Genomic DNA, 71,819 nt, shown 5'->3' with positions numbered 1-71,819 from the left:
AGGGCCGAGAATCCACTTCAGATATTTGTTCCCGCTCGCTTACTTTTGAAAGCCCTTCTACTCAAAGTCTTCTTGTAAAGTGGGTTTCCGAGAAATGTCAGGATCTGTCAAGTCCGAGATGTCCGAGGCAGCGTTTGTACCCCCGTGAATTGTGTGAGAGCCCAGGTTCGCACAGGGAGCATTATTGTCGTCGGGCGGTTGCCTGCTGGTTCAGAGACCAACGAGAGGTTCTTTTCGTGTGGGTGTGATGTCGAAGTGGATGCATTTTGGACCGAAGTTTCCATTTTCTTCTTGGCAAAAAAACCCGGGACTGCCACTACATTTTTACGAGCTGCAACAAACGGAGGGGCTCTCATCCATGCCCCAAATTGCTGGTCTTCGTGTTGCAGGGAGCCTTCGCTATCAATCCACTTCTCGCAATCCTTATCGGAGTGTGTGAGCCGGCCACACTAGTAACAAAGGTTGGGGAGTCTTTCGTACTTGAAAGAAACCCAGTGTTCTCTGTCATCATCCAGGGTGATGAGTCGGCCACGGCAAAAAGGTAGAGAAATATCGATGGACACTCTGACTCTGATGAAGCTTCCGCCGTCGTAGTTAGGGGGATCCTTTGGGTGTTGTATGATCCCAATTGTTTCACAAATCTGTTCTGCAACTTCTTTGTTCCTGTAACATAATGGTATATCATAGACTTGAACCCAGAAGGAGACTTTGTTGAAATTACACTCCTCTAGCAATGATTCCTTATTGATTTTTGAAAGGGCCATTAGATATTTGTCAAAGCACTACGGTTCCGACGATAGAATTCTATCCACTTCTGCTTCATTATCAAAAGAGAAAAGGATGATATGATCTCCATTATTCTTGATGCTAAAACCCTTTTTTGATCTCCATAAAGGCGAAAAGGTTCTTGCTATGGCATCAATATTCAGAGCACGCTTAGTAAAGAACCTAGCTGCAATGGTGAAATCATCTGCAGCTTGTTCTTTTTTCAATCTGAGACCTGAACCCTCTCTATCTGAAAGGGAGAGAGAGCTCCAATGTTTTGTAAGGTCGTCCATTCTAGTGTGTAATATGCAAATAATTTAAAAGTGTTTCCCAGACCCCTTGAAAGGATTATACCACTAGCCTTGAGAAAACACAGTTAACTCAAGGGACAAAACCTCCTTCCACGGAAGGGACGACAATGCCACACTACAGCAAAGCTCTCAGGGAGAAGCTTTGCTAGAGAGCAGGCAACTTTCTGTCAATGAAAGCTTACCAGGTAGGGAATTATGTTGTTTTCGTATTGTATGCTATTGGTTTAGACTTTGAGTTTGTTAAAGTAATTATTCAATACTTTATAGTCAGGTCATACTAATTAAATTCATGGTGACATAAAAAAAGAGAGTACCACACGAAGAGTGGGAGAAATTATTAGACTCACCGGGAGGGCTACTGAAGTGGTCCTCCCAACTGATGAAATAATGTCACTTATACAAATGTATGAGATAGATTCCTAATCAGCACAAGAATTGAAAATAAAAATCCAATAGATGATGTCACATTTACATAAATAACAACGTTTTATTAATTAGAAAGATCAAGAGGATGGCTTCAGTAATTCTCCCAGTAGACACAATAATTTCTCCCTAAAGAAAGTGATGGGGTGCATTCCATGAGTACTTAATAATTTAGAAACTACTAAAGTTACTATAACTTTAGTACACGAGCTTTACAAATTGAGTTAGGCTTGGGTCTGATGCATATAGTATGCGCGTTAGACTTGTTAGGATGATGACATGTGGCCAAAAAGGGACATATGTCACCATCGTAATGGGCCCAATGCTTTGCCATTACAAATTATTGTGAAAATTAATGTGATTGGTGAATTTCAAAAAATTAATAATTGAATGTCAAAATTACTATATAAGATTGGTGACACATTAGTTTGTAAAACAATGTGGTAAAATTTGAAGTATTTTTTAGTAGAAATAATTCCCCTTTTTTGTTTGTTTGTTAAGAGAGTGTAGAGAAAAGAAAAGAAATCGAAGCTAAGAATTCTGGATTTCTCTTTATATAGAATCAAACGGAGGATTAGTGTTTTTGATTTTAATGGGTGTCTGAAATTGCAAATGCAAAAAAAATTCAATTGTCTAGTCTGTTATTTAAATATGGGTGTTGTCTTGTCTAAGACAAGCTCTTGTTGGATTGGAATGAGCTATAGCTAAAGTTCTACATTTAATCATTATGATGTTATCAAGTTAATAATAATGAGTAATTTATAAGCCAGACTTGGTTATTGATTGTGTTAGGATTATGAGTATTTTCTGCATTTCTTGACATGGTAGACTGTGTAGTAGTTTTACTTGTGCATTGTGCCCATTTGATGTTATATGTTGACTGAAGAGATCATGCTGTTTGTTGAATTTCTTTTTTACTACTTATGACCTTTCATATAATATTCAAATTTTGCTTTTGACCCTTGTCATTTATATATCGATTGTTGGGTGCTAAGAAAAGTAGAGAGATCTTCAGAGGGTTGTACTAGTTTAGTGGACATCTATCAGCTTGTGTAGAATGCTATTTTGGTTTTCCAACTTTATTCATTTGAGTTGGTCCAATTTGTACACTTAGTTGTGTATTTCTTTTTGCAGGCAGCTATTACTACAACAGAAGCTAAATTACCTCCTACACATCCCATCAGACTGGGTTTGGCCTTGAATTTCTCTGTATTTCATTATGAAATTATGAACTCTCCTGAAAGGTATGCATATGATATCCTTTCCTTTTTTGATATTTATTTATTGGTAAATTACTTTGTTTTTGTTTAAAGAGAGAGGGAGAAAGAGGGAGATGATTTACTTGTTCTTGCATGTTAATTTTTATCCCAAGGCTTGTTACCTAGCAAAGCAAGCCTTTGATGAAGCTGTCTCAGAGTTGGATACTTTGAATGAGGAATCTTACAAAGACAGCACTTTAATTATGCAGCTCTTTAGGGATAACCTCACATTGGGGACTTCTGACATCCCAGAGAATGAAGGTAACTTGTAGATCTTTGTAGAATAAATCAATCTTGCCTAGAATTTTACTCTTGATGAAACTTTAGTGACAACCATTAAATTATTTCAATTAACATCAGTTGGGTAAATGAATCAGTTTATATATGTTAATGTGACAAAGAGGCTGGGTTTTGTCTATCATTTTCTAGTTTCCATGACTTGAATATTTATGTTAAACAGATCTACCAATTTTTTAGTTGAACAGTAGTGACATTGTTTGGAGGTAATCAAAGTCTTGGAGTCAAATTGAATATGAGATCTCAAGAAGGTACAAAATGTTTCGGAAACGGAAGAAAGGAAAGTAGCCTTTTAGATTCAGATTCAAAAAACATGCATTTGATATTACAGGTCCTATAAAATTAATCACAGAGGGTCTTTTTAAGGAAAGTAATAATTAGATTATAGTTTAGAGAAGGACCAGAGAGGAGGTTTTTTTTTTTTTTGGGGGGGGGGGGGGGGGGGGGGGTGGTTGTAGCAGTTTTACAAGCCATGATAATTTCTTTAAAGTCTTTTTAGAGCAGATTGAGGTGGATTCTTTGCTCCCAACCTATGTTTGAAACATGTTCATTGTGTTAGGTAAAAAATGTCAGGTTTGGACCCTTTAATCTATTATTATAGTTTTCATCTCTATCATATTGTTGTTTTCATCTCTATCATATCGTTGTGGTGGGCCTTTTTGTAATGTTGGGTTGGGTTGCCTTTTGCTGTAATGGGCCCAAGTGTTTTGGATAAGGAAGTTGGGACCAATCTAATTGTAACCCACCTTGGTCCGACTTGTGCACAAACTACGCTCCATTTGCCAAACTTTGGTTACATGCCCATGGCAAGTGGAACTGCTATGGGAAAACATGTTCGTGCTTCCGTTCGTGCTGCTATTTTCCCTATTGTCTGAAAAATGTGAGCGCAAATATCTATTGGAACCCTGGTAATGAGATCACATAGGAACTGAGCTCTTCCAAGATTAATGAATCCGGTGTTAGACAATGGATAAAGGTTGAAGAACATGATCAATGTGAGAGTCTTTAGTTCAGGTGCAAACTTTGTTGTTCCAATGGACGTGCCTTTGGTTGAAATCTCATGATCTGGCCTAAGAATTTTAAGAATATCCTGCACTTAAGAAAGTCTATCATCATATGGCGTGAGGTCTGCCTTTGCCGGTCGATTAATTCGAAGGACCTTTGAAATGTAGTTTGGGGGTGATGATGAATTCCTTTCCTCGTACCCAACATTTCAATTCAACCCGGTGAATCTAGCATTTGAGTAGAATTCCTTAACTAATTCATCAATTGGGTCCTCGAAGTTCCCAAACAGATCAGCCCAATCTCTTTCTTCAAAAATTCTAAGAATAAAAGTTGTTCCCAAAGTATCAAATTTCACTATTCGTTCCACCACGGTGGGAGCTTCTTCGAAAATACTAGAGAAAGTCTAAGAGTCAAGGGGAGTATTGAATCTCTCATTGTTTGAGTCATGAGACGAACGTCGGGTTTGTTTTGAAACAAGGGATGATGGAACATCAGTCATGGTTTCTTTTCCACGAGAGGAACGGCGAGACATCTACAAGAGGACAGACACACAGCAGAGAACCAAGTGCAAAACACTAGTATACAAACACAAACTTGATTAAATCCAAGTTAGTCCATGAAATAAGCACACAATGATAGTTAGGAAGAAATATCACTCAAGCATGTTGAATGGATCAACTAAGTAGTAATGTGCAGCTAGCCTGTATGAGATGCAAAAACATGGCATATATGTAGGTATGTGCAACACTGGTGCATGTGGTGTGCATATAAGAAGCATGTGCAGGCAAGGCTAAGTACATTGACAACCATGGAGACCTCAGAAACACAAGTGTCTTTGAGACATTTTACTATGAGCATGATATGCACAACACACCATAAACAGGATAATAAGCATCACACTATCAAAAACAATAAAACCCATATAACAAACTCAACAAAATATACCCAACCCATATTCGAACATCATATTTTCAAAACTTCAACAAAAATTCAAAATCTAAGAATTTAAGGATTATAAACATGAAATACTTTGAGAAAAGTAAAGAACCCATACATTTTCTTGAAGATTGATGAAGAGATGATGAAGAAAAATGGAGGATTTTTGTGAGAACACAGTGAGTTTATGAGGGAGAGGAACGAACAAGACAATGAACAATCACAATGAGTGAGGGAAAACTGAAAAGTTTTTAAAACTGCCTTGAAAATAACCCTCATTGTGCAAAACACACGATTTTTGCGACTGGAATAAGTCGCGAACAAGTTGCCAAAAAACCTTGTGACAAAATTTTGAAAAATTTGTTTAAGTGTTTTTCACGACTGGAAGTACTGCTTGCGAGTCAATCGCGTGGGGAGCCGTGAAACCTTCTAAATAACCCTCGCAACTAAAGCTTTCACTCACAAACAAGTCGCCAAATTGAGTCGCGTGAATTCTAAAAACCCAGATTTATAATAATAATAATAAAAAAAAAATCTAAGTCTTCTTCACGACTTGGGCTTTGACCCACCAAAGAGTCGCGAAAACCTTCTATGTAAGCTCGTAACTGGGGGCTCACGACTGGCTTAACCTGTGAGGCAAGTCACCAAAACAGGGTTGCACAGTTTTTGAAATTTTTCAAAATAAAAACACTTTCCAAAAACAACTAAAATACTCAAAAATCTTTGTGTTTGATCAACATATAATTGAGCATGTGCAACATATTTAATTAAGTATAATCATACAAATGAATAAAACATTCATTGAACATAGACATGTGTGATGTGTGTGGGTACCAAAGATGAGATAGTCCTTAGTCTAATGTGAAGCTTCAATGATCAATTCAACTAAGTTATACACAATTAGCATGAGAAAAAGTAACCAATCTCAATTATAGAAGTATGCATATATGACCTTCCACAAGACTTGATTACATAATTTTGAAGCTTCTCATTTGGTTTCATACACATCATATCATTTGATCATTTTGAATCAATACATCTAATTTTGAGATCGATGCTTGAAATTTTTTATATTTCAATTTGATGAATAAGCCTTTGGCTTTTTGGGCATCATACATTTTCATAAAAGTCATTTTCCCTTTTTCCTAGTCAAATACTAGTATATGCGATAGTTTTTGCAGCTCATTATCTCTTTTCATTTTGAAATTTACATTTGTTGAGCTCTTTAAGCAAAAAATAAATAAATAAATAAAAGGGTGGGAAGATATATAAGCCCAAGTCTATGCAAGTTTCAAGATCAACAAAATCATTGACTAATCATTCATGACAAGTTTAAAGATCTATTTACAACAGTCACATAGATGTCAAGATTTTTCCCACAATAATATGAGTGCATAAAGAACAAGCTACGCTTGTAAATGCACAAAGCCATAAGTACAAAGGTACAAGACAAAACATGCTTGTGACAATACACAATAATGACGATCAAATTTTTTGGATTTTCTACTTTTTATGTGTTTTTGGATTTTTGACACAAAAGCAAGTAAAGATTGATAATAAAAAAATGTAAAAACATTCAAAACAAATAGCAAACAAACAAACAAAAATATTCAACACTTGCTGGAGAGATAACACAAAGCACACAACCAATCAATGTCACAAAACATAGGAAGTATTAATGCATAAACATGTTGTAATGCTTATGCATGTGTACCCTTCTTCACCCACACGACACTTGCGTTTGGGGTGATATCCCTAGAGGATTGGGTATTATTGTTATGACTTTCAAATGTTCTGGTGAAGCTTGTCAAATAGGTGGTGAATGCATCAATCATCTTCATCACATCCCTCACTTTGGGACCACCTTCATGACCTTTTGATTGCTCAGTAGTCCAATTCCCTTTGCCATGTCTTGGTCCTCTCGACCTTTGAGCACTTGAATTCTTCAATGCTTGAAGCTTACGAAAATTGGGTCTGGTATGTCCTTGAATTCCACAATGATGGCAGATATGTTAAGTTCTCAGACCTCTTTGTGACTTTGGGAGAGATTTCCCTTTACCCTTAGGTTTGACCACTGATTAGTTAAAAGGCTTAGTCAATAACCTTTGGTCAGTCACATTCCGCTTCTTCTCCACCTTCACTTTCTCAACAGTAGTGATTTCCACTATTGGTTCCTTAGCTTTCACAAACTTCATATCCTTGGACACTTTGACACTCGAATTGATCTCTCCGGTGTATCCCAATCCACTTTTGTCGGAGAAAGGTTTTTGATGAGCAAGCACTTTATCAAGCTTCTTAGAGGAGACTTGCTTTACTTTAGCATTAGCTTGAATCACCTCAAGCTCAAGAAATTTTATCTTTGAATAGGCTTCGGTTAGCTCTCCATTCAACGTCTCAACTTCACACTTAGACTCCTTGTATCGGACTAAAAGACTCTTGTAGTCTTGCTTTGCTCTCTTCATTTTCTTAATGGCTGCTTTAGCCAATTTTGCATATTCACCGGTCTTCTCAAGAAGGGAATTGTAGGTCTCTTGCATTTCCACTGTTCTTTCATCTTCCTCATCATTAGATTCCTCTACTATCCCCATTGACTCCAATTTAGTGTGCTCACCAAGCTCTTCCACTAGCACACTCAAATCATCTGAAGATTCCGTGGGAGCAATGGTCATGAATGCAGAGAAGTTTCCCTCTCCATCACAGCTTTCATCTAAATCTGAATTAGAGGAGTTGGTGTCACTAAGAGTAGTGGCATACACTTTACCCTTCCCTCTCAAATAGTTAGGACACTCCTTCTTGAGATGTCCATGACCGTTGCATTCATAGCACGTGATTGCTTAAGAAGATTGAGAATCCTTCCCATCTTTCTTCTTGAAATCCTTTTTCTCTTTCTAGGAATTTGGGAATTTTCCTTTCTCAGCAAACTTTCCATTCTTTTTTAACTTCAAAAACTTTCGGAAATTCTTCATGACAAGATATGCCACATCTTTCTCGGCCTCATCCTCATTCGATGAGTCGTGAGTTTCCACCCTCTCATTGGTTGTCTTTAGAGCAAGGGATTTGCTCTTCCTTTGTCAAGGTAGAGACTACTCATATGTTTAAAGTGAGCCAATTAGTTCTTGAACTTTGATATCATCAAGGTCCTTGCCCTTTTCAATTGCAGTAACCTTTGCACAAAAGCTCTCCGACAATGATGGAAGGATCTTCCTCACTATCTTTGAGTCCTCCGTCTTTTCACCCAAGTTGAACTTCCCATTTCCCAATAACCACCTCATTCATCTTGCCATAAAATGAATCGAATGACTCATCGTCACTCATCTTCAGCTCCTCGAATTGAGTGGTTATCATCTACAACTTGGTGTCTTTGACCTTTTTAGTGCCTTCATAGGTTGTCTCCAATATTTGCCATGCCTCCTTGGCAATTGTAATGTGAGAAATCCTATGAAACTCATCTGGAGAAATACCACAGAAAATAGCATTTAGTGCCTTGCTATTTGCATTAGCTGCCGCAAGGGCTACCTTATCCCATGTGGATTTGACAGCCTCCCGCCTAATCCACCCTATATCTACAGCATCCCAAATAGTCTCATCGATTGAACATAGGAATGCCCCCATGCAGACTTTCCAAAATGCATAGTTGCTTCCATCAAAATATGGAGGAGCATTCAAAGATTGAGATCGATCCATCTCAAATGGGGTCAAGGATCGCACTCAAGTAATTAAACCATAACAAGTGCACTTGCTCTAATACCAATTGAATGTTCAAATAGTGTGTATAATATCAATGAACGTTTAGACCCCCAATTTATAAATTACCAACACAAGCTTATAATCAAACAATATACGTGTAGAATATGAATATAAGCTAAACCCAAACAGGTAACACACTCTAAACCATAATTAATCACAATCATAGCAGTAATTAAAAGGTAAAGAGAAAGGGAAGAAAGATTCAAACACAAAGATAACATGGCGATGTGTTATCGAAGAGGAAACCGAAGTACTCGGCGTAAAACCTCTCCGCTGCCCTCCAAGCGGTCAATAATCCACTAGAGAATGAAATTGGGATACATGAATAGCGGAAGACCCTCCAAGCCTAATCTACCCTGTGCACCTAAGCCTTCCAAGCTTCTTACTCCAACAGGATTGCATCGAACCTTGTCTTCTCTAGCTTACCGGATCCCGCAATAGCCCATTGCATCAACCAAATTGAATTGGTCCCTTCTGAACTGCTTCCCAAGCACCAAAATACCTTCTCACAGATATGGGTACGATGAGATAAGGATTTAGCTAATGTATCTCTCAAAAATATATGTCAATGGAGAGGGTGAAAGTAGAGAAATTTGGAGAATCAAAGGATGAAGATTGTGGATGAGTCAATCTTGTTTCTTTTAGGGTTTCTCTCTCAAAATTCTTTCTGGAAACTCTCTACATTTCGTGGGTATAAGGGTATTTATAGTAGAGTGTATGAGGAATGCGAAGAGTCAGTTACAACCAAATAAGGCATTTTGGAGACTCGAGCTCGTGACTAGAACGAGTAGCGAGTTTGAGTCACGAGCTAATTGCTTAGCCAGATTGAAAATTTTGTCCTGTAGTGCCACAGTTGGCGTGACCCTTCAGCTCCCCCTGCATGCTTCACACGTGTGCCATTTTGGCAACTTGCTAGTCGTGAGATCCAGTCTCGAAACTCCCTTGAATTGCACACTTCTGAGATTTCTTCACACTCTCTCACACACTACTCTTACATGAATTCCACCTAAATATAGGGTATCTAATTGCTAAATTACAAGTAAATTTGGCACGGAACAAAGCCAACAAATGATTAAATAAATTTAACCTAACAAACCTTAACCAAGTAATTATAAATAAAAAATTCCTTAAGCAAGACAACGATAATTGTCTCACCCTTTCTTTCGCTGAATATTAGTGCATGATGTTGATTAACCATTATTTTAATTGTTTTATTAATGTAATACTAGACATGGATTTGAGTTTTTAACTATAGTTTTTGCATTTTATTTTAGAATCTTTTATATATAGCATTATGAATTTATTAGGTATAGAATTATATGAAAAGAATAAATAGATTTCTTTTTTAAAAAAAATTATAAATATCTATTATTGATTTTTTTAAAAAAGGAAAAATACAAAAAAAATTTAAAAAAATTAATGCTAATAATGCATCGTTGTTAACCTCTAGTATTAATATTCCAACTTTCTAAAATTCTTGAATAAAGAACTCTCCCCCCCGCCCCCCAAGTTTGAATCCTGGTTCTATCCTTGCTTGTGTACAACCCTTCCTTGAGTGTAGTCCATGTGAGTTCCTCCCCTTCATCCTTAAGTAGTTGATACCACAGTTGAGCTTCTCCCTCCAAGTGGTAAGCAAGGTAACTACTCTTTAGTGGGAATTCTTTGAAACTCAAAAAACTATTCGGCTCTACGCACCATTTGAGCCCTACTATCCTGAGTTGAATCTACCTGAAATCTTTCTCCCTCACCATGCCGATGAGAACTCTCTACCCTTTCACTGCTATGAGTACTTGTATGCTTTTCAGAACGAGTATGCATTTCTGCAAGCATCTCTTGTATCTCCTTCATCACCTTTTGTTGTTCCGAAACCATGGAAGTCAGGTTGTTAACCTCACCTTCCAATCTACCCACATGATTCTCAGCCATAACTTGCTCTGATACCAAATTGATATGACCCCCGCCTTGGTCGCATGCTGCACCTCTTTTCCTGCGTGGGGCTATGGTTAGATCGAGGAAATTATTGAATTAACAATAAAGAAGAAGGATAAATTTTTGGTTATGCTTTGAGGAATAACAAGGACCTCCTTAGCAAGCAAAAGCTTGATTTTTTACTAGAATATTCAAATGACTTCTTATTATTAAACGCAGGCTATAAATAGCCTCCAACTGAGCATACAATGCATTCCTAATTGATAAAGATAAAATAACATCAACTCCTATCCTATTTTCAACTGCTATCTTTGTTGGACACACCCAAGCAGAGTCATTATTTGAAAAGCAACCCTATAAACATAAGCAAGATAACCATTAATAACTCCTAAACAAATCCTAAAAAATCAGATAACTTCAACAAGCTAGAACCAATCTTGTGCAGCAGATAACCCTCATCCAGAGTAGCCAAGAGATAGTAACAACTGTGTTGCATAATCTGTTCTGAGCTGCTGTCCAAATCCACTTCAACAAGCTGGTCCGTAATAGCTAGTGGCTTCTTCTTTGATCAATGTTCATATAAAATTTTACTGGTCATAACTCTTGTGGAGAGCTTAATTTGATAAAATTCTTTAAATATAACCATTTATCAATAATAAACTTTTACACACAATAGTCAATAAATAACATTGACCACAAGAGAATTTCTCATACGCATAAGTCTTTAGTTACGTAATACAGAACAGGAATTTTAGAGGAAATAAAGTAACATACAATACGGAAGGGTCACAGACTACTCATTCATTAATGCCTAACCAACGAGAAAAGTGACACTTTTAATCCACCGACTAGGTAGAGCCAAGTAGATAAGCAAGTTGGAACAAAAAATCTTCATTGAAATTTTGTTTTTTCTTGGTTTAGCCATTTTCGTGTGCCAAGCATTGAGATATGTTCTGGACTATCTCAGAGGGGAGAGGATAGGGGTGGAGTGGAAAAGAGACCACTGATCAAACCCTTAGCAATATGCCTGTAAGATGCTTCTGTTAAGTGAATTCCATCCCAGTTTACATGAGCTGATGGATTATTACAAGCTTTGGATCCAATGTGACCACACCTTGCTGAATTGTTGAAATTGTATGGTCCACCCCCTCCGCAACAAGCTGTTAGAGTACTATTGAAAAAACCTGCATGCAACAATAAGCCTAAACTTAGATAATGCTGTAATTAACTTTGCATGGGTATCATAGATTACACTTCCAGCTAGACTAATTAATCAATGTAATGGCTTGATCAACAGTCAACACCAAAAACTCTCTCCTATTTCATTTGAAATGAAGAGAGAATCATGATTCCTACCTCTTTATCCTCCAAAAATGAGCTTGGAACATCAGAAATGGTAAAATTCCATGTCCCATTAGGCTAGATTATGACTAGCACAAGTAGTATCCTTAGGTTCAAGAAAGGAAAAAAAAAAACAAAAAATGATGCAAACTTATTTTATATATAGACAAAACTTAAGTATAGCACTATAAGTGTTGTTTCTTAAGTTCTCCTCTTAAAATTTTACCATGTGACTTCTTAGCTAAAAAATATATTTTCATCTCATGAGGAAAAATCTACATGGTAGAATCATAAAATGGGAACCTAAAGAACAGCACCTAAGTACTGTAACTAAGTCTTGCCCTTGATATATATATATATATATACACAAAATATTGTCAACAACCAATGCCACATGCCCAATAAAAAGAGTAAATTGGATTAATGCGTAAAGAGTGGTATAAATGTGGTTGTATTTATCAAAAGGTTGGAGAGTTTCAAGTAGGAAATAAATAAAGTAGGTATGTCCAAATGGTTCTTGAAATAAGGTAACTCACTTTTAATGGAACTATTGACTGGTCCATTGGAATGACATCACACCATTACTAAGTTAGCTCATGCATGTTCGATTAAGATCCTCTAAGGTACTTAAAATAACTGTCTCAATGAATTTTTAAAATTCTATTAATTCATTTTAAAATAAGTGGATTTCATCTTAGCATGTCATTCATTTCCAAATGACTATTAATTAATTATACAGTGTGACAAAAATTAAATCTTTGTATATATGGAAATTTGACTTTGAATATTAATAGTAGTGTAATGTCTACATTTTTTTTGATGTGTTACTTACAGGTCTTGATTTTGCAACCAAAAAAAAAAAAAAAAAAAAAACTCACACATAAATGTAAGAAACATGTAAAGCTCACCGTAATGTCGCGGTGCGTGAAAGAATCGAATGGCTGCACCATAATAGTCTGCATAAATGATCCTTGCATGTGGGTACTTCTGTCTCAGCATCTCGAGAGCACGTTTTAGCTGATTGTTATGGTACTTAGCAAAAGAATTAAAAGCCTTTAGGCACCCATTTTTTGGGTCATAGTCAGCTTTGTTAGGACTTTGAAACAAGGTCATATACGCGGCTGAGCACCCAATTGGCAAATTACCCGGCACCACTAGCTCCACCACACCTTCCTCTATCAATGCCTAATCATCATGAAACGTGAAATCTCATGAAAGAAAATAGAGAGAGAGAGAGAGAGAGTGAGAGAGCTAGCCAGCCTAGTGATGCTATGATAACTTTTACAAATTGATGCGTTACTAATTTACTAATAATAATTAAAAAAAAAAAAAAAAAAAGATGATTCAAATACTCATTTATTAACTTATTTAAATTTACCCAAAAAATGCTAAATTTTATTACAAAATATTTATAGGCTAATGCAGAAATCAATTTGAAATGTGCACACTTCAATATGATAATAATTAAGTGTTTGAATTTCATTTTATTATTAGTGACACGTCAGTTTGTAATATTCCTAACATCACTTAATCTACTAGTTATATTCACTGGTTGTCAGATTATCACTATATGTTTTTGTAAAATGTTTTATCAAAGTTTTGTAAGATAAAACGTTTTATAACATTTTACAAAAATTTTACGGTCAATGGAAAATATTTTAAAGTTTGACAAATAATTTTACAATGAAATAAACACGATAAAATGATGCAAGTGTTTTCTGTAAAACATTTTATAGCGAAAAAAATAAAATAAAAACAATATTAAAATTTTTAATGTGTTTTAAGAAAAAAAAAAAGTTAGGAAAAATGATAAAGTTACCACATATTTTAGTTCAAAAAAATAAAAATTGATGTGATAAATATATGGGTCTCATTTAAACAACATATATAATAAAGGAAGTTTTGAATTACTACTTTTTTGTGATTAAAATTTTTTTGTAAATATCATATTTGTAATATTTTAATGATGATTTTGGCAACCTGTCTAGCCCGACATGAAGAGTTTGATCATTTATGAGTGAGCTTACACTGGTGGCCTTAGTAATTGCATCAACGACAACGGGGACGAAAGCTCGAAGCTTTTTAATGCTTCCACCGACAAAGAAAGCGTAGTTATAATCGTTTCCACCAATCTCTCCCACGAGAAAGAGCGACTTCTTGAAATAGTTGTCACAATCTATGACAGAAATGAAAGGTTGTATATATATATATCATAAAAAGTTGATGTTGAAAAAAAAAAAAAAAAAGGATTAGTGTAATTACAGGTTTTAGGTAAATGTCACCTTGTTTGGTCGTACAGAGGGAGGACTTCAGCTTCTTAAACCAACCAAGCTGAATGCTCAAAGAGTCCTTAGTCCATAGGAGTGATTCCAGTTTTAGTTCTTTGAAGAATTGTGGATCAAGTGCGGTGGCTCCAGCAACAGCAAAATTTACTCCGTGCTTGAAATCATGACCATTGTCTATTGCTAGATAGGGAGGAAGATATGGCAGCCCATATGCCTCAGCTACATTTTAATTTCACCACAGCTGATTAATAATTTAACGTTGACATGGGATTTTACAATCTATATCGACTTCAAAGTGAAGTCATTTTTCTATACTCACTTTTTAATTACACTCAATATAGCAAACTCTTTATTTTCTTATCCTACAGCATTCATAGCAAAAGTTGTTAAAAAATATAGTTTTTAGTAACTCAAAATACTATTTTATCTATTTTAACATCTCATTTTATAATACACCTAACATTAAAGATTTTATTTTAACATTTAACACATTAAAATAATATAAACAATACAATAAAATAATATATCTAACATAATCAACAACAATCACAACCGTCAACACATTAAAATATTTTTTTTTTTAAAACCCTCACATAAAATAAATAAATAAATTTTGTTTTAAGTTTAAGTGTAGCTCAAACTCTAATTTTTTTTTTTTTTTTTTTTTGAGTTTACTTCTTTGCTGTAGAAACATTTTTAAGGAATTGGTTGCTAAATTGACTTTTTAGTCAATTTAGAATCATTATTGGAATTGCTCACATTCAATGAAAATACTCAACATAAATTATTATTTTTTTAGTTAGCAGAGTGAAAAATTTTAAATATATATAAAAATCGTACGAAGCGCTAGTGCTCTACAAACTTGTTGAGCACTGTACCTAGTGTCTTGCAAAAATTGGAGTAGTATTAAAGAGCTGGACGTGCACCTATTTTTGGTTATTCTTAGATATAGCTCTTTTAAATTTTACTGAAAAGTGAAAAGAAATGTTTTGAAGAGTCAAATGTGTTTTCTTATTAACTTTGTTACTTGTATCACTGCTTTAGCATTTAAAAATAGTTTTTCTTTGTTTTATTATTATTTAGTGGAAGAGTTTAGATTAATTCGAACCAAGTTTTGTTCTCTAAACCACAACTTTTAAGCTCAATTTCATTTTCATATGATCTTGTTGTGAATTGAATATAGGAATTTAACTAATAAAAATAATGAAGGAAGAAGAAAAGCAAGTCAAAATACCAATGAAATCAACCACTAAGCGTCCATCGGAGCACCGGCCAGTTGCGTGTTGAAAGAAGGTCACACCATAAGGGAGCTTCCCTATTACTGGAAATGCAACGGCGCCAGAAAGAAGAAAATTGCCTGTGTCACTAAGAGAGTCCCCAAAGTTGAAAATTGACTCATATCGCTGAGGACTTGATAGTACTGTCCCCAAAGTGAAGAATAAGAAGGATAGGAGGGGAAAAAGTTTCATGATAATAGCCGTGGATGAAGATGATTTGCCAGACATGCATGTTGAATATATAGAATTTTTTTTTTTTGAATATATAGATTGTTGTCTAATAACAAAAGCAACTGTCCAAGGATCAATACATTTGTGCATTAAATGTAAGACACCCTTACTTAACCAGATTTTTGCATCTCTTAAAGAAGTTCGTTGCCTACCATTATTTAAAAAAAAATGTTCTGATGTACCTTTTTAGGGTATGGTACCTAGGCAATCTACTAGTTATCAAAACATCAATTTTGATGATTTCATTCTCACATTATATAGTATTAATTAGGATGGATGCAGGACATAGAGTTACGAGGATAGAATTTTCCTCAATTGAAGTGTTGAGATTTTCGTCAACTGGTTCATCAGGATTTTCCTCAATTAAGACGTCAAGAGTTTCCTCAACATCAGCGGTTGACAATGTTGTATCACTAATATTAGCTTTTAAATCATTTCAAAATTTTCTATTGAAAGAATTAAATATGATAATTGACTTTTTCATTTTCTACATATAAAATATAATTTAAAATTATCATATTATTATATGGTCAATAATCTACTATCATTACACACAATAGACAAATAGCACGCACACAAGTGTTCAACAATCAACTAATAAATCTTAAAGTTGCAAAAAATCTATTTAATTATTTATCATAAAAAGCATCTCTTTAATTTTTTAAAAGACACCAAACTACTAACGGACAAAACTACATAAAAAGCATATAACATCACATGGGCTGCAATAAGTGTTGATGTGTTGCTGGTGTTGTACTGTTGCGTGTTGTGTTTGTTTATGCTTTTTCATTAAACAAAGAGAGGACTGCTGGCTGAACAACTTTTTATTTAATATATATATATATATATATATATATAAATATATCTTGTCATTGATTAAAGAGAGAAAGATGGGTCTAGACAAAACTACCATCCCTGCATCTCTGCCTCTCACCTCTGCCTCTCTTTAAATTTTCTTCACAATTTAATCAAACAAGCATATGAAAGGGATGGATACAATATTCTCATTAAAAAAAATAAAATAAATAAAATAAAAGAGATTGAATATAAATTATCAGGTTTAAGCTGACAGGGGCAGGGCAGTGATGCTGTGGACTTGTGGTGGCTGGTGGAGTCAGGCGTGGTGTGCTAGTCTGCCTCTGCTTCAGTTGCTTGTGGCTACCCAACTTCTCAGTTTGAGGTCTTCTGCGTTCTGCCTTAAGTTAGGTTTTATTCTTATTTATTTATTTAAAATGGCTTAGAAATTCCCCTTCTTTTTCTCTTTTATTAGAGCATTTACAACAGTGGAGGTAAAATTTTAGCTATTTAGCTACACAAAAAGTCACTTTATCTATTTTACCTACACACATGCTGCACCAGTAGATCTATTTTAGCTTTTAACACAATAAAATAATATATATATCACAATAAAATAATATAACCACTACAATAAAATAATATATCTTACTCCAAAAAAAAAAAACACAGCACCAACCACAACCACTCTATCATCAGCCACAGCCACAACACCACCACCACCACCACCACCAGTCCACAGCAAGGTAAAAAAAAAACTCACAGCACCACAAAACGCGGCACAACCACCACCAACACAGCACCATAAAACAAACCCAATCTACCATCAACCACACCCACAACCACCACCACCACCACCACAGCCCATAACAAAGAAAAAAAAAAACCAACCAAGCCCACACCCACCCGACCCACCAGGCAACACCCACACCACGGCAATCAAATTCACGCAATGCAAAAAAAAAAAAAAAAAAAAAAAAAAAAAAAAAAAAAAACCTAAGTTTGGATCGACGAAAAACCAAAGCAACGGGCGGAGAAAGGCGGCGGCGGCTTTATTGATGAAACCTAGAACTTGGATCGACGAATGAAACCCTCGAAATCCAGAGCTTGGGTCTGATCGGCGAGATGGGTTTGTTGGTGGAATGGGTGGGGAGATCGACGAGATGGGTCGGCGCCGGTGATGGGTCGAAGTTGGGCTGGGTTTGATCGGCGAGATGGGTTTGTTGGCGGAATGGGTGGGTCGATCGGCGAGATGGGTCGGCGCCGGTGATGGGTCGAAGTTGGGCTGGCGGTGGAGGAAGAAGAGAAAAGATGAAGAAAGTGGAGGAAGAAGAAGAAAGAAGTGAATCCGGAGAAAAAAAAATGGGAAATGATTATTTAATGAGAGAAGAGAGAGAGAGTAATAAAAAATTCTTTTTTTTTTTTACCTGTGAGCTACAGTGCACATCTATCTTTAGATGTGCACTGTAGCTGAGGAGCTAAATCTTTTAGATTTAGCTCTACTGCTGCATGATGATTTTTTGTGGTTGAGAGCTAAAAAAATAGCATTATACCTATATAGCACCACTGCTGTGAGTGCTCTTATATGTGTGCCTTGCTGGTGGGTGTTTTGACTGTTTTCCTACTTTTAGACTAGTTAGATCTCTAGTTAGAATTGGCTTTGATTTTTTTTGTTGGGTTTGTTTTGGAGTGTTGTTTGGGCTCAATTTTTGCTATAGGGCTAATATTTTTTTTACAACTTTTAAAAATATTAATAATATTTTTGAGGTGGTAAAGTGTAATTTTATTGAAACAAATTGCTAAAAAAATATTATATATATATATATACTAAAAATTTCTTTAAAAAATCTAGGGGGGTCATTGCCCTCTCAAATGTCCAACAATAGCTTCGTTCCTAGTGCCAACATTACATATGACTGTATTTTTGTTACAATCGATGGTTTTTTTTTTTTTTTTTATTCTCATATTATGCAGTACTAACATCACATGTGACTGTATTTTTGTCACAATCGATGGTTCTTTTATTTATTTTTCATAGTTTTAAAAGCTGGACCAAACTGGCTGGTTTAACTGGGAACCAAACAACAATCTGGTCTGGTTATGCTAAAAAACCGAAAATGTAAGAAAAAGTAGATTTAGCCTCCGTTTGGGAAGCGCATTACCCAGCAGAAGCATTTTTTTTTTCTATGGGTCTCGTGCACTGTTCACGGGACCCACAAGTACCTTCATTCAGCAATTTTTTCTTTAAAACTAGATCCCATGACACTATTCATATATTTAAAAATTATTTTGTTACAGTATTTTCAATTTTCAACAATAAGTGGTATTTAAACAAACCCTTAATAGGTAACTGGTGGTTCAACCAGAAAAACCGAAAACTGGAATGGTTGAACCAATTTTGCAACATTGCTAATAGAGATCTGAAATGGAGTTTTTTGGCAATAAAAATCATCTTTTTTCTCCCATCTACTAGTCTAAATGGGTGAGGACAGATTTTTTGCAACAAAGTCATTTTTTTTTTTTTTTTTAAGATTGGCTAGGCTTGGGAGAGTGAGAAAATAACTGAATGCTCATGCTTGGCGTCGAAATTAGCCTCAATATTGCAGATGTTAGGATTATATTTTATTGTAATTGGTTAATCCCTTGACAAAATACATTTTCCTTAGATTTAAGATATGTACATGATATTCAAAATGTAAAAGGCAAAACTTTTTCAACTCTTCACTTCCTAGATTTAGCGAGGTCTCTTTCATTCCCAAACCCCCCTCCCCCCACCCTTTTTTTTTTTGCAGAATAACTATTGCCTTGTCTAAATTGGAAAATATCTTCTTTTATATATATATATATAAGATAAGATTTAGGTACAGTATTTAAGATGTTCCTTAGTTTCTTCTTTTAAGATTTTGACATGTAAATTTTTTTTTATAGAAAGAAAATGTATTTTTTAATTAAGTAACAATATGGTTAAATTTTAAGAGGAGAATCTAAAAAAAAGTGCATAAAGTATTGTACTTAGTTTTGTCCGTATATATATGTACACACACAGTGGAGGGATACTAGATTCCACCAATGTTATTATACGTAAAATTGAAACAGCTCACAAAACCAAGTAATTTTAATTAACACTGACAAAAAGAAAATGTTACTTTACTTGACATGTTGCAAATAATCCAAAGAAAAGTTTTATTCCACAAAAAGTGAAAAACAAAAATGCCTAATGCTAAAACTCATAGAATGTTAAAATGCCTAGTGCTCCGAAAATGATTTATTTACATGTGTGGTCATTTGAATTTTTGTGGCATTTTCTGAAATGCACAAGGTACTAAGTCGAGGAGTGGTGTATGGCCCTTCTAGTAAACCAACGGTAATCCATGCATATGCTGCTTCTGTTAAGTGAACGCCATCCCAACTAACATACTGTGAAGGGTCATCACAAAGAATTGTCGATGGCTGGCCGCATCCCAGTGATGCGTTATAATTGTATGGGCCTCCCCCTCCGCAGCATGATTTGAGTGTTCCTTCACGAGTAAACCCTGAAATAGACATTAATTAGCACCAAAGCTTTTGGTATAATAAATATTGTCTCTTCAAAGGGTTCTAACGCTTTTGAATATAAGTGATCAAAGGGTTTCTACAAAAAGAAATTGGATTTAAATCTTCTTGAGACTTGTACTTAAAGAAGTTAGAAGAAGAAAGAAAGAAAACGGGCAATTGAATTTCCCATTAATTAACTTTCTTGCCATCCTATTGTTCATTTTTCTCAAGCAAGCGTTCTACTAACATATATAATAATATTCAATCAATTTTGGCAATAATGTGGGAAACAACGAAAATTATTAAGAAGATTGAGTTACCATATTGGGCTGGAGAACGAAAGAAACCCATTGCAGCATTGTAATAATCCGCATATATGATATTGGTTCGAGGATTTAGTGCTTGAATACTTTGTAGTTCTTTCTGCAGTTGTTCATTATGGTACTCAGCAAGCTTGTTATACTTTGTAAGACAGCCAGTTTCAGGGTCATATTCATCAGTATCTTCAGTTGCATATTTTGTTAGGTAGGATGGAGTGCAACCAATTGGCAAGATTCCAGGAACTAAAAGAGTCACTGCCCCTAAGTCAATCAACTCCTGCAAGGCAATAGTTTAAATCATATATATACAAACATAAATTGTTTTTTAAATAGTTCATTTGGGAGATAGTATTTGAGGAACATGTTTAGTTCAAGAGACTCGATATTTAAAACATGAAAAGTACAAATCCCTAATAGTAAATATATAAATTTTAGACATTTCTTTTCATTGAAGCAAAATTCTTAAAACTCCTTTTTTAGACATTTCTTTCCATTGAAGTAATAGCCGATAGCATAAACTCAAGGCTAATCCCATGATTGGCCAACGCAGAAAGAAAGGAATAGTGAACATTCTGCCAAAGCCTAAGGTTTCATATAAGTCTGTCTCGCTGAGACTCGCCCTAACGAACAACTAGTCCGCCCTTTACCTATCTAAGGTCCTTTTGACTTTACTCATCAGCACCTTAGGTTGATAGCTAGGCTTCACGACAATACTGCCAAGAAGATTCTCAGCGAGAGGCATACCTCTTGGTTCTTGTAGCAGGCGAAATATCACTTCTAGTTCTAGGTACAAAACTAAAAATTATTATAAGTAATAAACTAAATGCTATATTAAGAAAAAATGTTATAAAGAAAAGAAATATGTCTCTACAATATAAGTAAGCATTAGCTCTTACGTTAATGGCTGTAGCCATTGCTTTTACCACCAGTGCCACGTATGCTGGCATATCTTCAAGGCTTATTCCAGAAAAGAGCATATAATTATAGTCATCGCCTCCCATCTCTCCGACAAGAAATATAGAGCTTCCAATGATTTCATTGCATTCTGTAAATCACCATTACATTATTAGAGAAAATTTACTTATTTTTTTAAGGAAGAAAATGGGTATCTAAGAGCTTGTTTGGCCAAGGTTTTTTCATCACTCAATTTTCATCACTTATCACTCATCACTCAATTTTTCACACCCGTTTGGCATCATCACCCAATTTCCATTACTTAATATTTTTCACACTATTTGTGGGCCCATACCTGTCAGCCGGTGTAGCTTTTTTTTTTTTTTTTTTTTGTACCCAAACTCACCGAAGCTTAAAAAAAAAAAAAAAACGAACTGAAGACCGAACCAGTGAAAAAAAAAAATCATAATTGAAGACCGAACAAGTGAAAAAAAAAAAAAAAAAAAAAGGTCAAAAGGTGGTCAAAAGTTGCGGCTGTGGGTCCCTTCATGTGTGTTTATTTACGAAAATGCCATTGAGTTATGAGTTATGGAAACTGAAAACAGCCTTTGTTTGTTTTCAGTTTCCATAACTCATAACTCAAAAATCAGAGAATTGAGTGATGGAAACAGAGTTATGGAAATAGAGTTATCGTTTGGCCAAACAACCTTTTTGCTTGGGTCCCACCATTTTTGAGTTATGAGTTATGGAAACTGAGAATTGAGTTATCAAATTTGGTTGGCCAAACAGGCTCTAAGCAACTGTGTTTTACAATAACAATTTTTTTTTTTTTTTTTTTTTGATATGCACAATAACAAAATTCATGTTTAACCAAAGGGGGAAAAATCATGCCGCTAATATGTATAAAGTTTTTGCTTTCAAAAAGTCCTCAGCTTATATTAATAAATTGTACCAAAATGTCTTATTTGACCCCTGAACTTCCAAAAAGTCTTTAGAGCATTAATATTGATAGTACTAAAAAGTTATATAACTATTAACCATCAAGTATAAGAATAAGGTCACATTAGTAGAGCCAAAACCAAATAATTTCATTCTTAAGAAAAAAGAACCAAATAATTTGGCTCATAATGCACAGTTACTTTTGCCTATGCACCATAGGTCAAATGTAAAATATATATATATATATATTTATTATATTCGGTCTCTCTCTTTTTTATTTATATTTTTCTCTCTTTCTCTCTGCGGCTTCTCTCAATTCTTTTCAACCTCTCTCTCTCTAGCGCCACCCCTATCCCTCTCAACTGAACCAAGCCTTTCTTTTCTTCGTGGTGTTTCGTGGTGTCACCTAGGTTCGTTGAGATCGTCGGTGTGGGTTCGTGGTGGTGGGCCGGTGTGGGTCGGATTTGTGTGATTGGGTGGTTTGAATCGATGGGTTTAGTGGTGGTGTGGGTTGTTCCTGGATCAGTGACTGGGGTCAGTGGCTGGCTAGGTTGATTTTGCATTTGGGTGTGTGTGTTTACGAATTTGTATTTGGGTCTTTTTGTGGGTTTGGTGGCTGTGGGGGTGGTGATGGTGGTTGTGGTTGTGGTTGTGGTGGTCTTTTGGTGGCTATGGGTTTGGTGGTTTGGTGTTTGATTGATTTTTTTTTTTTTTTCTTCTATGGGTTTGGTAGTTGTGGTGGTGGTGGTTTGGTTTTTTTGTTTGTTTGTGAGTTTGACTGTGGGTTGTGATTGAAATGGTGGTTTGGTGGTGGTTTGGTAGCTGTGGTTGTGGCTGCTGTGCTTCTGGAGGTTGTGGCTGTGTTGGGTGGTGGTTTGTTTTTTCTTTTCCTTGCCTTAGGCTGTGGTTAAGGTTATTGACTAGAATAAATAAAGTAATTTTTTTATAGAATTATATTGCTAGATTTTTTACTACCCATGCGGATGTTCTTTATTATGTTACTAAATTGTGCTAAAAAGTCTTATTTGACACCTGAAATTCCAAAAAGTCGTTAGTTATATTACAAAATTGTACTAAAAAGTCTTATTAGACTCCGGTACATTGACAAACAACTTTCTCCACCTGTTGGTAAATGTAATTGCACCCTATACTTAACCCAACTCTTTCACAACTCTTTTTTACTTTTTTATCTATAATTTTTTTTTACTCATTTTTAATATTTAATGGTTAAGATTTAAATTTTTTTTTTTTTAAACTTTAAATCTCAACCATTCATACTAATTGGATCAGGCGCAATATGTATCTAGTAACAAGTACACCACAATTCCCACGACAACTTTTATTTTTAAAAAGGCCTATAGCAAATTTTATATTAAAATTTGGTTCCCACCTAATAATAATGAAACTACCTTTACAGTTACTTTTATTTTTTAAAAGGCCTATAGCAAATTTTATATTGAAATTTGGTTCCCACCGAATAATTATGAAACTACCTTTACTGTTACCTACTTTTCTACTACTAGACTAGGACTCTTAAAGCCTACCGACTTTTAAGCAAATTTAAAGCATAGAATTCTGAAAAATAAATAAATAAATAGCCATGTTAATGAGTGTTATTATGACAATTATTAATAAACTATATTAAGAAAATTTTAACACTAGATTTTTTGAAAAATACCCCATTTCAAACTGAGTTTTTGCTATAAACCATATTTTAACTACTTAGTAAGTGTTTGGGTTGCGGTGAAACAAAGAGTATGTCGGCATTTGTACATTTTGTTAAAAAAATATGGATCTCAAGGTATTGTTCACAGACCCACAAAATTCATTCAAATACAAATTTTAATATAAATTTAGGTCTTACAGTACTATTCACACATTTAAAAATTATTTTATTACAGTGTTTTTTTAGTTTTCAGTTTTTAATTTTCAATAATAAGTAGTATCTAAACAAACCCTCACAAGACAAAGATAAAAAATTAAATTTTACATAATTTTTTTAAAGCATTCAAGTCATTTAGTCACATGTAAAACTTCACAGCTATATTTTTATATTCTTAATATTTTTACATTAATTTATTTTTAATATCTTTTGAAGAATCAAATTATATCTTCAAAGTGTTTGTATTTATATTGATATTTTGATTTGACCGTTCTTGACAATGAATATTATTTTCATTATTTTAATGATATAAAATATATATTTGTTATTAAAATTAATTAAGATTAATTTTTTAATCTTGTGCCCCCCTAAATTCATGACTCCACCATTGCTACTTACAATTGCAGATTAGAGGATTCATCAGCACCGAATAAGTAAGTTAAATTTTGCCAAATTAACATAAATTTTACCATTCATTTCCAGTAAAAGAAAGGGTTGTTAGGAGAACAGAAAAAGAAGAAAATGACGACCAAAATTATATGGCTAACTTACTTGAAGATGTGTTGCAAAGAGAGGCCAGAAAGTCCTTGAACCAATTTAATTGATATTTTAGAGTGACGTTTGTAAGTACAACCGATCCTATGTCCTCGAAAAAAGATGCATCCAATACTGTTGCTCCCGAAACTGCAAAATTTATACCCTCTTGAACATTTGCAACACTTTCATTCCAAGTCTTAAGATATGGTTGTGGCAATGGCATTCCAAACAACTCAGCTGCGCCCAATAGAAGAGAAAACAAAGAAAACCCACAAATTAACAAAAGAGAATAGAGAGATGAAAAGAAGAAGCTTAACATAGTTGGGAGTTGAATATATGAAGCTTGAAGAGTAGTGCAAGCATGCATATATGCATGTATGCGTACCAGTGAGGTCTACTATTAGACGACCATTAGAGCAACGGCCTGTTGGGAGGTGGAAGTAGCTCTCCCCGAAGGGAGGCACATAACAGCCGAAAACATCAGCATCCAGGTACTGCATATTTCCGCTATCGACATATGAGTCTCCGAAGCTATAGATAGATGTGTAGCAACTTCCAGCCACGCCTCTAATGGTGACTATTAACAGTGAGAGCAACAGTTTGATAAATGGTAGTTTCAGTGACAAAAGAGAGGAAGAAAGATCCATGGTTGATGTGAATTTTTATTTACTCGCTCTCTCAACTTTATAATAAGCTTCGCTTGGCTAATAGTCTCCATGATTTGAATAAGTTGTTGTGACTCTTCTGACTTTTAGCTATCTCTTCATTTATTTGATTATTTCTTGACTGAACATCATTCAAAATACAATTCTCTTATATTTTACGTTAAAAAATCAGTTACTTGAAACTCTCCAAGATTTGAAGGGTAGGTGTAGAAATAAGATGCAAAAATAAAGTCACCAAATTTGGAAATCTAGGTAGAAGAAAAAACAACCGAGTTTTATTTTATAATTATAATAATAACATCTGAATCACTTTTTAATTTTATTTGTGTCACGTGGTAACATTTAGATATATGATAAAATCAGTTACTTGAAACTCTACCAGGTTTGAAGGGTAGGTGTAGAAATAAGATGCAAAAATAAAGTCACCAAATTTGGAAATCTAGGTAGAAGAAAAAACAACCGAATTTTATTTTATAATAATAACATTTGAACTTTTTAATTTTATTTGTGTCACGTGGTAACATTTAGATATATGATTGTGTCAGTGTTTGAATGTACTACACGATTTGACGAGCCGTTGGTTCAGTAAAATTAAAAAAAAAAAAAAAAACCACTTTAATCCTCTTTTTTTTTTTTTTTTTTTTTGAGAGGTAATTTAGTTAAGTTAGAACATGGAAAATCTAGTGTACTAACAGGTCTAATATCATTAACGGTATACTAACAGAGGGATGATTCATCGCACCCTGAATACGGCCAAGTCCTTAGTGATGTTTTATTCCTTGCCGCTGACTTTTGTGTTTGCACTTTTTCTCATGTAAAACGAGCAGGTAACTCAGTTGCCCACTTTCTTGCTAGACAGTGTATGTCTGGTGATGAGCTACAGGTTTGGTCTGATTCCATTCCTGAGGATATAGCTCCTCTTGTTGCGCGTGACGCGTTGTAATTTGTTTTCTTTTCTTCTTCAATATATTTCCTTGACCTTCGGGTCTGGTTTCTCAAAAAAAAAAAACAAGATGGCCTAAGTCTTGTTAGTCTAGCGGAAGCTTTAAACCTTTGTATTAGTTCCTAGCAAACCAATGTGGGACTCAAGGTCACTTTTCTTTTGAGAGGTGAAACCACTTTAATCTAAATTCATGTTAAAAATTATTTTTAGTTAACATTTGGTTTATCCATATTAGTCTGCAAATTGTTTTAATTAACTTCCAACTTCCGAGTTTTTAAGGCCAGTGGCAGCTAGCTAGCTTTTCAAAATATGATAATTTGGAAATAATTGTTGTGTTGTTTCTTAAACACGATGATATTTAAAAAGAAAAGGAAATAAATGATGAGGTTAAAAACAGATGAAAAGTTGATCAAATCAAAAAATCACCAAAAGCCTGAAACTCGAATACATGATAGCTTAATTCATATATAGTTATGCATTTTTTTTTTCTTTTTTTGTCATAAATTATTAAATTCTCTTGTTTAGTATTGCTCGGTTTACATGGAATAGATTGGATAATTTGGTATTATGTAAGCATGTATTGTAGAGAAGGAGCCAAGACTTGGAATTAGAAGGGGCGGCTTTGTTATTGACTACATGCTGCAGTTCTAGCCTTTGAATTTGTTCTTTAGCCATGAGGTTTTGTTTTTTTAGTGCCTTTGATGTGTACTGCTGGGTAAGGACAAAATTCGCTGGTTTAAAATTTTTTTAAGGGCCGAGTTGTTTTGAATAAAATTGGTTGATTGGGCTTATTTATTTATTTATTTATTTTTTAAATTGGTAATTTTTATTGCTAGGCTAATTTTCTGGGTTTGTATATTTTGTTTTAAATTTTATATCTATAAATAAATTTTTAATATTTAAAATGATGAAAATGTTAGAGTTACAAACGTTTTTATAAATTGCTGATGTGGTTAATGGTTATTGTTATGTAAAAAAAGTGATGTAAGTGGTAGTTCCAGATGCGAACTAATAAGAATTTGCTACCTCAATGGTTTGTAAAAATATTGTAGAAAAGTTTGTTACTATAGCATTACTCTCAAAAGAATTAATGATATTGTTAAAGGGGGCAAAGTGTAATTTTATATAACAAAATTGCTAAAATTAATATCTACATATATACTAATAATTAAAATAAAAAAAAAATAAAATTATGGGGGCCACTGCCCCCCATGGTCCAAGAGTGTCTCTGTCACTGATGTATTGAATCTCATATTGGGTGTTTACAATAGATGTTTTCTATATTTAAAAGTATAAATAAAACAATTATTACATTGTATATATAGTAATAATCTAGGAGGCTGGTTTGAATAACAAGTTGAGATATTTCTAACCCTCCACAACCTCATCCGTCCACCTATATATATATAGTGTTGTTGTGTCTTTATTTCTTATCTGTGTCTACTCGAAACTTTGATACCCCTTTTTTGTGTTCCCTCTTTTACCATCGTTGGCGCCACCCATGTCGAAAAATGAATTCCCAGAACCGAACAGTAAGGCCCATTTAAGCCAAGAGAGGACGTATAGGGCATGAGAGGTATAGGGTTGACTAGGGTATGTGTTACGAAATGCAATGGTGTTAAGAAAAACATGATAATTGAGTGTTAAACCTAGGATAGTATGGATAGGTTGTGGAGATCCAACTCTTTTGTCAGCTCTAGGATTGGTTTGTCCTCCTCATATTGTAAATGAAGAAGATCACAATGTTGAAGATAATGAGTAGTTTCCTGATTTCCAGAAATGGAATATTCCTAAAGTTGATACTAAAACTGTTTATAAATACTAGTTTTGTTGAAACTGCTTTTCATTTTGCTTAAAAAGCTAGAACTGTTGAACAAATATTCTCTATTTCAAAAACTCATGAAAAATATTGCTTGTTTTCTAAAAGAAATATTAGTGAATTTATTGCTGCTAAAAAATTCAGTTATTTGCATATTGGAATGGTTTAGGTTGCTATTAAACCACTCACCCGAAAGGGTATTAATACTTCTGTTCTCATGTGTTTACGAGATGCTAGATTTAAGAACTTTAAAGATAGCATTCTTGGTATGATTACTGCTTCTTTGTATGATAGTCCTGTATATTTCAACTGTTATCCTGATCTTACTCTTGCTTTGGATGATCTTAATATTGTTAAAGCTTTAACTTTGAATATTGCTTCATCTGGTTATCACATGGAAGAAGGTAGTAAACCTTTTGCTTTAATTTATCGTATTTATTATAGACTTTTGGGTACTCAATTGAATCCTGGTGCTAAGATCAATAGAGAACTTTCTGGTAAAACCATGTTAATTCAATGTTCATCTCCTGATGCTAAAGTTCAAGTTCCAAAAATGATTCAATGGCAAGACATAAAGCTTCCCATTGAATGGTTGTTGGAACAAGAATCCCCTCTTGCTAAACCAGTTTTTGATGAGCTAGATCTCACTCATATTCAACAATATTTTGATGGTACTGTTAAAATAAGTTTTCAAAACAATCAACCTTTGAGGATCAACGAAGGAAGACATTCCTTTGCTGGATTTGAAAGTATTTCAAACAGAGATCAAGATCTCAATGATTTTTTGCAAAACAATTTTGAAAAACCCACTGATTTAAAACTAAAAGGTGTTTCAAGTGATAAATCTCAAATTAGCTTTGTTTACTATTTCACTAAACCTAAAGCTTCCTCTCCATATAGCAAAATTGCTAATGAAGAAGAAGATGACACTAAATCTATTTGTCCATCTGATTCTGATTTTCCTCCTATTGAAAATCCTATTTTCCAAAATCAACTAAGAGTTTTGAATGCTTTGGATGAAAGTTTTGAAGTTGATATGGTTTCCCTGTACAATGAATTTATGCTTACTAAAAATAGAAATAAAAGAAAATACTTCCAAACTAATTTTGTTCAGTCTAAAAAAGACCGTCTTAAAAGAAAATGGTTAGAAAAGATGAATCAATTGAAAAAACATATTTTGTTTTTTGATTTTCTTGAAAACCATTATGTTTCAAAAGATGAAGTTTCAAAACAACATCTAAATGTGATAAAAAAAAAAATCAAATTTTGTTAAAGAAGATAAAACCATTGTTAGGTCTAGTCATCCTCCTCTTGAGACAATTTTGATAACTACTAAGAAGACTGATGTTAAGGTCTTTCCTTTTAAAATTGCTGATGATCAAACTCCCATTGTTTGTCTTATTGAACAAAACAATTTTACTAATGAATCTTTGCATATTATTGGTCAACAGCTTGACCGCATTGAAGAAAGAATTGTTGAAAAAAAATCCTGTTTCAAAAATTGAGAAACCTTTGATTGATTTACCCAGTCAAGATAAAAAATTGAAGTTGAAAACTTCTTAGGCAAAAACTCTTGGCATTGTTGAGAAAATGCTTTCTAATTTAAAGGTAAAAATTGAAGGTACTTCTACAAGTACTCCTGCTACTTGCACTATTTCAAAAAATGAAAAAGAAATTGTTTCTGATGCAAATACAAATTCTGATATTGTTTCTTCTGTTTCTACAAAAAAGGTTTTTGAAGATAATTTACCAGAAATTAAAAGATTTGTTGGAAATTCCAAACCCATGTCTTTTACAAAAAATTGGTATTCATAACCTACTCCTCTTGATATACAGTTTGAAGAAAGAGCTTTTCAAACACAATTCTCTATTTCTACTGATAAAATTTATGAATGGAATATTAATGATTTGTCTGAACAAGAAATCATTAATAAAATGGGTCATATGTCTATGGTTGGAATTGCTTATATTAATAATCATAATCTTGATCACCCTGAAATTGTTGACCTTCTTGCTACTGGTTTTTCTGGTACTCTTCGTGGATGGTGGGATTCATATCTCATAGAAGATTCTAGAGAGTCTATTAAACATGTTGTTAAAAGAATGATGAAGGTATCCCTATTTTTGATGAAAGTATTGGTCGAGGTATCCCTGATGGTGTCAATACCTTGGTCTATACCATTCTCAAACATTTTGTTGGTACTCCTTCTAATATTTCATCTCGAAATTCTGATTATCTGAATAATTTGAGATGTCTTACTATGTCTGATTACAGATGGTACCAAGATGTTTTCATTTTTAGAGTGATGCTCCAGAAAGATTGCTATAAGCTTTATTGGAAAGAAAAATTTATTGACGATCTGCCTCCTATCTTTGCTCATAAGGTAAAATAAGAGTTAATTGGTAAAAATGATTCCATTGATTATGATAATTTAACTTATGGTGATATTTTAAGCACTACTAAAAAACTTAGTATTAATATGTGTAATGATGAAAAATTGTTAAAACACCAATAAAAGAATAAAAGAAAAGCTAAATATAAAATGGGTAATTTTTGTGAACAATATGGCTTGTCCCTATTGCTCCTTCCAGGCAAAAGGGTAAAAAACATGATAAAAATTACAGGGATAAAAAAAAAAAAAAATACAAAACCAATTTTGTTAAACCCAATGATTTCTATGCTAAAAAGAAAAATGTTTCTAAAAAATATGATAAACAGAGATCAGGTAAAGATAAATGTTTTAACTGTGGAAAACCTGGATATTACAGTAAAGACTGTAAACAAAAACCCGGTAAATTAAAAAATAAGTTTAACATGTTAAATATTAATGATAAAGAGCAAGAAGAATTATTCAGAATCCTTGAATCAAACAATTCATCTGATTCCTTGGAAGATGATTTTTTTTCTTCATCTGATTCTTGCTATCAATCTGCTAATGATTCCTCTGATTCACCTAATGTTAAAATTGGTTGTAGAGATTCCTATTGTAATGTTATTAAATTTGTTAATGCTCTCACTAGAAGTGAAGAAAATGAAAGTTTGATAATCAAATTAATAAATCAAATTGAAAACCCTGAATTACAAAAAGAATATTTGAATAAGTTTAAGAAAAATTTGATAAAAGATGAAACTAGTAAAAAACTAAAATCAACTATAAGCTTTGAAGAAACTTTGGAAAGATTTAATAAAAAGATCCAAAGAATTGGCTATTAATGATCTTCAACATGAAATTAATGTTGTTAAACAAGAGATAAATGAATTAAAACATGAATTTAAAAGCATTAAAAGTGATAATAATAATCTTAAACAAGAATTGTTGTTGTTAAAAATTGATAAAAATCTTAATAAATCTGATAATGAACAAGATGTGTGCACAAAGATGGAGATGAATCCAATCAACAGGCTCTTCTTTCTGATAGAGGTATTGTTGATAATTCTCAACTTAATCTTGTTAACAAAATGCTTGCTCCAAAATGGTTTACAAAAGTTAAGATTGTTGTTTCTCGTGATTATCATTTCATTGTTATTGCTATGATTGATTCTGGTGCGGATATGAACTGTATCCAAGAAGGATTGATTCCTTCAAAATATTTTGAAAAATCAACTGAAAAATTGGTTTCTATTAATGGTAGTCAAATGAAGATTAAATATGAGTTGAATAATGCTCATGTTTGTCATGATAATTCTGTTTCAAGATTCCTTCTGTCCTTGTTAAAAACATGACTGATAAAGTGATTCGTGGTCTGCCATTTATAAATGCTTTATATCCTTTTCTTGTTGAACATGATGGAATTACTACTGATCCTTTTGGACAGAAAGTAAAATTCAAATTTGCTTCAAAGTTTGAAATTGATGTTAATGATGCTTTAAATCCGATTCATGCTAAAACCAAACATCTTAACTTATGATAAATGATTGTGTCGGACCAGTGTTTGATCGTACGAGTGATTTAGCGAATCATTGGTTCACTTATGATACAATTACTAAACCAAAAATTAAATGATTTCAAATCTATATAAATTCAAGTTAAATTCATCTTTAATTAACATTCAGTTTAGCTAAATTAGCCTACAAATTGTTTTAGTTAATTTCTAGGTTGTTAACTTCCAAGTTGTTAGGGCCAGTTTGGCAGTGCTAGCTTTTCCAAATTTGATAGGGTAGATCTGTTTTGAGAACTAGTTTTTTTGTTGCTTCTTAAATAATGCGATCTTTTGAAACTTTGATAATACATTTTAATTTTACCTAAAGAAAACTATGTTAATAATTTTTAAAATGGTACAATTAATCAACTATATATGTTGCGATCATTTAAGTGTGTAATCTAAAGGGGTAAATATATATATATATATATATATATATATATTTTTTTTTTTTTTTTTTTTTATGTGACATAAAAAGAGTATATCCACTTGGAACAATTGCAATTTTTAAAACACAATTTTTAAACTTTGCATTTAAAAAGGGTTTGTTTTAAAATAGGTTTCCAGAATCTGTTTTTATATAGGTTTTATTCGTGAAAGAAGACAAAAAAAATCAGTTTGGTTCTAGAGTCTATGGTGGAAATTGTTGTTATCAATGATTCTGTATGCCTGATTGAACAACATTTTGATATGGATGCCAGTTGCTTTGACATATGGGTGATGAGCAAAAGTCGTTTTGAAAGGACTTGGACAAGGAAATTTAGGGTCGAGCCCCATCTCAAGCTTGAAAATTTTTAGAAATTTGGGAGGAAGGGTTGGTTCTTTCGCAAGATATAAAAGGATGGTTGGTAGTGTATGATCGCAAAACACAAGAACTAAGGAAATTTCCAAAATATGGGGGTCATTCTGAGGATTCCTTCGCTGTTAGTTACACAGAGACTAGTTTTTATAAACGAAGGGGTTGTAATTAAGTAACAAAACAATTCATAATATGGCTATGGATCCTATTTTGGTGTCTACCTACAAGAATATTCCAGGCCATTTCAGTCATATAATTTCAGTTTTTATGAGCTATGCATTTATATTTACCTCTTGTATGTGTATGTATGGCCTGATAGCTAGCCTTGAATTGTGTGTGCAAACAAATTTGCAAAATTCATTTTTAAAGTCGTCATCGTTACATTATCAATCTCAGTTTTTCTGGACTAAATAACTCATTATGAGGCCACAGAACGAAGTAATTTAATTCAACACGTTCCAATGAAGCTTAATTTTCCAACAGGGCAATCCAAGTAAAGCCAAAACTCATAGCACCCATACAGTAACAAACAAAGTTGTAATCGGACCACGTCTTATATTATGCATCTTGTGAAACACAGGAGATACTAATTTGAGGAATGGTGTATGGCCCTTCTAGTAAACCCTTGGTAATCCATCGATATGCAGCTTCTGTTAAGTGTATACCATCCCAACTAACATACTTTGAAGGGTCATCACAAGCACTCGCCGAAGGATCACCACATTCCGCTGATGTGTTGCAATTGTATGGGCCTCCCCCTCCACAACATGCTGTGAGTGCTCCTCCAGTAAAACCTAAAATGGACATGAAACAAATAATTAGTACCAAAACTTTTGACACTAAGAAATGGGTAGTATTCATTGCACGCAAGTTGTTACACACTATTTTTTAACCGGAACAATGACTTGTAGTTACGATTATTAAGTTTAAAATTGTGACTTCAAGTCACGGTTTCAGTTCAAAAATAGGTTACGTGTAACAGTTTGTGTAATAAATATACAAACTCCATTTTTGAACTGAAACCGTGAGATTTTCAAGTTCAAAATCATGACTTCAAGAGACTCTGATGCCTATTTGTAAGTAAATGTCACAACTGTTCGCAGAAAAGAAAATCATATTATATACATAATATACTTCCCTTACGAGATTGTGGTTCCAAAAGCTAGTCATTTGTTTTTTTATTCTCAAGTAAAGAGTGCTTCTAAGAACTAACAAATGCAATCATCAATCTGTTTTGTCAATATGTGCAAAATAAAGAAAATTATTAAGAAGGTTGAGTTACCATATTGGCTTGGATTACGATAAAAACGCATTGAAGAATTGTAAAAATCCGCATAGATGATATTGGTATGTGGATGTAGTGCTTGGATCCTACTTAGTTCTTTCTGAAGTTGATCATTGTGGTACTCAGAAAACTTGTTTAACCAATTTAGACAGCCAGTTTCGGGGTCATATTGGTCCGTATCTGCTGTCTCATAAGATGTTAGGTAGGCTGCAGAGCATCCCATTGGTATATTCCCTGGAACCATGAGAGTCACTGCCCCTAGCTCAATCAACTCCTGCAAGGCAATGTTAAAATCAATGAGCAAGTCTCTTTAAAGGTAGTGTACGTATATATAGAAATACAATTAGAGTGCAGTGTCATACATAGTGCATGCTTTATATACATACATATATATATATATATATATATATATATATATATATATTTATTTATGTGTGTAGTGCATGTGCAATTTACAAACTAAAGTATCTCTAACATCAAATTGAATAGAAATTCATTATCCTATATTGTTGTGTTCCAGTTTATACTTCACCAATTATAACTTGTCACATTTTTTTAAGTTATAAAGTTATCTAAGTTTAAATTTGAAAAAAAAAAAAAAAAAACGTAAAAATTAACACTGCAGTTGATAGAGTATTTGTGGAACACACATCGGCTCTCACTCTATTGTTTACACTCTCATATGCTGATATAATTGTCTTTATAGATGTTTTTTGTTCCCTTTTTTATTTGGGTGAGTCAAGATGTTTTCCATCTTTTATATAAGGCGGTGTTAGAACCCATTTTCCTCTCCTTTTTGTGTGTGTGTTTTGTTTTTCCAAAAAAAAAATTGTGAAGGACAATTATTACACTAGGAGCAATAATGATTAAAAAAAATAAACATGATGCAATAATCAAGAAATTTGTCTAAAAGGAAAATAATTTTACTTTGCAATCTACAAAACATAAATTCTTACATTAATGGCTGAAGCAATTGCTTGAATCACTAGTGGCACAAAAGTCTGAATCTCTTCTATGCTCCTATGCAAAAAAAATGGATAAGTGTAGTCGTTGCCTCCAATCTCTCCCATTAGAAATAGAGAACTTCCAAAGATTTCATTGCATTCTGTAAATGTTCGTCACATTACTATAGAAAAAAGATGGTACTAACCAAGTTCTTACAGTAACCAAATTCACGTCATCCATGTTTACGCATTACAAATACTTTCTCAAATATCGCCACCTCAGAGAAAGATTTCCGCAAAGTGCGTGTCTTAATTAGTGGAGCGTGTTTTTAAAGAAATCGATGATATTCTTTTTTTTTTTTTTTTGGATAATTCAATAAAAAGTACCTGTTATCAAGAAATTTTATTCTTTGAAATATCATGCTATCAAGAGGTTAAAAAAGTACTTCGTAGTGAGGAATAATCGGTGACCGAATCAGAATTTTAGTTGTGGTGGAATAAAGCATTTATCAAAAAGGAATTAGAATACAAGAATGAAGATTAGCTCTGCTAAAAAAAATGAAGTTTAACAAAATCATTGTTTATCAACACATTCCAAATCAATAATTTATAATGCAGTATTTTGGGTCATTAAACTAGAATCCTTTCGAACTAATATCCTTTTTATAATGTATCTTAGGTTCAAAGCTTCAATTAAGCAATAATTTGGATTCAATCAAATCTTTCTCTCAAAATTTGATGCACTCAACTAATTAATATAAGTGGGGTATTTTTTAAAAAATAAAAATTAGGTAGGTTTACAACAATTTCACAATAACAAACAAATGTTTCTACCACCTAACACATGCTAAAAAATATAATAATAACAATAAATTACAGATTTTAGGGGCCCACGTGTAAGTTGATAAATAAATTGAGGAATATTGTGAGTTTTTATTGTAAGTTGTAACTATAGCTTTATTGTTTTTTTTTTTTAGTTTATTGTTTACATTTATACTATTTCTTCTCTATTTTTCATTATTATTATCAATTTCGTACTGTCAAAATAATTTTAATTGTGATGAACTCAGAGACTACTCAACCCATCTCAAGAATTTTTGGTAAATAATTTATATTTAGAAATTTTGTGCTTTCTCTTAAATATCTATTTAGATATCTGCTTAGTAACTTAAGTAATTTCCTTCCTCAAATAAAGGTTAAGGAGATAATGATATGTCACATTTTAACACTAATTTTAAAAAAAAAAAATGTGATGGTTAAAATTATCTCAACAAACTAAGAAAATCACCCCCATAAAGTGACAATAACTGTCATTCCAAGTCTGTTAGAACAATTTATTGTGGAGAAAGTTACTGTGGTAATTTAAAACCACCACTATTGATCATTTTTATAATACAAGAGAAAACAATTTACACCCCCGATCATTTTTATAATATAAAAGAAAACAATTTACACCCCCAGACAGTAGGCTGTCACAGAGGGAAAGGAAATGAAAGAAAAGACAAAAGCAAACTTGTGGTTGAGGTGAAAAAATAGACAAATATGAGAAAATAATAAAGAGAATCTGTGGAGGAGAAGAAAAATTACTGAAAGAGACAAAAATAAAAATAAAAAATTCATTTTTGTAAGTATGGAGAATAAACAAAGATAATGTAATCCGATAGATAATGTAATCTAATCGTTGATTACATTATCGTCATATATATATATATATATATATATTTGATAAGATTTTTCACTAAAATATGGTATCTTTAATTTATTTATTTATTTATAGTAATATCTTGGAAGTTGGACTCCAAGAATATGGTGTACACTTCAACTCAAAGAACGACCAAGGCAGATCATAGGAACAGAATACACAAAAGAATGGGTTTAATGAAAGAAGAACATGACAATGACCACCATATGATGATGATGATGTAGCTAACTTACTTGAAGATGTGTTGCAAAGTGATGGAAGAATTTCCTTGAACCAATCCAATTGAACTCCTAGAGAGATGTCTGTGCCTACATCAATTCCTCTTTCTACAAAAAAAGATGCATCCAATGCTGTTGCTCCTGCAACCGCAAAATTTATACCTTCTTGAATACTTATTCCACTTCCATTCTTAATCCCAAGATATGGTTGTACCAATGGCAGTCCAAGAGACTCCGCTGCCCATTAAAAGAGAAATCAAAAAGAAAACACAAGAGATTTGAGGTGATAACTAAATAAAAAAATAAGAAAAGATTAATCAAGTTGCATGAAGAGTACCACATGCATGCGTACCAGTGAAGTCTATAATTAGACGGCCATTGGAGCAACGTCCTGTGGGGTGGTGGAAGTAGGTCTCCCCATAGGGAGGCGAGAGACAGCCGTGATTCAAGCATAAGTTTCCGGTATCAGCGTACGAGTCGCCGAAGCCAAAGATAGATGTATAACAATATCCCACCACGCCCTTAATGGTGGCTAAGAATAGGAAGAGTTTGATAATAAATGGTAGTTTAAGTGTCAAAAGAGCCATATGTGGAGTGGAGATGATGAAAGTGGGAGGAGGAGGGGATCAGGCAAAATCAACTTTGATATTGTTGCTTCTAAATTTTTATTCCCTTTATAATTGGCTTGGCTTGGCTCCACTTCCCATTATTATTGGGGTCAATGATTTGGATTTGCGTCCTTTGCTGTTACCTCTCCCCTTCATTTATTTATTGTATTGAAAATCAGATCAAGCACAAACCAACAATGGCCACATGATGAGGTTAGAGCTGTGTGGATAGGAGTGCGAAACGACATGTAAATACTTAAGCTAAATACTTAAGCAAATTATAAGGTGGAAGTTGGTTGGTTAGTGATACTTGTATAGTTTGTTTGATCGGTTTTATTCTTTTTCCACTCTACTCTGGTTCTCGTATATAAAGAAAAGAGCCCTGAGTGTTACTCTAAGCTTTATATACAATTGCGTATAGAAAATTCTCTCTCAACAAGTAGAGCGTTTTATTTTCTATTGTGTGATTGAATCTTAACATATTGTTACTTAAGTTTTTTTTTTTATTTCCTGCTCACTATTATTCAAATATAATTCTTTTTTTAAAGCCCTTTTAATTAAAAAACAAATATACGATAGAGTTTACCTATGGTGTCCGCTCTCATATTCTTTGAATGTCAATTTTTTTTTTTTTTTTTTATAATCAAATGTCATATCTCTTATTCAACACCATATAAGATATTTTATCGATTGAGCTAAGTGGAGTTGAATATTACCCTTTTAACTCATAATACTTATTTGTCATTTTTTTTATCAATATAAATGAAGGGGTTGTAATTAAGTAACAAAACAATTCATAATATGGCTATGGATCCTATTTTGGTGTCTACCTACAAGAATATTTCAGGCCATTTCAGTGATATAATTTCAGGTTTTATGAGCTATGCATTTATATTTACCTCTTGTATGTGTATGTAAGGCCAGAGAGCTAGCCTTGTATTGTGTGTGCAAACAAATTTGCAAAATTCATTTTTTAAAGTCGTCAACATTACATTATCGATCTCAGTTTTTCTGGACTAAATAGCTCATTATGAGGCCACAGAACGAAGTAATTTAATTCAACACGTTCCAATGAAGCTTAATTTTCCAACAGGGCAATCCAGGTAAAGCCAAAACTCATAGCACCCACACAGTAACAAACAAAGTTGTAATTGGACCACGGCTTATATTATGCATCTTGTGAAACACAAGAGATACTAATTTGAGGAATCGTGTATGGCCCATCTAGTAAACCAGTGGTAATCCATCGATATGCTGCTTCTGTTAAGTGTACACCATCCCAACTAACATACTTTGAAGGGTCATCACAAGCACTCGCCGAAGGATCACCACATTCCGCTGATGTGTTGCAATTGTATGGGCCTCCCCCTCCACAACATGCTGTGAGTGCTCCTCCAGTAAAACCTAAAATGGACATGAAACAAATAATTAGTACCAAAACTTTTGACATTAAAAAATGGGTAGTACTCATTGCACACAAGTTGTTATACACTATTTTTTAACCAAAACAATGACTAGTAGTTATGATCTATGTAGCACGGGTGCGTTTCGGGACTCGGGTGCGGGTGCGGGACTTGGCAATTTTTGAAAAAGGTGGGTGCGGGTGCGGCGAGACTCAGCGATTAAAAAATTATTAAAAATATTTTTATTTATATTTTTAATATATTGCTAAGCATATTTTTTACATTATACAAATATGTACCAAATTTAAGAGCAATAAACAATGAAAAAGAGGTAGAGAGCTAATGAAAAAGAGGCAGAGAGCTAATGAGAGTGAGAAACGAGTGAGTAGGGTTTAGTATTTAGATTAAACGGTGCGTTCTGTGTGTTTTTTTTTTTTTTTTTTTTAAATTTCGGCCGTTTCGGCCTGAATCGGCCGATATCTGCCGATACGGCCCGAGTCGGCCCGATTCGGCCCGAATCGGCCCGAGTCGGAGCCGCATCGGCGCGAGTCGGCTGAGATCTCGAGCCTGCCACGTGGCAGGACTCGGTCGGACGCGGCCGGACGCGCGGGCAACGGCGTCCCTCGCGCGTCGCTGCGTCCGGCCGCGTCCGACGCGGGTGCGGCACCTCCGGTGCCGCGTCCGTGCTTCATAGGTTATGATTATCAAGTTTAAAATCGTGACTTCAAGTCACGGTTTCAGTTCAAAAATATAATGCGTGAAACAATTTGTGTAATAAATACACAAACTCCATTTTTGAATTGAAACCGTGAGATTTTCAAGTTCAAAATCATGACTTCAAGAGACTTTGGTGCTTATTTGTAAGTAAATGTCACAACTGTTCGCAGAAAAGAAAATCATATTATATACATAATATACTTCCCTTACGAGATTGTGGTTCCAAAAGCTAGTCTTTTGTTTTTTTATTCTCAAGTAAAGAGTGCTTCTAAGTATTAACAAATGCGATCATCAATCTGTTTTGTCAATATGTGCAAAATAAAGAAAATTATTAAGAAGGTTGAGTTACCATATTGGCTTGGATTACGATAAAAACGCATTGAAGAATTGTAAAAATCCGCATAGATGATATTGGTATGTGGATGTAGTGCTTGGATCCTACTTAGTTCTTTCTGAAGTTGATCATTGTGGTACTCAGAAAACTTGTTTAACCAATTTAGACAGCCAGTTTCAGGGTCATATTGGTCCGTATCTGCAGTTTCATAAGATGTTAGGTAGGCTGCAGAGCATCCAATTGGTATGTTCCCTGGAACCATGAGAGTCACTGCCCCTAGCTCAATCAACTCCTGCAAGGCAATGTTTAAATCAGTGAAAAGGTCTCTTTAAAGTAGGGGCGGCAAATGGGTGGGTTTTGGTGGGTTTTGGGTGGGCATAATTGGGTTGGGCATAATTGAGTTGGGTATATAAAATCCATTTACCCATCAAAAATCCATTTAACTAATTGCTTCTAATCTAAATCCAACCCTCCCAATTACCCAATTATCAAAATTACCAAAATGCCACTAAAGTGAAAATGACTAAAGTACTTTAAAATCTTCAAAAATGACTAAAATGCCCCCAAAACCCTAAAAATGACCAAAGTACCTCCGAAACCTAAAAAATGACTAAAATACCCCCCGAAAACTAAAAATTACCAAAATACCCCCGAAACCTTAAAAATGACTAAAATACTCCCGAAACCCAAAAAATTACCAAAATTCCCCTAAAACCCAAAAAATGACCAAAATACTCACGAAACCTAAAAAGGGACCAAAATACCCCCGAAACCCAAAAAAGACCAAAATACCCCCGAAACCCAAAAAATTACTAAAATACCCCCGAAACATAAAAAAAAAATGACCAAAATTCCCCTGAAACCCAAAAAAATGACCAAAATACTCTCGTAACCCAAAAAATTATCAAAGTACCCCTGAAACCCAAAAAATGACCAACATATGCCCACAACCTAAAAATTACCATAATACCCCCGAAACCTAAAAAATGACAAAAATACACCCGAAACCCAAAAAATTATCAAAATACCCTCGAAACCTAAAAAATGACCACCCGAAACCCAAAAAATTATCAAAATACCCCCAAAACCGAAAAAATGACCAAAATACCCCTAAAACCTTAAAATAACCAAAATACCCCCAAAACCTAAAAATTACCAAAATAATGACAAAACCTACAAAATGACCAAAATAATCACAAAACCTACAAAATGACCAAATACCCCAGGAATCCAAAAAATGACCAAAATACCCCTGAAACCTAAAAATTACCAAAATACCCCCCAAAACCCATAAAATAACCAAAATACACCCAAAACCAAAAAATTACCAAAATACCCCCGAAACATAAAAAATTACCAAAATACCCCCGAAACCTAAAAATGACAAAAATACCCAAAAGATGTCCAAAATACCACCGAAACCCAAAAAATTACCTAAATAATCTCGAAGCTTAAAAATTAACCAAAATAATGTCGAAACCTAAAAATGACCAAAATGCCCCCGAAACCTAAAAAATGGCCAAAATAACCCCAAAACCAAAAAAAAAAATGTCCAAAATAACACCTAAACCTAAAAACAACCAAAATACTCCTAAAACCTAAAAAAAAGACCAAAATACCCCTTAAACCTAAAAAATGACCAAAATACCCCCTAAAACCTAAAAAATGACTAAAGTACCCCTGAAACCTAAATATGATCAAAATAACCCCAAACCTTAAAATGAACAAAATATCCTCGAAACTTAAAAAATGACCAAAATACCCCAAAACCTATAAAATGACAAAAATGCCCCTTAAACCTATAAGTCGATAAAAATACACCCTAAACCTAAAAAATTACCCAAATCCCTCCTAAAACTAAAAAATGACCAAAATACTCCCTAAACATAAAAAAATGACCAAAATACCCCATAAACCTAAAAATGACTAAGATAACTCGAAAACCAAAAGAACGATTGAAATATCCCCAAAACCTAAAAAGTTATTAAACGACCTCCAAAACCTAGAAAATTACAAAAAATGGCCCCAAAATCTAAAAGTTAACGAAACACCCCTAAAACCAAAAAAATTAGTGACATTCCCTCAAAACCTACAAAATGATTGAAATACTCTTAGAACCTTTAATTTAACGAAAATACCCTCAAAACATCCAAAATACCCCAAACCCCTATTTTGGTAATTTTAGAGGCTTTAGGTGTATTTTTTTTTTTCATCTTATAGGATTAGTGGTATGTTGGTCATTTTAGATATTTTTAGGGGTATTTTGGTCGTTTTATAGGTTTAGAGGTATTTTGGACGTTTTAGGAGTTTCAAGGTATTTTTAGTAATTTTAGAGGTTTCAGGTTGTTTGTGGCCATTTTAAAGGTTTTGGGTTTATTTAGGTCATTTCAAAGGTTTAGGGGTATTTTTGTCACTATATAGGTTTGAGGGTATTTTGGTCATTTTATAGGTTTCATGGGTATTCTGGTAATTTTTTAGGTTGAAGGGGTATTTTGGCCATTTTATAGTTTTAGGGGGGTATTTTGGTCATTTTTAGGTTTCTAGATTATTTTGATCAATTTTTAGGCTTTGGGGTTATTTTGGCCATTTTTTAGGTTTCGAGGGTATTTTTGTCATTTTTTAGGTTTCAGGGGTATTTTGGTCATTTTTTAGGTTTTGGGGTTATTTTAGTAATTTTTTAGGCTTTGTGGTTATTTTGCCCCTTTTTTAGGTTTCAGAGGGATTTTGGTCATTTTTAGGTTTCGGGGGTATTTTGGTCATTTTTAGGTTTCGGGGGTATTTTGGTAATTTTTAGGTTTCGGAGGTATTTTGGTAATTTTTTGGGTGTCGGGGGTATTTTGGCCATTTTTTGGGTTTCAGGGGTATTTTGGTCATTTTTTTTGGGTTTTGGGGGTATTTTGGTAATTTTTAGGTTTGAGGGGTATTTTGGTTATTTTGTAGGTTTTGGGGTTATTTTGGCAATTTTTAGGTTTTGGGGGTATTTTGGTCATTTTTTGGGTTTTAGGGGTATTTTGGTAATTTTTAGGTTTTGGGGTAATTTTTGGTAATTTTTAGGTTTTGGGGGGTATTTTGGTAATTTTGTAGGTTTTGGGGGTATTTTTGGTAATTTTTAGGTTTTGAGGGGTATTTTGGTCATTTTGTAGGTTTTAGGGTTATTTTGGTAATTTTCAAGTTTTGGGGTATTTTGGTCATTTTTTGTGTTTTGAGGATATTTTGGTAATTTTTAGGTTTCGAGGGTATTTTGGTCATTTTTTGGGTTTCGGAGGTATTTTGGTCATTTTGTAGGTTTTGGGAGTATTTTGGTCATTTTTTTGGTTTAAGGGGTATTTTGGTCCTTTTTTTTAGGTTTTAGGGGCATTTTGGTCATTTTCAGGTGTAGGTGTTATTTTGGTCATTTTTTAGGTTGAGAGGGTATTTTGGTAATTTTAGTGGGTTTTGGGCATTTTAGAGTTGGGTGATTTGTAGAAATGATAGTTGGATTATAATTGGGTCTAATTAGGTACCCAATTAAAACCCAATAAATATTAATGTTAATTGGGTTTAATTGGGTTAACACCCATTTAACCTAATTAATAATTGGGTGGGTTTGGGTCTCATTTAAGTCGGTGGGTTTGGATGGGCAAATGGGTTTGGGTTGATTTTGCCACCCCTACTTTAAAGGTAGTGTGTTTATAGAAATACAATTAAAGTGCAGTGTCATATATAGTGCATGCTTTATATATGTGTGTGTGTGTGTGTGTGTGTAGTGCATGTGCAATTTACAAACTAAAGTATCTCTAACATCAAATTGAATAGAAATTCATTATACTATATTTTTGTGTTCCACTTTATACTTCATCAATTATAAATTGTCACATTTTTTTTATTTATAAAGTTATCAAAGTTTAAATTTGAAAAAAAAAAAAAAAAAAACTGCATTTGATAGAGTATAAGTGGAACACACATCGGCTCCCACTCTGTTGTTTGCACTCTCATATGCTGATATAATTGTCTTTATAGAAGTTCTTTCTTACCACTTTTTTTTTTTTTTTTTTTTTTTGGGTGAGTCAAGATGTTTTCCATCTTTTATATAAGGCGGTATTAGAACCCCTTTTTCCTCTCCTTTGTTTGTGTGTTTGTTTCTCCAAAAAAAAAAAAAAACAATTTTTGCAAAGGATAATTATTACACTAGGTGCAATAATGATTAAAAAAAATAAACATGATGCAATAATCAAGAAATTTGTCTAAAAGGAAAATAATTTTACTTTGCAATCTACAAAACATAAATTCTTACATTAATGGCTGAAGCGATTGCTTGAATCACTAGTGGCACAAAAGTCTGAATCTCTTCTATGCTCCTATGCAGGAAAAATGGATAAGTGTAGTCGTTGCCTCCAATCTCTCCCATAAGAAATAGAGAACTTCCAAAGATTTCATTGCATTCTGTAAATGTTCGTCACATTACTAGAGAAAAAGATGGTACTAACCAAGTTCTTACAATAACCAAATTCACGTCATCCATGTCTACACATTACAAATACTTTCTCAAATATCGCCACCTCAGAGAAAGATTTCCGCAAAGTGCGTGTCTTAATTAGTGGAGCGTGCTTTTAAAGAAATCGATGATTTTTTTTTTTTTGGATAATTCAATAAAAAGTACCTGTTATCAAGAAATTTTATTCTTTGAAATATCATGCTATCAAGAGGTTAAAAAAGTACTTCATAGTGAGGAATAATCGGTGACCGAATCAGAATTTTAGTTGTGGTGGAATAAAGCATTTATCAAAAAGGAATTAGAATACAAGAATGAAGATTAACTCTGCTAAAAAAAAATGAAGTTTAACAAAATCATTGTTTATCAACACATTCCAAATCAATAATTTATAATGCAGTATTTTGGGTCATTAAACTAGAATCCTTTCGAACTAATATCCTTTTTATAATGTATCTCAGTAGGGATGGCAATTTTTGCCCGACCAGCGGGTACCCGGCCGGTCCGATTAGGAATAGGGTCGGATATGGGTTTTAAACAAAATCCGAAACGGGTCCAGATCGGGTCTAGGTTTTATTATAAAACCCAAGACCCGGTCCGAAACCTGATCCAGGTAAAAACCCGGTACCCTGAAATTACAAAACTACCCTCTCTATATATATATATATATACCTAATAATCTAACCCTAACTTTCTTCACTCTTCACTCTACACTCTTCACTCTTCAGCAGCCTCCCTCAATCAGTCCGACAGTCCCGCTCTCTCATTTCAGCTCAGTCCACACTCCGTCCACTCCGACACTCCATCACCCTCACTCCCACACTCTGACAGACCGACACTCCCTCACGCCTCCCTCCCTCAGTCCGACCCTCACAAGCCTCCAAAGGAAAACAAGCTCGTTCGCGTCTCTGGTACCCTCCGGCTCTAGACTACTCCTCAGGCTCCGGCTACCCTCCATCTGCTCCTGGTTACGGCAGCTCTGGTACCGTCGGCGTTTCCTCCCGGAACCGATCCGAACGTCGTCGCCTGCTTCAAGATCGCCGATCAGGACAGGAGTGATCTTGGACTTCCTACTCCAACCGCAATCACTGAGGATCTTGGACTTTCGGTTTCAGAGGTGTGAATCTATATCTTCTTCTTCTTCTTTTTTTTTTTTTTTTTTTTTTTTTTTTTTTTGTGATTTGGATTTTGTCTTATACAAGTTTCTATCAATATTCTTGGGCCAGTATTACAGGATAGAAATGTATTTGACAAAAAAAATGAGGAATTACGAAACAAAAAATAAAAATTGAATTTTATGTTTAGTTTGGTCTCTCTGTAGATACGGCTGTGTTTGTACTTGGGCATTACAGGATAGAAATGGATTAGACAAAAAAATGAGGAATTACGAAACAAAAAATAAAAATTGAATTTTATGTTTAGTTTGGTCTCTCTGTTGATACGGCTGTGTTTGTAGTTGGGCACTAGTAGTATTCAGTTAAAGTTGATCCTATGATTTTTTTTTTTTTTTGAGAAAGAATGATATTGATATTTCCTGTTTGATTAATTATAAGTGATATTTAGGTTTACTTTTTTGTTTTTTTCGGGGAAAGTAACAGTTGGAATAATAGTCATACAGATTGATTATAGAGTGTGTTTTTAATAAAAGTGATGAATTTGTTAACTACTAAGGGCTACTGTTTTCATGAGAAAAGCATGAATCAGAATTACTCTCCAGTATTTTTTATTATTATTATTTATTTATGATTGTATTAATTATATTTGTTTTATTTAACATAATTAGGATATGTGAAGTTTTAATGTCTTATGTGTGGTGGATCATTGAATTTGTTGTGATGATAATAATAATGTTTATTTGGGTTTTGGGTGGGTGAGGGTTTGGTTGATGGGTTAAGGTGTTTGTGATGTTATACTGTTATTGGGTTTGTTAACTATTGAGTTGTTGTATTCTGTGAGAGAGAATATTTTAACTTTTTTTTTTTAATTTAATGTTAATCATAAATTAACTCTGTTTGAAATTTATTTTCAAATTAACTCTGTTAACTTGCATTTCTTGTGAAACTAAGTGTGAAATATGGCAGTGAAATATTGTTTTTTGTGTTTTTTGTGTTTGTTGGGAATGTAGAGCCTAAAACGGAGATGGAAGACGCAAACACAAACACAAACACAAACAAATCTGATTCTTGATTTTTCCTCGCCAAGTGGCTCTCCTTTAAGAACCGGACTTTGTCCCTTGCAAACTATGCAGTCTCCTTCGCCATTTTCACGATCACCCTCACCATTGTCGCCTGGCAGCTCACCTTCAGGATCACCTAAGATAATCTTAGGTTCAAGCTTCAATTAAACAATAATTTGGATTCAATCAAATCTTTCTCTCAAAATTTGATGCACTCAACTAATTAATGTAAGTGGGGTATTTTTAAAAAAATAAAAATTAGGTAGGTTTACAACAATTTCACAATAACAAACAAATGTTTCTACCACCTAACACATGCTAAAAAATATAATAATAACAATAAATTACAGATTTTTAGGGGCCCACGTGTAAGTTGATAAATAAATTGAGGAATATTGTGAGTTTTTATTGTAAGTTGTAACTATAGCTTTATTGTTTTTTTTTCTTAGTTTATTGTTTACATTTATACTATTTATTCTCTATTTTTCATTATTATTATCAATATCGTACTGTCAAAATAATTTTAATTGTGATGAACTCAGAGACTACTCAACCTATCTCAAGAATTTGGGGTAAATAATTTATATTTAGAAAGTTTGTGCTTTCTCTTAAATATCTATTTAGATATCTGCTTAGTAACTTAAGTAATTTCCTTCCGCAAATAAAGGTTAAGGAGATAATGATATGTCACATTTTAACACTAATTAAAAAAAAAAATGTGATGGTTAAAATTATCTCAACAAACTAAGAAAATCACCCCCATAAAGTGACAATAACTGTCATTCCAAGTCTGTTAGAACAATTTATTGTGGAGAAAGTTACTGTGGTAATTTAAAACCACCACTATTGATCATTTTTATAATACAAGAGAAAACAATTTACACCTCCGATCATTTTTATAATATAAGAGAAAATAATTTACACCCCCAGACAGTAGGCTGTCACAGAGGGAAAGGAAATGAAAGAAAAGACAAAAGCAAACTTGTGGTTGAGGTGAAAAAATAGACAAATATGAGAAAATAATAAAGAGAATCTGTGGAGGAGAAGAAAAAATAACTGAAAGAGACAAAAATAAAAATAAAAAATTTATTTTTGTAAGCATTGAGAATATACAAAGATAATGTAATCCAGTTTGTAATTTAACCGTTGATTACATTATCGTCATATATATATATATATTTGATAAGATTTTTTCCTAAAATATGGTATCTTTAATATTTTATTTATTTATTTATAGTAATATCTTGGAAGTTGGACTCCAAGAATATGGTGTACACTTCAACTCAAAGAACGACCAAGGCAGATCATAGGAACAGAATACACAAAAGAATGGGTTTAATGAAAGAAGAACATGACAATGACCACCATATGATGATGATGATGTAGCTAACTTACTTGGAGATGTGTTGCAAAGTGATGGAAGAATTTCCTTGAACCAATCCAATTGAACTCCTAGAGAGATGTCTGTGCCTACATCAATTCCTCTTTCTACAAAAAAAGATGCATCCAATGCTGTTGCTCCTGCAACCGCAAAATTTATACCTTCTTGAATACTTATTCCACTTCCATTCTTAATCCCAAGATATGGTTGTACCAATGGCAGTCCAAGAGACTCCGCTGCCCATTAAAAGAGAAATCAAAAAGAAAACACAAGAGATTTGAGGTGATAACTAAATAAAAAAATAAGAAAAGATTAATCAAGTTGCATGAAGAGTCCCACATGAATGCGTACCAGTGAAGTCTATAATTAGACGGCCATTGGAGCAACGTCCTGTGGGGTGGTGGAAGTAGGTCTCCCCATAGGGAGGCGAGAGACAGCCATGATTCAAGCATAAGTTTCCAGTATCAGCGAGCGAGCTGCCGAAGCCAAAGATAGATGTATAACAATATCCCACCACGCCCTTAATGGTGGCTAAAAATAGGAAGAGTTTGATAATAAATGGTAGTTTAAGTGTCAAAAGAGCCATATGTGGAGTGGAGATGATGGAAGTGGGAGGAGGAGGGGATCAGGCAAAATCAACTTTGATATTGTTGCTTCTAAATTTTTATTCCCTTTATAATTGGCTTGGCTTGGCTCCACTTCCCTTTATTATTGGGGTCAATGATTTGGATTTGCGTCCTTTGCTGTTACCTTTCCCCTTCATTTATTTATTGTATTGAAAATCAGATCAAGCACAAACCAACAATGGCCACATGATGAGGTTAGAGCTGTGTGGATAGGAGTGCGAAACGACATGTAAATACTTAAGCTAAATACTTAAGCAAATTATAAGGTGGAAGTTGGTTGGTTAGTGATACTTGTATAGTTTGTTTGATCGGTTTTATTCTTTTTCCACTCTACTCTGGTTCTCGTATATAAAGAAAAGAGCCCTGAGTGTTACTCTAAGCTTTATATACAATTGCGTATAGAAAATTCTCTCAACAAGTAGAGCTTTCTAATTTTCTATTGTGTGATTGAATCTTAACATATTGCTACTTTTTTTTTTCTGCTCACTATTATTCAAATATAATTCTTTTTTCACAACCCTTTTAATTAAAAAACAAATATACGACAGAGTTTACCTATGGTTCCACTCTCATATTCTTTGAATGTCATTTTTTTTTCTTTTTTTATAATCAAATGTCATATTTCTTTTCAACACCATATAAGATATTTTATCGATTGAGCTAAATGGAGTTCAGTATTACCCTTTTAACTCATAATACTTATTTATCATTTTTTTTATCAATATAAATGAAGGGGTTGTAATTAAGTAACAAAACAATTCATAATATGGCTATGGATCCTATTTTGTTGTCTACCTACAAGAATATTTCATGCCATTTCAGTCATATAATTTCAGTTTTTATGAGCTATGCATTTATATTTACCTCAAATATGTGTATGTATGGCCAGAGAGCTAGCCTTGTATTGTGTGAGCAAACAAATTTGCAAAATTCATTTTTTAAAGTCGTCAACATTACATTATCGATCTCGGTTTTTCTAAATAACTCATTATGAGGCCACAGAACGAGGTAATTTAATTCAACACATTCCAATGAAGCTTAATTTTCCAACAGGGCAATCCAGGTAAAACTAAAACTCATAGCACCCACACAGTAACAAACAAAGTTGTAATTGGACCACGGCTTATATTATGCATCTTGTGAAACACAGGAGATACTAATTTGAGGAATGGTGTATGGCCCCTCTAGTAAACCATTGGTAATCCATTGATATGCTGCTTCTGTTAAGTGTACACCATCCCAACTAACATACTTTGAAGGGTCATCACAAGCACTCACCGAAGGATCACCACATTCCGCTGATGTGTTGAAATTGTATGGGCCTCCCCCTCCACAACATGCTGTGTGTGCTCCTCCAGTAAAACCTAAAATGGACATGAAACAAATAATTAGTACCAAAACTTTTGATATTAAGAAATGGGTAGTACTCATTGCACACAAGTTGTTACACACTATTTTTTAACCAAAACAGTGACTTGTAGTAACGATTATCAAGTTTAAAATCATGACTTCAAGTCACGGTTTTAGTTCAAAAATAGGATGTGAAACCGTTTGTGTAATAAATACACAGACTCCATTTTTGAACTGAAACTGTGAGATTTTCAAGTTCAAAATCATGACTTCAAGTCATGGTTTCAGTGCAAAAATGGTGTGTATAACAATTTGTGTGTAATAAATGCAACCTTTAAGAAATACTTTGACTCCTAGAATGGGTTCTAGCAAATCATCCAGATTTAAAACAAACTGATTTATTCAGGAGATTCTGGTGCCTATTTGTAAGTAAATGTCACGACTGTTTTTAGAAAAGACTATCATATTATATATACATAATATACTTCCCTTACGATATTGTGGTTCCAAAAGCTAGTCTTTTGTTTTTTTATTCTCAAGTATAGAGTGCTTCTAAGTACTAACAAATGCAATCATCAATCTGTTTTGTCAATATGTGCAAAATAAAGAAAATTATTAAGAAGGTTGAGTTACCATATTGGCTTGGATTACGATAAAAACGCATTGAAGAATTGTAAAAATCCGCATAGATGATATTGGTATGTGGATGTAGTGCTTGGATCCTACTTAGTTCTTTTTGAAGTTGATCATTGTGGTACTCAGAAAACTTGTTTAACCAGTTTAGACAGCCAGTTTCGGGGTCATATTGGTCCGTATCTGCAGTCTCATAATATGTTAGGTAGGCTGCAGAGCATCCAATTGGTAGGTTCCCTGGAACCATGAGAGTCACTGCCCCTAGCTCAATCAACTCCTGCAAGTCAATGTTTAAATCATGAAAAAGTCTCTTTAAAGGTAGTGTGCTTATAGAAATACAATTAGAGTGCAGTGTCATGTATACTGCATGCTTTATATTTATATTTATATATATATATATATATATATATATATATGTATGTGTAGTGCATGTGCAATTTACAAACTAAAGTATCTCTTACATAAAATTGAATAGAAATTGATCATTATCCTATATTTTGTGTTCCACTTTATACTTCACCAATTATAACTTGTCACTTTTTTTTTTTTTTTAAATAAAGTTATCTAAGTTTAAATTTGAAAAAAAAAAAAGGGTAAAAATTAACACTGCAGTTGATAGAGTATAAGTGGAACACTTAAAAATGGGATAGAATATTTTTATTTATAATATTCAAGTTACCAAAACTTAACTCTCAGTGATCAGCAGAAAAACTCAAATTTCATTTTTCTTTTCACTTCATGCGGAACTTGTTTGATTGTAAAAGATTCAAATCACGCATCGGCCCCCACTTTGTTGTTTGCACTCTCATATGCCAATATAAATGTCTTTATAGAAGTTTTTCATTCCCTTTTTTTGGGGGTGAGTCAAGATGTTTTCCATCTTTTATATATGACGGTGTTAGAATCCATTTTCCTCTCTTTTGTGTGTGTGTTTGTTTCTCAAAAAAAAAAAATTTGTGAAGGATAATTATTACACTAGGTGCAATAATGATTAAAAAAAATAAACATGATGCAATAATCAAGAAATTTGTCTAAAAGGAAAATAATTTTACTTTGCAATCTACAAAACATAAATTCTTACATTAATGGCTGAAGCGATTGCTTTAATCACTAGTGGCACAAAAGTCTGAATCTCTTCTATGCTCCTATACAGGAAAAATGGATAATTGTAGTCGTTGCCTCCAATCTCTCCCATAAGAAATAGAGAACTTCCAAAGATTTCATTGCATTCTGTAAATGTTCGTCACATTACTAGAGAAAAGGGATGGTAATAACCAAGTTCTTACAATAACCAAATTCATGTCATCCATGTTTACACATTACAAATACTTTCTCAAATATCGCCAACTCAAAGAAAGATTTCCGCAAATTGCGTATCTTAATTAGTGGAGCGTGTTTTTAAAGAAATAGATGATAATTTTTTTTTTTTGGGATAATTCAATAAAAAGAACTTGTTATCAAGAAATTTTATTCTTTGAAATATCATGCTATCAAGAGGTTAAAAAACTACTTCAAAGTGATGAATAATCGGTGACCAAATCAGAATTTTAGTTGTGGTGGAATAAAGCATTGATCAAAAAGGAATTAGACTACAAGAATGAAGATTAACTCTGCTAAAAATAATGAAGTTTAACAAAATAATTGTTTATCAACACATTCCAAATCAATAATTTATAATGCAGTATTTTGGGTCATTAAACTAGAATCCTTTCAAACTAATATCCTTTTTATAGTGTAACTTAGGTTCAAACTAATTAGTGTGAGGATTGTTAGAACTATGATTAGATGATTAAATTTAGCATTTTTTAACCGTTTCATACTTTCATTACCAAACCAAATTCATGAGAACTTGCCAATGGCCTTCTAGGCCGATGGCATTAAATTGAATTACCTAATTTTTATAAACTAATAAATAATAATGTGTTCAAAACATTTTTTATAAAATTAAATGATTATGTTAAGATAGTAATAGAATAATATCATTTTTACATTGAATATAAGAACAATAGTTCATACAAATTATAATAGGTTAAAAAAATTATAAACACAATTTTTATGCCAAAAATTTTACATGTAATCAACTATGAGTGGTGTAAAAAAGATAATAAGTACATATAAAAGTGATAAACAATTACTCATATTTGATCACATTAGAGTTGTGATCAAAAGATTGCTCTAAAAAATACATTGTGATTTTTATGTGAAGTTTTGTATCTACATACTGTTTTTTTTTTTTTTTTTTTCTTTGTGTTTTAAAGATAATCCTTAAAACATGCCAAGTTGAAACTATTTCTCAAAAAAATTTTAAGAAAAAAAGGTTAAGTTGGATTTAACATTTTATTAAATGATATTTTTTATACATTTTCTTAAAAAGGAAGAAACTAATCACGAATATTAAGAAAAGCACTTTATAGTTACAATAAATTTGCATTTATAAACTAATAAATTATTAACAAGTGTGTTTTTTTTAAAATATTATATTAGAACTAATAATTATATATGGGTTAACAAATCCATTTTTGAAAAAGTTTTATTAGAAATTGAAAAAATTTTGACAACTTTTTCAATTCCTAATAAATTTTTTCCAAAATTGATTTATTATTTCATACCTTAGGACACGGTAAAATTCATTATATATCTATACTACTATTTAAGGGGCTTCCCCTGTTTGGATTCCACATTTTTCATGCCTAAGATACCCTCATCATACCCACTTACAAGTTTTCAACCACCGAGGATAGATATGTAAATTAAATCTCCTACACTTTAAAACCACAAACTCACGTACGCTTTACAGTTTCTATCTCACTTTCTCTCTCTCATTCTTCTTCAAATTAAAGACATTTAGTTTAGCTCTACATCATCTTCTCTTTTTCTTCATATTAAAGATATTTACTGTCAGAGGCTTCAACAAATTTTCAGGTTCTATCTTTTGCAAGTTCCTCTTTGTTTTCTTTTCTTTTGTTTATGATTCACTTTCTTTAAGTTCTACTTTTTTTTTTTTCTTATATGTATCACGTTAACTCTTTTTTTTTTTTCCCCTTCTTCTTTATTTTAAAATGTAATTTTGAAATAAATGGTTCCTTCATATACTCCATCATTGTACTTCTTAATGAATTGTCATTTCATGTTGTAGGTATTGTGATCCAAAGACAGGGTTGTCTTATGCTACAAAAGAAGTATTCAAAATCATTCTCCAACAGTTAAACAGTATGACTTCCCTTACCTCTTTTAATAGCCTTTGTTTACATTTTAAGAAATTATAACCATGATCACCTCATGAATAGATAGTGAGTTTTTTTTAAAAAAAAATAAGGTCAACAATGTCCATCACTCTCTTATTAGGTTTTTAATTTTATTATTTCTTTAAAAAAAAAAAAAAGGTTTTTCATTTTATCAAAAGGTTAACCACAATTATCTATTTCTAACTGCATTTGCACTAAATTTGAGTTCTACTTTTTATATATATATATATATATATATATATATGTATCACGTTAACTCTTTCTTTTTTTTTTTTCTTTTTTTTTTTTAAATTTAATTTTGAAATGTTGGTGGTGACTAAAAACAAAAAAAAGCCACGTTGTATAAAAAAAAAAAAAAAAATCCTACGTTTTGTAAAAAAAAAATCCTACGTTTTGTAAAAAATAAAAACTATGGCCGACCCTTTTTCTTTTCAAATTCAAAAAAAAAAAAAAAAAACCCTTAACACGTTTGAATTCCACTCCCACATTTTACTCCTAACAAATTGTTTGAATTCCACTCTCCCATGTTTTACTCCTAAGAAAATGCTTTACTTCTTTTTTTTTTCTTTTTTTTTTAAATTTAATTTTGAAATGTTGGTGGTGACTAAAAACAAAAAAAAGCCACGTTGTATAAAAAAAAAAAAAATCCTACGTTTTGTAAAAAAAAAAAACTATGGTCGACCCTTTTTCTTTTCAAATTCAAAAAAATAAAAAAAAAACCCTTAACACGTTTGAATTCCACTCCCACATTTTACTCCTAACAAATTGTTTGAATTCCACTCTCCCATGTTTTACTCCTAAGAAACTGCTTTATTTTTTTTTTCTTTTTTTTTTAAAATTTAATTTTGAAATGTTGGTGGTGACTAAAAACAAAAAAAAGCCACGTTGTATAAAAAAAAAAAAAAATCCTACGTTTTGTTAAAAAAAAAAAAACTTTGGCCGACCCTTTTTCTTTTCAAATTCAAAAAAAAAAAAAAAAAACGCTTAACACGTTTGAATTCCACTCCCACATTTTACTCCTAACAAATTGTTTGAATTCCATTCTCCCATGTTTTACTCCTAAGAAAGTGCTTTACTTCTTTTTTTTTTCTTTTTTTTTTTTAAATTTAATTTTGAAATGTTGGTGGTGACTAAAAACAAAAAAAAGCCACGTTGTATAAAAAAAAAAAAAAAATCCTACATTTTGTAAAAAAAAAAAACTATGGCCGACCCTTTTTCTTTTCAAATTCAAAAAAAAAAAAAAAAAAACCCTTAACACGTTTGAATTCCACTCCCACATTTTACTCCTAACAAATTTTTTGAATTCCACTCTCCCATATTTTACTCCTAAGAAACTGCTTTACTATCAAATTTAAAAATTTTAACTTCTCTTTAACTTCTTTTGTTTATCCAGTTTTTATTTTATTTTATTTAAGTTTCATTTTTTAAATTTTTATATTATCCAAATCCAGTTGATAATATAAAAATTTTAAAAATGATAGTGTAATAGTTTAAAAAAGAAACGTGGGATAGTGTTTGACACTTTTTTTTTTTTTTTAACGTGGTATAGTTTTTCCTTAGTCTATGGGAGGGGCAATTGTTTTCTTTCAAACGTGGGTAGTGGGAAGGTTTTTTTTTTTTTTTTTATCAACATTGACTATTTAGTGGGGAGTTAATAATCAGTAGTTTTTTTTTTTTTTTTTTTTAATTTTTTATCTATTTACAATTTTTATTTTTATTTTTTATGTAGCAACCTTGAGTTCTACTTTCTTTATTTTTTATTTTTTATTTTATACTAGGATTTCTTTTTCAATTAGAAGCTTTTGCATGTTTATCCAAATCCAGTTGATAGTGTCTGACTATTTTATTTTTTTTATTTTTTATTTTTTTTATGTGGGATACCTTTTCCTTAGTTTATGGGAGGGGTAATTGTTTTCTTTCAAACGTGGGTAGTGGGAAGGTTTTTTAAAATTTTAATTTTCTTTTTATCAACGTCGACTATTTAGTGGGGAGTTAATAATCAGTAGGTTTTTTTTTTTTTTAATTTTTATCTATTTATGATTTTTCTTTTTTTTTTTTTTTTTTTTTAAGATCTCCATTAGTTATTTATTTAAATAGTTGATGATGTGGTGATAAGATTTTAAAGAGTCCACGATAGACTTAAATTCTAAAAAAAATTTATCTTTATTCTAAACAATTTTAATAGGATTTTCAGGAAAAATAATTTCATCAAAATTTAAATCAAACTCAAACTCTAACAAAATTATACTATTATCTTTATTTGCCGCACACGCTAACTTTGGTTTGTTGAATAAAGTTTTTTTTTTTTTAAAAAAAATACTTGGTTTAACCCTAATTCTTTTATCTCTCTCAGGTTCACGTACGCACAAGTTTTTTGGATTTGCATTGAGGAGTCATTGGAATGGAATATTAGATAAGTTTGGGTGAGAGATTTTACAAGGATTATTATATAATTTAAACCTCACATAAAGTGGTTGTTATCTAAGAAATTGTTGTAAAAAATTTTCTTTTGTAACAGAAACTATATTTATCATTTGTATAATTCTAAGTTAAATTCTATTTAAAATTTTTTCCATAAGTATTAATTTACTACTCCATAAAAAATGTTACGTACTTTTTTCTTAATTTTAAAGGTTGTTGATATTGTTGATATATTTGAAATTTAAACTCTTTTTAACCTTTGTTATGGATGTGTAGTAATTGGCTAACTTTTAGGAATAAAAAACTAAGGTTTCAAAAAAAAAAAGGAATAAAAAACTAAAATTTTGGATTAAACAAAAATTGATAAATGTTATTAATATTATTTTTAAAAAAGATCAACAACACCAAAAATACTAGCCTCTGAGCACGCGGGTGAGTGCATGCTCAAAGGCTCTTCTATTTTTTGGGTAAGGGTTAATTTAGAGCATTTATTATAATTTGAGATTACTACATTTTTCAATCACAAAAAAAAAAAACTAGGGGTGTAATGAGTGTCATGTGTGGAGAAATAATTTTCCAATCATAATAATTTTTCATCACAAAAAAATCTAGGGGTGTAATTAGAAAATTATTTAACTTATGCTATCATACGTGAAGAAAAAGAAAAACTATTTAACTTATGCAATTAATAAGTAGTCTGTAAATATCTGACAATACTCTCTACTCGAACCTATCAGTTAAACTTATGCTTTAATTAAACTTGCGCATTTTCATAATAATAACTAGCCTCTGAGCACGCGCGTGAGCGCGTGCTCAGAGGCTCTTCTATTTTTTGGGTAAGGATTAAATTAGAGCATTTATTATAAATTGGAATTATTATATTTTTCAATCACAAAAAAAAAACCTAGGAGTGTGATGAGTGTCATGTGTGGAGAAATAATTTTTCAATCACAATAATTTTTCATCACAAAAAAATCTAGGGGTGTGATTGGAAAATTATTTCTCCACACATGACACTCATCACACTCCTAGGTTTTTTTTTTGTGATTGAAAAATATAATAATTCCAATTTATAATAAATGCTCTAATTTAATCCTTACCCAAAAAATAGAAGAGCCTCTGAGCACGCGCGTGAGCGCGTGCTCAGAGGCTAGTTTATAATTTATGTCTTTTAACACGTACAAACTGCCCCACTCAAAAAAAAAAAAAAAAACACGTACAAACTGTTGGAACCCAAAGTATGCAAGCAAAAAGAGATACTACAGTGAAAGGATGTGACGACTGCCTGTCACATTTACAGATTTACCTTTACCCATCACCACTTTTTCTCTGCTGTTGATTACATAAGAAAATTGTGCCAAAATCTTTATAACAGTTTGTGGTGCTAAAATTATTGCAGAAAAAATCATGAAAAGCCAAACTAAACTAGTCTAGAATTCTAATCAGTCAAACGGTTTATTATTTTAGTCAAATTACTGGGTGGAATTGAGGTCTAAACAGAAGAAGAAGAAGATGATGAATAGTAAACTTACCTGACGATGTGTTGCATAGAGATGGAAGAATTTTCTTGAACCAATCCAATTGAACACTTAAAGAGTCGTTTGTAGACACATTATCAATTCCCCTTTCGAAGAAAAAAGATGCATCCAATGCTGTTGCTCCCACAACAGCAAAATTGACTCCTTCTTGAATAGTACTCCCATTCTCAACGCCAAGATATGGCTTTATCAATGGCAGTCCTAGAGTTTGAGCTGCCAACAAAAAACGAAAAAATAATAATAATAAATAAATAAATCCCATCAACAATAATGTATATATGTGAGGGCAAAGAATAGAGATTAAAAACCTGAGGCTCATTTGCTCACCTGTGAAGTCTAAGACAAGACGGCCATTGCAACAACGACCTGTGGGGTGAGTAAAATAGCTCTCCCCGTATGGAGGAAAGAGACAGTGTTGAGTTGGATCGGTGAAGTAGATGTTTCCAGTGTCAGTAAGTGAGTCTCCGAAGCTAAAGATTGATGAGTAGCAATTTCCAAACACGCCTTTAATGGTGGCTAATGAGAGGAAGACTTTGATTAATTGTAGTTTCATTGAGAAAACAGAGGAACAATGATGAGCCATTGATCCCTCTAAAATGGAAGAGGGGCGACCAGTCCTATCTTACAAGGGAGGAAAAAAACAAATTTGTGCAGAGAGAAAAATAATAAAAAGCTTAAACAATATTTAAATAAAATGAGGAAGGAATAAAGAGTAAAGTAAATGTTTTTTAATTATAAATTATAGAAAAAAAGTCAAGTTTATTCTCTAATGATTCTCTCTCTCCAACCCAACTAACTTTTTCTCCTTTTGAATTTTGGTTAAGAAGAAATATGATTCATTTGAAATTTGAAACTTTTTGTATCATTGTTATTCTCTTTAGTCCCTGGTACATTTTGTGCTATGGTCACACTATAAGTATTTATGAGAAGTAGGAAATAAATGTCGGAGTTTAAGTTTCTAAAAGGAAGCTTCACACACATACATACACATATATATACACACACTTAGAATAAAGTAGAATAAAATTTATATCTTGTATAAAAAAAAAAAAAAAAAAAAATCTCTTAGTCATAATAAGCGGGGACGAGTGCAAAAAAAAAAAAAAAAAAAGGTGGGGGAGATGGAGCCAAATTTATATCTTGTATAAAAAAACAAAAAGAAAATCTCTTTTCTTAGTCAGAATAAGTGGGGACGAGGACAAATAAAAAAAGAAAAAGGTGGGGAGATAGAGCCAGCCTTTCCGGGAAATAAATAAAAAGAAAGAATAATGATTGGTGTAGTTTTTATTTGTGAGAAAGAATGATAGGTGTTGTTTGTTTGTTTTTTTTTTTTTTTTGAGACAAGAATGATAGGTGTAGTTAATTGGTCACGTTTTCATTTTCACATTAATATCATTGTCACATGAACAAAAAAATGTCAGTGGTTTTTATATATTTTTATGAAAAATGCTAACGAATATCCTTAAAGTATTGATTAATAATCCATTTAAAGAAATTTTTATGAAAAAAGAAAAAAAACAATTAATATTTTGATAGCTTTTTTATTTCCCATAAAAGTAGTGTCAAAACTTTTTTAAAATTGATTGTTAACCAATATCCTAAAGGTACTCAATATCATGACCTTTTTTTTTTTTTTTTAATATAAGATTTCTTTTTATGTTAAGAAACAAAAATCACGTGGATTCCTTTTAGTTCAATTGGTAAAATGTTTAATGGTTGTATAAAAAATCTATGGTTTAATTCCTGCTTACACCAAAAACTGATTGGTGTCTTGGTCTGATGATAAAGAGCTATCAAAACTGATTAGTGTCTTGATTTGATGATAAAAAACTATCATCAGGAGTAGATACCATAGGTTGTAAATCTCAAAAAAAAAAAATCACAATTTTTACTATAATTATCTTACGTGGTAAATTATGATTAGTTACCCATTAATTTTACGTAGACCCATAATTTTATCTATATCTATCATACTCATCTATCTTACGTGATAAAGTATGAATGATTACCAGTTAATTCATATAGACTCATAATTTTTTCTTTATCATACTCAACCATAAGAACAGTTTTTGGCAAAAGATATATATATATATATATATTGCGGTATTAAATATATATTTTTTATTTTTATTTTATGTAGTCCTATAATTTCTGTTTGTGGAATGGTTGGTCAAATTTTAGACATAAAAAGCATGTGCTTATTATTTCATTGGAGAATGGAAATGCCGCCAACAGACATTTTCTCTCCAAGTCAACAAAATGTCATCATCTTCAAAGAAGAAACAATGGCCTCTTCATCTTCTTAAGAGGCATTCGTCAACTTGAACATAGTTCACCTCTGTTTTTTTTACTCTAATTCTGGTTATTGTGTTGTGGGGCGGATTAGTTGTTCATTGACTTGAAGAACGTTCGCCTTCATCTTGGACTTTGTTTCTAGTGATTTCGCTTCTTCTTTTTTATGGCTTAATGCTGTTAATACAAGGGTTTTGGGAAGCGTATAGCTAAATTTGTGCCGAAAAGTGAAAATACAAAGCCTATGATAATGCTCTAAATAAGTTAAATTAGAGCCGAGTATTAAAAGTTTAAGATTTGTTGATTTAATTTTATTTCGATTAGGAGTAGAGATCCAACTCACAAACAAGCTAGATTTCATGTTCAAACTTGGTTAATTTCTTACCGATCCAATTCAATTTTATTCACAAGTTGCTTTATAAATTTATTCTCTCTATATAAAGCAAAAAAGATTAAATTTATTAATTCTTCACAAATCTTTTTTTTTTTTTTGATGGGAATTCTTCACAAATCTTAAATCTACACTAATAGTCAATAACTTAATTATTACTGAAATTATTTTTTTTGTTTTTGGTAAATACAGATAGCTAGAATTAGAAAGAAATAAGTCTGGTACAAGAAATTTCCTCTTTATCAAGGGTACATAGCTGATCCACCACAGGCGGTGGATTAATAAACAAAATATAAGCATCAACACTAGTGCTGCCTATTCTAGCCAAAACATCCGTGCATCAGTTTGCTTTCCTATAAACATGTTCCACTCGCAAATTGCTAAAGGTCCTCAACAGGTTCCTGCAGTGAGTAGAGGTTCAAGTGAGAAATTATTATAGTTAACTAATTAGAATAGCTTTCAATTATGAACAAATAAAAATTATATTGACCAATCTTATTTGTAAATAATTAAATTTTAAAAAGAAACGTGCATAATTTTTACTATGTAATGGAATATTTATATTTATCAGTAAATTACAAATAATAATTTGATATTATATAAACTTATTTAAAATTTTAGATAATTAATTTCTAGAGTTATATAAGGATATTTAATACATATACACTAATAAACATATAATATTAAATATACTCAAACCAAGTTTCATACTCACCAATTTTTTCATAAACATATTATTTTGTTCGGTTTTAGTTTGTTGAATAGTAGGTCCTAAAAGTAAAATTAAGTCCAGCATGTTTTTAAATAATCAAATATAAACAGTCTTCCTTTCGAGCTAAGCATAAATAATTTGATTGGTTCATTTATGGCTTTGATGGTTTATTAAATGGTATATTTGAAAATGTGACTAGTTAACATAGAAAATTAATATATATATATATATATAGCCAAAATTGAGAGAAAATTCAATTAGATTTCAAATTGAATTTCAATTAGAGTTTAATTTGAGGCCATGTGTACTGTCTATGTTTTTAAACTTTTGTTCCAAGTGAGTTAAATAAGCATAGAAAACAAGTAAATAAACCACCAAAAAAAAAAAAACATAATTATATATCTAACTCTATATATAAAATTAAAAGAAAAGAGAGTTTGAATGATTTTACTTTTATGGGCCATTTTTTGTGTAAATAAAAATAATTCAAATTTATAAGTCACTTATAATATTATGAATACCTGAGCCGAACCCGATTTTTTTGTCCCGAAGCAAAAACGGGTTAACCCGTGACCCAACCTATGTTTTTTGCAAGTCAACCCGACCCTAACCCCAAACCATTTCTTAAAACTTTTTTTTTTGGGTAAAAATAATAATAAAATTAAGACAATATTAATTGTTTGTTGTAAGATTTAAAGAAACAATTAAGACATTTACATAACTGCATGCAAATTAATTGAAAGATGAATGGTTGAACATTTTGTAATGAGTAAAGATTTGTAGATATCAAATAGCAAAGTACATGCCAAGATAATCTTGTTACAGTAAAGTTAAAAATATTGATTTAAAATTGTAGACATGTGTAAGAAACATTCATAAGTGTGAAAATAATGAAACCAAAGTATCAAATTAGCATAAATAATGAATGCTTAGACCTATTTTTTGACAATTTATGTCCAAAATAAAAGGTGTAAGGGCACAATTTAATCCCAAAGCCAAAATGGATGGTCAATGGCTCAAAGAGCCCTAAAACAATGAATTTGTTAGAGAGTGGGCTTGAAACTAAACTTTCAATGAGTTAGATGGACAATGATCACAATAGGTTAGTTATTACTGGAAAGAATAAAGTAAACAATTTTGAACAAGAAAAATTCTCCTCGGCCAAGTCCAAGAAAGGTTTGTTCTTATATATTTCTCTTAGACTTATACTAAATTACAATTTTTGAGTGTACAGTGATTTCTCTCTAGATTTTCTGATGATCCACTTTGTAATGGGGTTCTTCTCTTTTATATTCCCTCCCTTTCTTTCATCTCAGCTCTCCACGTGTAGGTCAGATTGCTAGTCTTCTTGATACTTGTCCCATCAGCACCTTCCTAAAGTCTTTAGGGGTAACTATAAGGCTGAAAGTTATTGTTCAGGTATCACTTCTACTTTAATGCAACTAGGAGGTTAGATGCAGAGCATTCAATGCGATAATAGCAGCTTTCTTCTTAGATATTTCCCAACTCTCTTTTGTCTCGTCCCTTTCTGATGTTTATCCTTCCAGGCAAGATTTCCTGTTGCCCTATTCTTGATGGATGGTCAGACCTTTGACCTCTACTCTGCTTAGCTAAGGAGGTATTTCTCCTCAAACAACGTCTCCTGCTCATTGTGACCAAACTTCTTCCATGGCCCATTAATCTGTATGCCTTCACTAGTATCTATCTATCCTCGAGCTACTTGACATTTTCGGGTATGGTCCACGGCCCAATACCTATATCTAGGCCCTTCATCCGTACAAACAACTTTCAAAATAAATTATGATATTTCCTAGAGTATGTGTTGCTTAACAATGATATGATATGCATAAAAGAGATAATGTATAAATAAGTAAACAATCAAACTTTAATTTATATCTCAAATTGAAATAGAGTGCCAACCACAATTAATAATATATTATAAAATTAATTTTCAAGATTGTAAATTTCTTATATATTTTTATTCTTTGTCAAATGAGTTATCCAATAAGTCATTTGTAATTTTGTTTTATATTTTGGGATGTTGATATTGTGTATAAATAAAACTTGTGCATTTGTTTTACTTATTTTTTGTGTTATTTTATTTTATATAGCAATGTTAGGATTTGTATAATTTTAAAATTATTGAATAAATATTAATAAGCTTAATTGAGTTCATTCTTGATACAAGTAGTGAATTCAAAGTAATGCATTTTACATCAAGTAATTTATTGCATGACTTTCTAAATGGAAAATACATGTTGTTTTTTTTAATTAAAAAAAAATTCATGTTAAAAATACAGGTCAACCCGACCTGTAACCCGAACCCATTTTTAACCCACTTAAAATGACCTGTTTTTGATCCGCAACTCGATTGACCCCACCCAAACCCGACCCGACCCGCCCCTTTTGCCATGTCTATTTATGTGTTTGTATTAACAATGATTATTTTTAATTATACTGTACATATGCATAGTTATAAACTAATTTTAGTTATAATTAGTGTCCATGATAAAGTGATTCTCTTCCACAAGTTAAAACATTAAAAAGAAAAATCTAATGTCCCAACATTATTTATCAGGTCCATTTAGGAACAAGTTATTTATCTAAAACAGAAAATTTTTTGCAAAAAATACCATAGAAAAAGCTAAAAGCCAACTGAATAGTACAGATCTATAAATGGTACAAAAAAAATACAATGAGACTCATGAATAATACAAAAAATAAGCTAAAAACTCCAATAAGCTATGACTTTCATTACTTCCCAAACACACTTATCATATTATTGGTGAGTAATGCTACAGTCATAAACTATTTTACAACATTTTTACAAACTATTGATATGACAAATTCTTATTAGTTCTAATATGGATCCACCACTAACATCACATTTATTTTTACCAATAATTATTTGAAAATTACTAAAACCACATCAACAGTTTGTAAAAATGTTGTAAATTAGTTTGTGTATGTAGAATTACTCATTATTGGTTGCATTTGTGGCTTTTATACTCAAAAGTAAAATTACTTTCCTTTTAGTACCGAGGCCATTCAAATCCAAATTGTAGTATGAGAGATCGAGAACAGCGTATAAAGTTTATGGCAAAAGTGGTACAGTCTATTAGCAGGAATAGAAAAGCTATATCCCACTTTTTGTACTCTTCTTTCTTTTTCAATAATTGCGTTATACCATGTATATGAGTTTTTTTTTTTTTTTTTTTTTTTTTTTTTTTTTTTTTTTCATTTTTAAACCTAGATTATTGTATAAGAATTTAAAAAAAAAATATATATAGTTAGTAAAATATAAAGTGAAACTCAAAAATTGTGACAGAAAATTTTTATTCAATATATTACCTTATATATCTTATTAGATTCTTCAATTAAATTCAAATACTTCTTCTAAAAACTTTTAAAAAATAAATAAACATTTGATTGTATAGACTAATCAAACACAAAATATGTTATATTTAAAAAAAAAAATTAATTTAATACAAATATGTTTTTGAATTTAATTTAAGAACCTAATATACTACTATTATACATAAGATATTGAATCTAATTTTTGTCCTTTGTCCTTTCTAAAAAAAAAAAAAAAAAATTGTCCTTTGTTATCTGTTCTAATCCATTTTTCTTTGGGCTCCAAGACTCAAGAGCTCAAGCCCAATGACCCAGGCATGGGCATTTTGATCGATGTCATATTGTGAGCAACAAAGCCCAATACCGAAAGTCGAAATGGGACCTCAATAAGAAGAGATCCCACATAAAATCCAACGGTTCCAAGTCCACCAAAAAACAGCGCATATTGCAAATTTGTGCTCAATTAACAAATGAGCACCCAGAATTAGGTGGTCCAGCCTGTGGCCGAATCCTACAACGGGAGAAGTAAGATTTGAATGAGTGGCTGTCTGCCTCACCCCATTGGTCGCTGCGTCTACTGGGGGAAGTGCATACCAAGGCATCAACTATAGCATGCTTGTCTGATTAGGAATAATTTATTTAATTTTTGGTCGAAAGTCTCCTAAATTATACTTATATTTTAAAAAGGTGATTAAAAGAGGTAAGAAAATCAGAAATTTTAAAAAGCTACACATAAAAGTTAAAAAGCAAAATACTAGCTTATGAGCTAGTGGCAAATACACACGCATATCATGTTCTTTATGAGTTAATTTTTGAGAATATATATATATATATATATATATATATATAAAGTTTAGAGAAAATTCAATTAGAATTAGAATTTAGAATCTAATTTTGTGTCATGTGTCTAAATTTATGTAAGAATCACACCATAATTATCCATTTAAGTTTTTTAATTTTTGTGCTAAATGAGTTAATAAGTGCAAAATACTAAGAATCTAATATTAATGAACTATAATTTTTTTTATAAAAAAATCACATATACTCAATAAAAATTACCACACATTCTATCTTACTAAAAATTTAAAAAAAAATTATCATAAGTAGTATTAAATTTAGATAAGAATTTTAATATGTGACTAATTATGTGAGTTAGTGAAGCTGAGATAAAATTAAATTAGAATCAAATGTGGGACCATATCATAAATATTCATCAAAGTAAATTTTGCGTCATGTATCCTAAATTATTTATTCTCAAAGAGTTTTATTTCTTAATTTTATAATTAAGTGTGGGACCATATCATAAATATCCAAGTGAATTATTAAGTACAAAAACCAAAAAATCTAGAATAAATGAATCATAAAAAAAAAAGGATAATTTACATTTTATACCTAATAATATCCTTACCAAATTTTTTAAAGAGTTAACAAAATATAAAAATGACTATTAATAGTATTTCAATTATATATATAGGAATTATATTATACATCTTATTGTATATTTTTAAGTGTATTCATGCATATGCATGGAGTTACAAGCTAGTATATATTAATAGTTAAAACTGAGAGAAAATCCAATTAGATTTTAGTTAGATTCTTAATTTTGCGCCACGTGTCTTATTTAATTTTTAATTTTGTTACAAGTGAATTATTGAGTGTAAAAATCGAATAGTCCAAATTTAATTAGATTTTAAATTGGATTTCAATTGGAATCCAATTTTTCACGACGTGTCCATCTAAGTTTTTTTATTTTTGTGACAAGTGAATTATTGGAGGCAAAAACTAGAGTCTAAAACCAATTAAAATTTAAATCATAAATATATATATATATATATATATATATGTATATATATATAATGAGAAATCATTACATATTTTAAAAATATATGGTTTAAAAAAAGTGTAAACTAACCCTATGTATAATTTGAATCTATATGTATAGAGCTACACATTAGTTTGTGTAATGTAAGACAAAACAAAAAAAAAAAAATAAAAAAAAAAAACTTATTTTTAAAAGTAGAAAAATTAAAAAGCAATGGATAATTTAAGGAAAAACCTAGCCTATAATTGGTTTCCTAAGTTTGTCACCAAGATAAGTTACCTCAACTATGCCTTTGTCCTTACTAAAGTCAACAACCTCTAAAGTGTGCCATGGATTTGTCCCCTTCTTCAAAACAAATAAATGTAAATCTTTCCTCTCAAAAACACGGTCACTTTCTACTCACAGTCCCAAGTATTTGGGAAAAATGCAACCAGGTGAGAATGAAAGGAGGGAGGGACGACACTAGAAAAGTTGTCAAATTCAGTAGTTATTTTTTCATTTTTTTCAAAAAAAAATTTCTTAAAATGGTTTACCAACATATACGTAAAACTCATATATATATATATATATATAAACATGATTTCCCTGTTTGATCTAAACATTTTTGTATGTCCAAAATATCTCATTCAGTAACTAATAATTTCTCCTACAAAGGTTTTAGGAATAAGGTCAATAACATCAAACAACTCTCCATAAAATTCTCTTTCTTGAACTTGACTTTTATATTTTTCAAAAACACCCCTACACCCTAAGTTTAAGTATGATAAAACTTGAGGACAATATGGTAAAAATACATCTTTAACTCTACTTAAAACTTTGCCTACAAAATAAGACCACTCTCCCACTAACTCATGTCTTTCAAAATTCACCTTGATGGTCTAATTAACCCACTAATACCGTCTAAAATTGTCAACTTGCTTCTCTGTCCCCGGTATAGACGCAACTGCCTTAAAAATGCCTAAATTGACATTTTTTCACAAAATGAAATTGAAACACAATCAGAAATTGGGAAAAACTTGGGTCCTCATAAAATGATTATTCATCAAGTAAAATTCTACCTCAGCCATGTTAGTAACATAATTGGGAATTGTTGGCAGTGCTCTGCTTCCAACGTGGACGAATGATTCAACTGTAAAATTCTGAAATCGAACCTCAATCTTTGGAAACTCCAAATCTACTCTGTAACACCAAATTTGGGAGAGAGGAATAAAAACCAAAAACTATTAAGTATCAACCACAATAAAATGTGCAATTTAGAAGAAAATTCAGCTTGAAGATAATACATACTCACAGGAAATGCACTAAGAAAAGCAATGGCACATCGACAAAAAAATCATAGTGAAACAGAGAAAAAAAAAATTACTGATCCAAATTTCGAAATAATGCAGGATGGAAGTGAAATCAGAATTGAGAAATGGTAAAAGGCCAAATAATTCAGATCATACGCAAGAAAAAAAAAATTCAAATAAAAAAATAAAATAAAAGAATAATTAACCCATCAAAACCAATCCTCTGTTCGTTGCTGAGAAACAGAGAATTTCAGTTTCCAAAAGATCAGAAACTTAACCGAGCATAATCCACAAATTCTGTCCAATTACGCTCAGTTAACTAAACAGAGCCATGCAACTTCAAACTTTCTATTTCCTTCCCTACATTTTCTCAGCAACCAAACAGAGCCAAATAGTAATATATAATTTCACACACACAGACTAGGGGTGTCAATTCGGGTTAGCGTGTCGGGTTCGTGTCGTGTCGAGGTAGGGGTATTCGACTAAATGGCTCAACCCTAACCCGACCCATTTAATAATCGTGTCATGATCCTTCAACCCTAACCCGACCTGTTAATAAGGCGGGTTGACCTGACCTAACCCATTTGACACGCTTAATAAACGAGTCGTGTTGGGTTAACACGAATGTAACACAACCCATTTCAACTTACATAATATTAAATCTAACATCCATCTAGAAATTATTTTTTTTACATCCCAAAAAGCAATGCATACACTTCAAGTTTTCAATCCATATTCAAAATAATATAGTTTAACAAAAATATAACATTCATCTAGAACATAAGTTTTTTACACTCCAAAAGAAGTGCATACACTTCAACCCAAATTCAAAATAACAAAGCTTAACAAAAATAAAATAACATAATTCAACAAAAATATAATATCCTTGAAACTTGCCAAATGCTAAGAATCAATATTGAAAGAATTTGAGCAAACAGTAGACTAATCCTGACTATGACCATGATTATCATCCATAGATTCTTTGTTGATGTCCAAATTCATAACATCTTCCACAATCTCATCCATTTTCATTTGTGCAAGTTCTATGCCAAAAAAAAAAAAAAAGTATTAGTAGCTCTAGGGTCTATAAAGTTTCAATTACTCCCTTATAAATTTTTGTAATTACTCACTTTTCTTTTTAATTTTAAAATAAAATAAATATTTATTTGTTATACGAGTTAAACGGGTTGTGTTATGTGGGTCATTTCGGGTTGACACAAATAAATTGGCGTGTTAAACGTGTCTATTGTGGGTTACGCGGGTTGACCTACTTATGACACATTTCTTACCGTGTCGCTTTCGGGTCGACCCGTTTATGACCCAAACCCATTAAGGTCCAACCCTAACCCAAAAAAACCCGTGTTGGGTTCGTGTCGTGTTCGCGGGTTGGGTCGAACATTGACACCCCTAAACATACAGCAAGTAAAACAGAGAAACTAAAAAACGTCAAATTCAGCTTCCAAAAGATCAGAAACTCAACCGATCATAATCCTCACAAATTGTTCAACTACACTCAGTTAACTAAACAACGCCACACACAACTCCAAACTTTTCTTTTCCTTTCCTACACTTCCTCAACAACCAAACACAGCCATTACACGAAATTTCTTAAGAGATAAAAGAGAAGAAGAAAAAAAATTTATTACGCGTCAAATCGGCTTCTCATGCGTTGGAAGAATCGCTTGGGGTCGTCATCGACGGAGGTAACGAGTCGATCAAGCACGAGCTTTTGCTCCTGAGCTTGGAGCTCAATGACCTCAATCTCCATGTGATCTCCAACCATGTTCTTGAAACTTAAATTAAAACAACTCTACTTAAAAAAAGAATGTCACCCTGTTTCACCTTAAAAAAAAAAGGGTAAGGAAACAGAAAATTCAAGGAAAAAAAAATGTGACAAAAAGAAACCGGTATGTCTTGATGATAAAGTTGTTTTTTTTTTTTTTTTTTTTTTTTTTTCAGTTCCCAATTATATCAATCACAACTTTTAAGAGACAACTATTTGAATTAGTAGCATTTGTTCAAACATTCAAAAATAAAAAACTACCAACCCACAAAATCATGAATCCATGATTCCATTAGGAAAAAAAATAATTATGAATCCATGATCAATTGCGAGTTGCCACACTACGATTTTTTTCTCTCTTCTCCCACTTCATTGTAGAAAAAAATAAGATCATTTCACGGCCAACTCCATTTGAAGAATATCGATATTTTTATAGTTGGTGACACCATTTTTTTGTTGGTGGAGGGGCTTAAAACTTCACCATTCATATCAACGAGTTTCTCAAAAAAAAAAAAAAAAAAAAAAAAAACTCCACTATTCATGGCTTCTCCTAGAAATTAACCCCGAAATCCTTTCCTCATGGCTTTCATCTTCTTCATCGCTTTCGTCCCTAAACACCTTCCTCATCATCATCATTCTCTCGAAGTAATTCCCATACATGCCTTCTTGCGTGTACCCATTTCCATTGTTGTAAAACACCACATGCCCGTGCCACTCCTAGACTCTACAACTAGAGTGAGAATCCTCGTGATATGAAATGCACACGTAGTGTTTGCCAATGGGTCCGGACTGTCCCGAGTTGGGCTTCAGCGGGTCGAGCTTCCTAGTTATGATTGCCTTGATAATCTCCCTCTCGATTGTTCTTTCTTCTTTCAGCATCTGAGCTTTGTGGTTGCTATTGGCAGTTTCTTAGGGCTAGGGTTTTGGGGTTTGAGAAGGAAAGAGATTGGTGTGGAGGCGTAGTGGATTTAGAGACTGAAGCAATATAGATAATAGAATTGAGGTTGTTGGTGGGTTTGTATGAATTTATTACTGTTTGATTGAAGTTTTAGGACTTTTTCTTTTGGTTCTTTTGACGTGGGTAGGGGTTAATTTTAGGGCTTTTCAAAAAAAAAATTAACAGTTTTAAACATAAGAAATAAATAATTAAATAAAAATTAAATACGGTTAACGGCAGACATAAATGGAATGTTAACAAAAGAAGAAATGAGGAGAACTGAAACTTAGAGAACTGAAATGACAAAATGCAAACTTACAGACTGAAATAAAAAGTGGTGAAACTTAGAGAGCGAGTTTTGCATTTTAGCCTTAATAATATAAATAAATTGAATTTCATAATCTTCAGATTATCATTTAAATAATAACATATCACATAAATTAGATTTCACCGTAAAATTAGAGAACAAGTTGAGAGATATTACTTTGATGGTACTTTAAAATAATCTCATTACATGATAAACAAAATTACCGTCAATTCTAAGAATTTTTTAGGTGATGGAGTTGAGGCATAGACTAGATCGCTCTCTTGAGATAATACACACCATCTACGGAATTTTTAGTTTAGTAGACTAGAAATTTTGTGTGCCACCCCCAAGATACAACAATCCAACCACCTTGCTAATTATCCTTACAAGTTTACACTGCTTGTAAGATAAGAAGCTCTCAATAGTATTTTCTTTACCTACAAATATAATATATACAAGGATAAATTATTTTCAAGAAATTAGAATTTTGACTAAGCAAAGATGGAGGGAGTTTTCTTTTTACATGAAAATGGTGACCATAAGAAAATTGATCTTCTCCCTTAAATATCAAGACATGTTGGCTGCATATGTAGACTAAAAAATTCATACCAACTGGAAAAAAAATATATATATAAAAAGTAGAAACCTCATGTGAGTGAGTGTGATGTTCTGTCATATGGTACTTTGTATGAGTAGTATTTCATTTAGCCTTTCACCTCATGCCATCTCTTATCAATGACCAGTTTAGGCCATAAATTCAAAAGATTAAGATATGTTTGGTGACATCTGAGGTTTTTAAAAGATATGTTTAGGGAAGACATATAGCTTTTTTTTTTTTTTTTTTGAAACACACCCTCACAAACACAAATGAATGTAAAATTAAACTTAAGATATGAAAATTTATAATTTTATATTTCTTTGTACAATTGTTGTTATATTTTTAATCTCTTGACATGTATATTCAGTTTTGCATATTAAAAATTATAAACATCTTAGATGTTCAGCCATCAAAAGTTCACGTGTTTT

At 32.3% G+C, this 71,819-nt stretch overlaps 5 protein-coding genes across 9 annotated transcripts; all 5 read right to left on the bottom strand.

Moving 5' to 3' along the window:
• Positions 1-11,333: 11,333 nt before the first annotated feature.
• On the bottom strand, positions 11,334-15,818 carry LOC126726161 (GDSL esterase/lipase At5g45910-like). Its single transcript, XM_050431290.1, has 5 exons — positions 15,533-15,818; positions 14,296-14,517; positions 14,041-14,189; positions 12,922-13,198; positions 11,334-11,856 (listed from the first exon to the last, which is right to left on the bottom strand). Exons 1-5 carry the CDS (start codon positions 15,801-15,803, stop codon positions 11,636-11,638), a joined length of 1,140 nt encoding a protein of 379 aa, XP_050287247.1. The 5' UTR covers positions 15,804-15,818; the 3' UTR covers positions 11,334-11,635.
• A 3,949-nt stretch (positions 15,819-19,767) lies between these two features.
• Positions 19,768-25,376, bottom strand: LOC126726158 (GDSL esterase/lipase At1g28580-like). Its single transcript, XM_050431284.1, has 5 exons — positions 25,093-25,376; positions 24,723-24,944; positions 21,352-21,500; positions 20,456-20,732; positions 19,768-20,134 (listed from the first exon to the last, which is right to left on the bottom strand). The coding sequence occupies exons 1-5, from the start codon at positions 25,352-25,354 to the stop codon at positions 19,848-19,850; spliced, it is 1,197 nt and encodes a 398-aa protein (XP_050287241.1). The 5' UTR covers positions 25,355-25,376; the 3' UTR covers positions 19,768-19,847.
• Positions 25,377-33,278: 7,902 nt separating this feature from the next.
• Positions 33,279-37,665, bottom strand: LOC126726160 (GDSL esterase/lipase At1g31550-like). Its single transcript, XM_050431289.1, has 5 exons — positions 37,356-37,665; positions 37,019-37,240; positions 35,096-35,244; positions 34,137-34,413; positions 33,279-33,648 (listed from the first exon to the last, which is right to left on the bottom strand). Exons 1-5 carry the CDS (start codon positions 37,588-37,590, stop codon positions 33,413-33,415), a joined length of 1,119 nt encoding a protein of 372 aa, XP_050287246.1. The 5' UTR covers positions 37,591-37,665; the 3' UTR covers positions 33,279-33,412.
• LOC126726159 (GDSL esterase/lipase At1g31550-like) lies at positions 33,279-58,563 on the bottom strand. Of its 5 annotated transcripts, none has more exons than XR_007655739.1 (6): positions 58,234-58,558; positions 57,901-58,119; positions 51,784-51,932; positions 50,703-50,979; positions 38,715-39,015; positions 33,279-33,347 (listed from the first exon to the last, which is right to left on the bottom strand). XR_007655739.1 is itself a non-coding variant. In XM_050431287.1 (5 exons), the coding sequence occupies exons 1-5, from the start codon at positions 58,487-58,489 to the stop codon at positions 38,780-38,782; spliced, it is 1,137 nt and encodes a 378-aa protein (XP_050287244.1). In that variant the 5' UTR covers positions 58,490-58,563; the 3' UTR covers positions 38,646-38,779. The 5 variants fall into 5 exon arrangements, 3 of the variants coding, with proteins under 3 accessions (XP_050287244.1, XP_050287245.1, XP_050287243.1); XR_007655738.1 differs by lacking the exons at positions 33,279-33,347; positions 38,715-39,015 and adding exons at positions 38,646-38,714; positions 49,783-50,083 and having other exon boundaries at positions 58,234-58,554; XM_050431287.1 differs by lacking the exons at positions 33,279-33,347; positions 50,703-50,979; positions 51,784-51,932 and adding exons at positions 40,081-40,357; positions 44,339-44,487 and having other exon boundaries at positions 38,646-39,015; positions 58,234-58,563.
• An 8,701-nt stretch (positions 58,564-67,264) lies between these two features.
• LOC126729094 (ABC transporter G family member 32-like) lies at positions 67,265-69,550 on the bottom strand. The gene is made up of 3 exons (XM_050434819.1): positions 69,413-69,550; positions 67,536-67,656; positions 67,265-67,435 (listed from the first exon to the last, which is right to left on the bottom strand). The coding sequence occupies exons 1-3, from the start codon at positions 69,547-69,549 to the stop codon at positions 67,343-67,345; spliced, it is 351 nt and encodes a 116-aa protein (XP_050290776.1). The 5' UTR covers position 69,550; the 3' UTR covers positions 67,265-67,342.
• Positions 69,551-71,819: the final 2,269 nt, after the last annotated feature.

The sequence above is a fragment of the Quercus robur genome, chromosome 5, assembly GCF_932294415.1.
Source record: "Quercus robur chromosome 5, dhQueRobu3.1, whole genome shotgun sequence".
NCBI classification, from domain to species: domain Eukaryota; kingdom Viridiplantae; phylum Streptophyta; class Magnoliopsida; order Fagales; family Fagaceae; genus Quercus; species Quercus robur.
Note: the sequence above shows the minus strand (reverse complement) of the source record. Positions and strands in the feature narration are given on the sequence as shown.

Bases quoted from the DNA above. Each gene is read 5' to 3' on its own strand.
- LOC126726161 (XM_050431290.1), bottom strand. From the start codon at position 15,803: ATGTCTGGCAAATCATCTTCATCCACGGCTATTATCATGAAACTTTTT. The intron at 14,518-15,532 runs GTATTTTGACTT...ATTAAAATGTAG, and splicing joins CTTAGTGGTTGATTTCATTG to CTGAGGCATATGGGCTGCCA. The intron at 11,857-12,921 runs GTGAGCTTTACA...TGTTGCATGCAG, and splicing joins TCACGCACCGCGACATTACG to GTTTTTTCAATAGTACTCTA.
- LOC126726158 (XM_050431284.1), bottom strand. From the start codon at position 25,354: ATGGATCTTTCTTCCTCTCTTTTGTCACTGAAACTACCATTTATCAAA. The intron at 24,945-25,092 runs GTACGCATACAT...TATTGGGCGCAG, and splicing joins TCTAATAGTAGACCTCACTG to CTGAGTTGTTTGGAATGCCA. The intron at 20,733-21,351 runs GTAAGAGCTAAT...ATTGCCTTGCAG, and splicing joins CAATGGCTACAGCCATTAAC to GAGTTGATTGACTTAGGGGC.
- LOC126726160 (XM_050431289.1), bottom strand. From the start codon at position 37,590: ATGGCTCTTTTGACACTTAAACTACCATTTATTATCAAACTCTTCCTA. The intron at 35,245-37,018 runs GTAAGTTAGCTA...GAACATTTACAG, and splicing joins ACTTTGCAACACATCTTCAA to AATGCAATGAAATCTTTGGA. The intron at 33,649-34,136 runs GTAACTCAACCT...TGTCCATTTTAG, and splicing joins TCGTAATCCAAGCCAATATG to GTTTTACTGGAGGAGCACTC.
- LOC126726159 (XM_050431287.1), bottom strand. From the start codon at position 58,489: ATGGCTCATCATTGTTCCTCTGTTTTCTCAATGAAACTACAATTAATC. The intron at 58,120-58,233 runs GTGAGCAAATGA...TTTTGTTGGCAG, and splicing joins TCTTGTCTTAGACTTCACAG to CTCAAACTCTAGGACTGCCA. The intron at 44,488-57,900 runs GTAAGTTTACTA...GAACATTTACAG, and splicing joins TCTATGCAACACATCGTCAG to AATGCAATGAAATCTTTGGA.
- LOC126729094 (XM_050434819.1), bottom strand. From the start codon at position 69,549: ATGGTTGGAGATCACATGGAGATTGAGGTCATTGAGCTCCAAGCTCAG. The intron at 67,657-69,412 runs GTAATAAATTTT...TTGGTGTTACAG, and splicing joins ATGAGAAGCCGATTTGACGC to AGTAGATTTGGAGTTTCCAA. The intron at 67,436-67,535 runs GTAGAATTTTAC...ATGTCAATTTAG, and splicing joins ATGTTACTAACATGGCTGAG to GCATTTTTAAGGCAGTTGCG.